Source organism: Coregonus lavaretus (assembly GCF_964263955.1).
Source record: "Coregonus lavaretus genome assembly, contig: SUPER_35_unloc_1, whole genome shotgun sequence".
NCBI lineage: Eukaryota > Metazoa > Chordata > Actinopteri > Salmoniformes > Salmonidae > Coregonus > Coregonus lavaretus.
The window spans coordinates 3,280,124-3,337,623 of record NW_028167181.1 but is presented as its reverse complement, the minus strand read 5'-3'; the positions used below and the strand labels follow the sequence as shown (position 1 = coordinate 3,337,623).

At 43.8% G+C, this 57,500-nt stretch overlaps 2 protein-coding genes across 3 annotated transcripts in view; both read left to right on the top strand.

The window, feature by feature from the left end:
* The first annotated feature begins 27,948 nt into the window (after window positions 1-27,948).
* Window positions 27,949-40,330, top strand: LOC311110099 (ATP-binding cassette sub-family E member 1). The gene is made up of 19 exons (XM_084188666.1): window positions 27,949-28,079; window positions 28,953-29,106; window positions 29,328-29,413; window positions 29,538-29,635; window positions 29,752-29,869; window positions 31,734-31,871; window positions 32,003-32,072; window positions 32,256-32,352; window positions 32,460-32,549; window positions 32,862-32,983; window positions 34,566-34,639; window positions 35,213-35,360; window positions 35,456-35,515; window positions 35,926-35,984; window positions 38,220-38,330; window positions 38,618-38,760; window positions 39,015-39,137; window positions 39,496-39,607; window positions 39,813-40,330. Exons 2-19 carry the CDS (start codon window positions 29,004-29,006, stop codon window positions 39,858-39,860), a joined length of 1,800 nt encoding a protein of 599 aa, XP_084044792.1. The 5' UTR covers window positions 27,949-28,079; window positions 28,953-29,003; the 3' UTR covers window positions 39,861-40,330.
* Window positions 40,331-52,389: 12,059 nt separating this feature from the next.
* The window catches only part of smad1 (SMAD family member 1), an 18,075-nt gene continuing 12,964 nt past the window's right edge, over window positions 52,390-57,500 (top strand). For both annotated transcript variants that reach the window (XM_084188671.1, XM_084188670.1), the window contains exon 1: window positions 52,390-52,461. The gene's annotated coding sequence lies outside the window, so the exon portion shown is untranslated. The remainder of the gene's footprint in view (window positions 52,462-57,500) is intronic.

Genomic DNA, 57,500 nt, shown 5'->3' with positions numbered 1-57,500 from the left:
TCTGACAGAACGCCACTGCAAGCTGTCTCCCTTCTCCGTCCGTCCGTCCGGCCACACATATTTCAGGATGGAAATGATGTCAGATTCCCAGTATTACTGCCATATGCAGCAGGAGAACTATCGCATTTTCAATCCAAGACCTACCTCTGTTGTAGCTTAAGGCACATCTGTGCACCTTCTGTGGTAGGCCGCTCAGTCTCTGTGTGTGTGTGTGTGTGTGTGTGTGTGTGTGTGTGTGTGTGTGTGTGTGTGTGTGTGTGTGTGTGTCATGTGCCCCCCTCAGATTTGTCCTGTGTTGTTGCTGTTGTTTCTGTGTGTGTGTGTGTGTGTGTGTGTGTGTGTGTGTGTGTGTGTGTGTGTGTGTGTGTGTGTGTGTGTGTGTGTGTGTGTGTGTGTGTGTGTGTGTGTGTGTGTGTGTGTGTGTGTGTGTGTGTGTGCAGAGGCGTCATGTCCATAGGGGGCACAGGGTCACACGCCCCCCTCAGATTTGTCCTGTTGTTGTTGTATCTCTGCAGGCTAATACTACTAGCCACCTAGCAATTTTATGAAATTGGCTTTAGCTAGTCCAGATAGGTTCCCCTATCTTCCAACCTCATAACTCGCTACCAAGAAGCTAGCTGCTTTTAGCAAAGCTAGAATGTACACACTAGCGTTGCTAGAAATGTGCTTTAAAAAAAATAATGGAATAGTCTGCCAGAAGCCAGAAGTTAAATAAAATGATATTTCAACTTACTCTACTGATTGTCCGTAGTGTTGGTCCTTGTACGGGGGGTCGGGAAATGGAGAAAAAACATCTAATAGAACAGAAATTAAACACTTTCCAAACGTGGGTCTGTTGTAGACCCACTTCCTCTACGCTTACCTCAGGTCAAAATAAAAGTCCTGAATGTACGCCATAACTGAAGAAAAGAAAAGCAATAACCTTTGGGGGACTTTTATTTTGACATGAGGTAAGCAGAGAGCAACTGACCTCACTGAGGAATTGCATGGGTCTACAACAGACCCACGTTTGGAATTTCTGTTTAATTATACGTTTCTTTTAGATTATTATTTTCTCAAATCCCCCACTGCATAAGGACCAAGCCTACAGACAATTGACAGAGTAAGTTGAAACTGAATAGTCCACTTCCGGTGGACTATTCAGTTTTTTTGCAAGTTAATTCCCAGCAATGCTAGTGTGTAAATACTTGCGTTGCTAAAAGCAGCTACCAAGAAGCCATTTCAGGCTATCAATCAAGTTAGAGTAGCTAGCTTGTCTAACTATCTTAGCTGTCCTGCCTGCTGGCAAGGTTGGTAGACTTTAGAAAAGCAAGCAATAACTAAATGTACTAAAGAAGACTCACACTCCTTTCAATCTTTTACCCAGATTTTAGCAGAGAAGCATATTTCGTTTCTTTAAAAAAAATTAACCATCAGTCAGGAGGATACAGACAGTTCAAGAGGTATGCTTATATATGCAGAAAAATATACATATTTATGACATAGAATTAAAGTGGAACTGACAGCGTTTTAACTACTTTGCAGATATGAAACAAACAGACAATCATATCAGTCAAAAAAATCTAATTCCCAGTTTATGCGTCAAAACCAACTTTATAAGAGGTTTTAAAAATAGGTTATATTTGACTCAAAATTCCATGATGTACAGCAAGGTATTGAGGGTAGAATAGATGGATGCAGTTCAATGCATGATTAATATAATTCACCAATACATTTCTTGGTAGTCCAAAAGGTATTGCATTGTAACACAGCTGGCCTGGTACATTGTTTGCTGCCTCCACCCATTAGGGATGCACTGTTTCAGTTTCAATGACTCAATATTTTGAACAAAAACGGATGACTGTAACTAAGGCTGGTAATGTCAATACAATCAAACTTGCAATGGGTATGATCACAAGTCAGTCATAACGTGGCTATTAGGTTAGCGCACATGTGTCAAACACAAGGCCCGCGGGCCGAATAGGACACACAAGCAAGTATAAATGAGTCAACAGTTGAGTCATCTACTTTATGAAATTACAGCCTGATGTGGCGTCAGTGAATTCAACATCAGTTGTACTGCAGACACATGCCACAGTCCTAGCTAGGCTACTAAAATATTGCATTCTGGCTTCGGTATTTAAAGCTTGCTTGACAATGAATAAACCAAACCTGCAACAAAACACCATGCAAAGGAGAAACATATAGGCATATTACAGCAACATTTAAGCAGTAGCCTCGGCTGGCTACTCAACTACAATACATTTTGAGTGCACCCTACAGCAATTCCGCATTTAACCTCACTGGTGATCCATGCAGTGCTAAATGTTACAACAACCAATAGCTACATTTTTGTTATTTGTAGTTATTAGCTAAATACTTTTTGATTAGGGTTGCAGCATATTATGCACAACTGCAAGCATATCAGCAAAGGCTGGACAAATATTATTTATCTCTTCTTTTGTTTTAATATGTAAAAATGCTATATACAACATCCTATGTACATAAGTGGACATTATAAAGGGCCATATATTTTTTTCAAATAAAACAATGGCCAGTTGCACTTTAAAAACAACAACAAATAGGCTATGTCTGGCCCGCGAATTTGTTGTCTTTTTTCAATATGGCCTGTACGCTGATTGAGTTTGACACCCTTGGGCTAGCGTATCTATTTATTTATCAAGCTAAAAACACGGAGTCTAACGTTAGCTAACTAGCTAGCTAGCTGCTGGGAGGATGTCATGTCATTGGAGGAAGTGAGTGAGTTACCGACTTTTCCCCCTCATATCGTTTTTCAGTGGCTACAGGTAGAGATGCAGGTGCCATTTGGTTAGCTAGCAAGAAATGTGAATCGCTTTGCTAGCTAGCTAGCGATGCTGAACTTGAACAACTGTTATCCACAGTTAGCATATCTCTTAGTTGTCAACCAAATGTATTTGGTGTTGATCAAATGGGCGGGCAGGCAGGCAAGTTCCCATTCAGTTGTCAAAACGTGGGTTGGGACAAGCATGCATTAGCAGGCAAGCTGCAGAAGGACAAGCAGGCTACGATTCCCCATCGTTTATCAGTGCAATTTTGATGGCCAACTAGGTGAAAAGGTTTGAGAGGGTTTGTCTAATGTTACCTCGTTAGCAAGTTCATCTTGCTCTTGCTAGCATTAGTTGTTAATCTTGTTGTTGTTGATGTGCATAGGCAACTGAGGGAGAGAGAGCCTACCTTGTCATGGTTGTTTGATCAATAGGACTGTGAAATTCCCAAATGTAAGAGGACTCCCGTGGTATTTACATATTTGCAAGTGTATTTTGTGGCTTTTGGCGAATTTGTTCTAATGATCTAGGTCATGCTGTTGCTACTGCCAGTAAACACACAGTCCAGTTCAAAGTGAATGATGGCAGGCCCGTGTGGCAAATGGCTTATTTGCATATAGGCCTACTGTAGCTCTGATTGGCTATGGCGCACCGGTCTGCGTAGACTCCGCTCCTGGACAAGACAGATGTTTTTATTAGGTTTTATTTACTGCAGTGTCTATTAATTGTCCAAACGCACGGCCGCTTTTCCCACTCTATATTGCTATAGAATTTCCACAAAGGCCTTACGATACGTCATTCCCAAACATTCTAATCATTTATGAAAAAATGAACATGACCATGTCTAACTGCTCGCTTGTCAGAAAATGTAAAAAAATAAGTGTCATGTGTATGTGAACAGATTTTAATCAGATTTAATGTTGCTAAAACACTGTCAGTTCCACTTTAAGCATACTGATTATGGCTCTAGATTGCAGGAAAAAAACAGTTTCAGGTGAGGGGCCTAGCCCCCCTCCGGACCACCCGCCAGCCATCCTCACATACTTTATGCCCCCTCAGATGTTGGTGTGTGTGTGTGTGTGTGTGTGTATGTGTGTGTGTGTCATGTGCCCCCCTCAGATTTGTCCTGTGTTGTTGCTGTTGCTGTTGTTTCTGTGTGTGTGTGTGTGTGTGTGTGTGTGTGTGTGTGTGTGTGTGTGTGTGTGTGTGTGTCCATGCACAGGTGTGGCACCCTGTGACACTCCCACCCCCACCAGAACAGACCACTCTTTTCCTCATCATAATGAATGAACTCAAGACCACTTCAGGCCACATTCATCCACTGTGTCGCTCACAGTCATACGTGCAGTAAGCCAGACCCTCAGCGTCACTTCTAACCAGCTAAAGTGCTGCTGACGGCTGCTGGGCCTAGTGACCTGGATGGGTCATGTCATGTGTTCCTCTATGTGGCCCACACAGACACTCCTCTCCAGCTCTCCAGACACACACGCGCGCGGACACACACACACGCATATACACACACACACACACAAGTCACACACGCATACACACACACACAAAAACACACACAAGTCTCTCCGAGGTAGTCTGTATTTTCTCTGGGCTTACAGGAAAAGGCCACATGGAGTTGTAGTCCTATAGAGCCATGCTGCCTCCAGGCCTGCAGGACCCCCAGAATAATGTGATGAACACCCAAGGCTCTCATAAACACACATGGGAACATTACATAGGCGGCTACATCACAGACATCGCAGTGTGCAGCCAGCGAGGACCCATAGAAGAGGAATTACTTTGAAGTCTATTGGACCAATGGCCATTTTATATGAGAAGAGCAGCAGAGATCCCACCCTAACGCATCATGTGTACTCTCTGTCTGTAACGGTGATGTATAGAGACTAGTAGACTATAGTAGACTAGTACAATGAAGGAAGTGAATGTTTTATTTGACCTAGGAAAGAAACTGTGCAAGTTGCCTCCTCCAACCAGAGATATGTGCAGGAGATTAGAATAGACAGCGTTGCTCCTTGCATCTCTAGAGTATTTCACGACAACACCAGTTGGATATTGTTTCTCTTTCTCTGTGTCTCCTAGGAAACGAGTGTGAAAAGCTTAAGCAAGGGTATGAACTACATCGCTGGTTGAAATGCCAAAGGGCTTCAGATTTAGTCAGAGAAAGCTTAGTGGTTGAGTTATGACACCGCAGCAGATGTGTATGTCTGTGTCTGTGTGTGCATTCAGAAAGTATTCAGACCCCTTGACTTTTTCCACATTTTGTTACGTTACAGCCTTATTCTAAAATGGATTAAATAGTTTTTCCCCCCGCTCATCAATCTACACACAATACCCCATAATGACAAAGCAAAAACAGGTTTATAAAATTGTGCAAAAAAATAAAAATAAAAAACGGAAATATCACATTTACATAAGTATTCAGACCCTTTACTCAGTACTTTGTTGAAGCACCTTTGGCAGCGATTACAGCCTCGAGTCTTTTTGGGTATGACGCTACAAGCTTGGCACACCTGTATTTGGGGAGTTTCTCCCATTCTTCTCTGCAGATCCTCTCAAGCTCTGTCAGGTTGGATGGGGAGCGTCGCTGCACAGCTATTTTCAGGTTTCTCCAGTGATGTTAGATCGGGTTCAAGTCCGGGCTGTGGCTGGGCCACTCAAGGACATTCACAGACTTGTCCCGAAGCCACTCCTGCGTTGTCTTGGCTGTGTGCTTAGGGTTGTTGTCCTGTTGGAAGATGAACCTTCGCCCCAGTCTGAGATCCTGAGCGCTCTGGAGCAGGTTTTCATCAAGGATCTCTCTGTACTTTGCTCCATTCATCTTTCCCTCGATCCTGACTAGTCTCCCAGTACCTGTCACTGAAAAACGTCCCCACAGCATGATGCTGCCACCACCATGCTTCACCGTAGAGATGGTGCCAAGTTTCCTCCAGACGTGACACTTGGCATTTCATCAGACCAGAGAATCTTGTTTCTTATGATCTGAGAGTTCGTTAGGTGCCTTTTGGCAAACTCCAAGGAGTGGCTTCCATCTGGCCACTCTACCATAAAGGCCTGATTGGTGGAGTGCTGCAGAGATGATTGTCTTTCTGGAAGGTTCTCCCATCTCCACAGAGGAACTCTGGAGCGACCATTGGGTTCTTGGTCACCTCCCTGACCAAGGCTTTCTCCCCCGATTGCTCAGTTTGGCTGGGCGGCCAGTTCTAGGAAGAGTCCAGGCCACTGTGTTCTTGGGGACCTTTAATGTTGCAGAAATGTTTTGGTACCCTTCCCCAGATCTGTGCCTCGGCACAATCCTGTCTCGGAGCGCTACGGACAATTCCTTCAACCTCAAGGCTTGGTTTTTGCTCTGACAACTGCTTTTGCACTGTCAACTGTGGGATCTTATATAGACAGGTGTGTGCCTTTCCAAATCATGTCCAATCAATTGAATTTACCACAGGTGGACTCCAATCAAGTTGTAGAAACATCTCAAGGATGATCAATGGAAACAGGATGCACCTGAGCTCAATTACAAGTCTCATAGCAAAGGGTCTGAATACTTATGTAAATAAGGTATTTCTGTTTTTCATTTTTTATACATTTGCAAACATTTCTATAAACCTGTTTTCGCTTTGTCATTATGAGAGGAAAAAATTATTGAATATATTTTAGAATAAGGCTATAACGTAACAAAATGTGGAAAAAGTGAAGGGGTCTGAATACTTTCCGAATGCACTGTATATGTGTGTCTGTGTGTCTGTGTGTGTGTGTGTGTGTGTGTGTGTGTGTCAATCCTTTGTCAAAAGCTCAAAGCAGCTGAACTTAGTCAACAGTCTCCCATCCTCCTCATGCCCTTATCTACATACAACCCATCTCTCTCTCTCTCTCTCTCTCTCTCTCTCTCTCTCTCTCTCTCTCTCTCTCTCTCTCTCTCTCTCCCTCTCTCTCTCTCTCTCTCTCTCTCTCTCTCTCTCTCTCTCTCTCTCTCTCTCTCTCTCCTTCCTCTATCCCCTCTCTCTCTCCTTCACCCTCTCTCTCTCTTTTTCTCTCCCTCTCTCTCTCTTTCTCTCTCTTGCTCTCTCTCTGTCTCTCTCTCTCGCTCTCTCTGTCTCTCTCTGTATCTCTCTCGCTCTCTGTCTCTCTCTCTCTTTCTCTCTCGCTCTCTGTCTCGCTCTCTTTTTTTCTTTTTTTTTTCTTTTTGGGGGTAGATCAGCTTAATAATGCAGAAAGATTGTAACTTCCATCAATGTAATTGTCTGCATCACTTCCAATCCCCCATGTTTATATATATATATATATATATATATATATATATATATATATATATATATATATACATACACATACAGTGGGGAGAACAAGTATTTGATACACTGCCGATTTTGCAGGTTTTCCTACTTACAAAGCATGTAGAGGTCTGTAATTTTTATCATAGGTACACTTTAACTGTGAGAGACGGAATCTAAAACAACACATTGTATGATTTTTAAGTAATTGATTTGCATTTTATTGCATGACATAAGTATTTGATCACCTACCAACCAGTAAGAATTCCGGCTCTCACAGACCTGTTAGTTTTTCTTTAAGAAGCCCTCCTGTTCTCCACTCATTACCTGTATTAACTGCACCTGTTTGAACTCGTTACCTGTATAAAAGACACCTGTCCACACACTCAATCAAACAGACTCCAACCTCTCCACAATGGCCAAGACCAGAGAGCTGTGTAAGGACATCAGGGATAAAATTGTAGACCTGCACAAGGCTGGGATGGGCTACAGGACAATGGGCAAGCAGCTTGGTGAGAAGGCAACAACTTTTGGCGCAATTATTAGAAAATGGAAGAAGTTCAAGATGACGGTCAATCACCCTCGGTCTGGGGCTCCATGCAAGATCTCACCTCATGGGGCATCAATGATCATGAGGAAGGTGAGGGATCAGCCCAGAACTACACGGCAGGACCTGGTCAATGACCTGAAAAGAGCTGGGACCACTGTCTCAAAGAAAACCATTAGTAACACACTACGCCGTCATGGATTAAAATCCTGCAGCGCATGCAAGGTCCCCCTGCTCAAGCCAGCGCATGTCCAGGCCCGTCTGAAGTTTGCCAATGACCATCTGGATGATCCAGAGGAGGAATGGGAGAAGGTCATGTGGTCTGATGAGACAAAAATAGAGCTTTTTGGTCTAAACTCCACTCGCCGTGTTTGGAGGAAGAAGAAGGATGAGTACAACCCCAAGAACACCATCCCAACCGTGAAGCATGGAGGTGGAAACATCATTCTTTGGGGATGCTTTTCTGCAAAGGGGACAGGACGACTGCACCATATTGAGGGGAGGATGGATGGGGCCATGTATCGCGAGATCTTGGCCAACAACCTCCTTCCCTCAGTAAGAGCATTGAAGATGGGTCGTGGCTGGGTCTTCCAGCATGACAACGACCCGAAACACACAGCCAGGGCAACTAAGGAGTGGCTCCGTAAGAAGCATCTCAAGGTCCTGGAGTGGCCTAGCCAGTGTCCAGACCTGAACCCAATAGAAAATCTTTGGAGGGAGCTGAAAGTCCGTATTGCCCAGCGACAGACCCGAATCCTGAAGGATCTGGAGAAGGTCTGTATGGAGGAGTGGGCCAAAATCCCTGCTGCAGTGTGTGCAAACCTGGTCAAGACCTACAGGAAACGTATGATCTCTGTAATTGCAAACAAAGGTTTCTGTACCAAATATTAAGTTCTGCTTTTCTGATGTATCAAATACTTATGTCATGCAATAAAATGCAAATTAATTACTTAAAAATCATACAATGTGATTTTCTGGATTTTTGTTTTAGATTCCGTCTCTCACAGTTGAAGTGTACCTATGATAAAAATTACAGACCTCTACATGCTTTGTAAGTAGGAAAACCTGCAAAATCGGCAGTGTATCGAATACTTGTTCTCCCCACTGTGTATATATATATATATATACACTGCTCAAAAAAATAAAGGGAACACTAAAATAACACATCCTAGATCTGAATGAATGAAATAATCTTATTAAATACTTTTTTCTTTACATAGTTGAATGTGCTGACAACAAAATCACACACAAATTATCAATGGAAATCAAATTTATCAACCCATGGAGGTCTGGATTTGGAGTCACCCTCAAAATTAAAGTGGAAAACCACACTACAGGCTGATCCAACTTTGATGTAATGTCCTTAAAACAAGTCAAAATGAGGCTCAGTAGTGTGTGTGGCTTCCACATGCCTGTATGACCTCCCTACAACGCCTGGGCATGCTCCTGATGAGGTGGCGGATGGTCTCCTGAGGGATCTCCTCCCAGACCTGGACTAAAGCATCCGCCAACTTCTGGACAGTCTGTGGTGCAACGAGGCGTTGGTGGATGGAGCGAGACATGATGTCCCAGATGTGCTCAATTGGATTCAGGTCTGGGGAACGGGCGGGCCAGTCCATAGCATCAATGCCTTCCTCTTGCAGGAACTGCTGACACACTCCAGCCACATGAGGTCTAGCATTGTCTTGCATTAGGAGGAACCCAGGGCCAACCGCACCAGCATATGGTCTCACAAGGGGTCTGAGGATCTCATCTCGGTACCTAATGGCAGTCAGGCTACCTCTGGCGAGCACATGGAGGGCTGTGCGGCCCCCCAAAGAAATGCCACCCCACACCATGACTGACCCACCGCCAAACCGGTCATGCTGGAGGATGTTGCAGGCAGCAGAACGTTCTCCACGGCGTCTCCAGACTCTGTCACGTCTGTCACGTGCTCAGTGTGAACCTGCTTTAATCTGTGAAGAGCACAGGGTGCCAGTGGCGAATTTGCCAATCTTGGTGTTCTCTGGCAAATGCCAAACGTCCTGCACGGTGTTGGGCTGTAAGCACAACCCCCACCTGTGGACGTCGGGCCCTCATACCACCCTCATGGAGTCTGTTTCTGACCGTTTGAGCAGACACATGCACATTTGTGGCCTGCTGGAGGTCATTTTGCAGGGCTCTGGCAGTGCTCCTCCTGCTCCTCCTTGCACAAAGGCGGAGGTAGCAGTCCTGCTGCTGGGTTGTTGCCCTCCTACGGCCTCCTCCATGTCTCCTGATGTACTGGCCTGTCTCCTGGTAGCGCCTCCATGCTCTGGACACTACGCTGACAGACACAGCAAACCTTCTTCCCACAGCTCGCATTGATGTGCCATCCTGGATGAGCTGCACTACCTGAGCCACTTGTGTGGGTTGTAGACTCCGTCTCATGCTACCACTAGAGTGAAAGCACCGCCAGCATTCAAAAGTGACCAAAACATCAGCCAGGAAGCATAGGAACTGAGAAGTGGTCTGTGGTCACCAACTGCAAAACCAGTCCTTTATTGGGGGTGTCTTGCTAATTGCCTATAATTTCCACCTGTTGTCTATTCCATTTGGACAACAGCATGTGAAATGTATTGTCAATCAGTGTTGCTTCCTAAGTGGACAGTTTGATTTCACAGAAGTGTGATTGACTTGGAGTTACATTGTGTTGTTTAAGTGTTCCCTTTATTTTTTTTAGCAGTGTATATATACACATACATACACATACATATACATATATACACACATATACATACACATACATACACACATACATACATACACATACATATCCTTAAAAAAATATATAAATTCCCCTTTATTACTTTCCAACCCCACCACCCTTTCCCTACTTGGAGTAAACTAGTGAACAACAATGCTTAGGCCTCTACTTCCAGCTTATACCTACTATCTACATTTTATGGACACAGTCAATTTTACAATAATTATATTTTGTTTGTTTTTTCTCCTGAACTTCCTCTACTCTCTACCTCTCTGATCATTTTCATTATGTCGATCCGGTTTGCTTCTATATGCCATATCTTTCTAACTGTGCTCTTTCACAAAAGCTCCCAACCTACAACCTATATACTTATTATGGACACAGTATGCTTACATTATTAGTTATCTTGTTATTATTTGTTGTTAGTTGTTATCAGTCCCATCCTTCAATTCCATTCAACACCTCCCATCTATATTTTAACACCATCCATATAGGATTTATATTTGCCATATACAGTGGGGGGGAAAAGTATTTAGTCAGCCACCAATTGTGCAAGTTCTCCCACTTAAAAAGATGAGAGAGGCCTGTAATTTTCATCATAGGTACACGTCAACTATGACAGACAAAATGAGAAAAAAAATCCAGAAAATCACATTGTAGGATTTTTAATGAATTTATTTGCAAATTATGGTGGAAAATAAGTATTTGGTCAATAACAAAAGTTTCTCAATACTTTGTTATATACCCTTTGTTGGCAATGACACAGGTCAAACGTTTTCTGTAAGTCTTCACAAGGTTTTCACACACTGTTGCTGGTATTTTGGCCCATTCCTCCATGCAGATCTCCTCTAGAGCAGTGATGTTTTGGGGCTGTCGCTGGGCAACACGGACTTTCAACTCCCTCCAAAGATTTTCTATGGGGTTGAGATCTGGAGACTGGCTAGGCCACTCCAGGACCTTGAAATGCTTCTTACGAAGCCACTCCTTCGTTGCCCGGGCGGTGTGTTTGGGATCATTGTCATGCTGAAAGACCCAGCCACGTTTCATCTTCAATGCCCTTGCTGATGGAAGGAGGTTTTCACTCAAAATCTCACGATACATGGCCCCATTCATTCTTTCCTTTACACGGATCAGTCGTCCTGGTCCCTTTGCAGAAAAACAGCCCCAAAGCATGATGTTTCCACCCCCATGCTTCACAGTAGGTATGGTGTTCTTTGGATGCAACTAAGCATTCTTTGTCCTCCAAACACGACGAGTTGAGTTTTTACCAAAAAGTTATATTTTGGTTTCATCTGACCATATGACATTCTCCCAATCCTCTTCTGGATCATCCAAATGCACTCTAGCAAACTTCAGACGGGCCTGGACATGTACTGGCTTAAGCAGGGGGACACGTCTTGCACTGCAGGATTTGAGTCCCTGGCGGCGTAGTGTGTTACTGATGGTAGGCTTTGTTACTTTGGTCCCAGCTCTCTGCAGGTCATTCACTAGGTCCCCCCGTGTGGTTCTGGGATTTTTGCTCACCGTTCTTGTGATCATTTTGACCCCACGGGGTGAGATCTTGCGTGGAGCCCCAGATCGAGGGAGATTATCAGTGGTCTTGTATGTTTTCCATTTCCTAATAATTGCTCCCACAGTTGATTTCTTCAAACCAAGCTGCTTACCTATTGCAGATTCAGTCTTCCCAGCCTGGTGAAGGTCTACAATTTTGTTTCTGGTGTCCTTTGACAGCTCTTTGGTCTTGGCTATAGTGGAGTTTGGAGTGTGACTGTTGGAGGTTGTGGACAGGTGTCTTTTATACTGATAACAAGTTCAAACAGGTGCCATTAATACAGGTAACGAGTGGAGGACAGAGGAGCCTCTTAAAGAAGAAGTTACAGGTCTGTGAGAGCCAGAAATCTTGCTTGTTTTTTGTAGGTGACCAAATACTTATTTTCCACCATAATTTGCAAATAAATTCATAAAAAATCCTACAATGTGATTTTCTGGAAAAAAAATCTCAATTTGTCTGTCATAGTTGACGTGTACCTATGATGAAAATTACAGGCCTCTCTCATCTTTTTAAGTTGGAGAACTTGCACAATTGGTGGCTGACTAAATACTTTTTTCCCCCACTGTATGTATTCCGAGTATATCCACATCACCATCAGACCATTTTATTGGTAAACTACATGGTAATGTAAAAATTGTATTTTTTAGTGATGTAATCCAGAGAGGTTAGAAAATGTATCTAGATCCTCTATGAGGCTGTGGAGGGATTATAGTTGTGGATTTAAAAGAAAACATGAATCATCAGCGTACAATGACACCTTTGTTTTTAAGCCCTGGATTTCTAATCCCCTGATATTATTGTTGGATCTGATTTTAATAGCTAACATCTAAATGGCCACAATAATTAGATATGCCGATAGTGGACAACCTTGTTTCACTCCTCTTGACAGTTTAAAACTTTCTGAGAAATAGCCATTATTTACTATTTTACACCTAGGGTTACTATACATGATTTTGACCCATTTTATAAGAGATTCTCCAAAATTGAAATGCTCCAGGCATTTAATATATAAACCCCAGTCGTACTTTATCAAATGCCTTTTTGAAGTCTACTATGAATAGCAGGCCTGGTTTCCCAGATTTTTCATAGTGTTCTATTGTTTCCAAGACTTGCCTTATATTATCTCCAATGTATCTTCCATGTAAAAAACCTGTCTGATTAGAATTAATAATATCCAACAATACTTTTTAAATTCTATGTGCTATACATTTTGCTAGAATTTTTGCATCACAACACTGAAGTCTAAGGGGCCTTCAATTTTTTTACTCAACTGGATCTTTATATTTTCCACTTGTATCCTGTTTCAGTAATAATGAGATCAGACCTTCTTCTTGAGTGTCAGATAATCTACCATTTACATAGGAGTCGTTAAAACATGCTAATAACGGTCCTCTTAGTATATCAAAAAAGGTTTGGTATACCTCGACTGGTATGCCATCCAACCCTGGAGTTTTCCCGGACTTAAAGTCTTTAATTGCATCCAGAAGTTCCTCCCCTGTAATTTCACCTTCACATTAGTCTTTCTGTATGGCTGTTAATTTTACATTATCAATAGAAAAAAAATCTCTACAATTAGCTTCAGTTAGAGGAGATGGAGGCGACTGAAACGAAAACATATGCTTAAAGTACTTTGTTTCCTCCTTCAAAATATCATTTGGTGAATCATGGGTTACTCCGTCAATTGTAACCAGTTTCATTAAATTATTTTTGGTAGCATTCCTATGTTGAAGATTAAAAAATAATTTGGTGCATTTTTCCCCATATTCCATCCAGTTTGCTTTATTTTTATAATATATTACACTTGATCTTTCTTGAATAAGTTTCTCCATTTATTTTTGTTTTTCCTCTTCATTTATTCTGAGCCTCTATGTTACAGTTTTTATTGCCATCTATCTGTTCTCTTAGACCTTCTATTTCCTTTGTTAGTATAAACTCTTTTGACCTAAATTGTTTTTGTTTTCGAGATGAGTACGGAATTGCATGGCCTCTAAAGGCACATTTAAAGGTGTCCCATACAATAAGGGGATTTGCTGTACCTACAGTGAGGGAAAAAAGTATTTGATCCCCTGCTGATTTTGTACGTTTGCCCACTGACAAAGAAATGATCAGTCTATAATTTTAATGGTAGGTTTATTTGAACAGTGAGAGACAGAATAACAACAACAAAATCTAGAAAAACACAAAAAAAAAATATAAATTGATTCGCATTTTATTTAGGGAAATAAGTATTTCACCCCCTCTCAATCAGAAAGATTTCTGACTCCCAGGTGTCTTTTATACAGGTAACGAGCTGAGATTAGGAGCACACTCTTAAAGGGAGTGCTCCTAATCTCAGTTTGTTACCTGTATAAAAGACACCTGTCCACAGAAGCAATCAATCAATCAGATTCCAAACTCTCCACCATGGCCAAGACCAAAGAGCTCCCCAAGGATGTCAGGGACAAGATTGTAGACCTACACAAGGCTGGAATGGGCTACAAGACCATCGCCAAGCAGCTTGGTGAGAAGGTGACAACAGTTGGTGCGATTATTCGTAAATGGAAGAAACACAAAAGAACTGTCAATCTCCCTCGGCCTGGGGCTCCATGCTAGATCTCACCTCGTGGAGTTGCAATGATCATGAGAACGGTGAGGAATCAGCCCAGAACTACACGGGAGGATCTTGTCAATGATCTCAAGGCAGCTGGGACCATAGTCACCAAGAAAACAATTGGTAACACACTATGCCGTGAAGGACTGAAATCCTGCAGCACCCACAAGGTCCCCCTGCTCAAGAAAGCACAAATACAGGGACGTCTGAAGTTTGCCAATGAACATCTGAATGATTCAGAGGAGAACTGGGTGAAAGCCAAGGCAACAAAGGAGTGGCTCAAGAAGAAGCACATTAAGGTCCTGGAGTGGCCTAGCCAGTCTCCAGACCTTAATCCCATAGAAAATCTGTGGAGAGAGCTGAAGGTTCGAGTTGCCAAACGTCAGCCTCGAAACCTTAATGACTTGGAGAAGATCTGCAGAGAGGAGTGGAACAAAATCCCTCCTGATATGTGTGCAAACCTGGTGGCCAACTACAAGAAACGTCTGAGCTCTGTGATTGCCAACAAGTGTTTTGCCACCAAGTACTAAGTCATGTTTTGCAGAGGGGTCAAATACTTATTTCCCTCATTAAAATGCAAATCAATTTATAACATTTTTGACATGCGTTTTTCTGGATATTTTGTTGTTATTCTGTCTCTCACTGTTCAAATAAACCTACCATTAAAAGTATAGACTGATCATGTCTTTGTCAGTGGGCAAACGTACAAAATCAGCAGGGGATCAAATACTTTTTTCCCTCACTGTATGTTATGTCGGAAAAAGTCTGCTATAAATTCCTTTGTCCTCGTTAAAAATAAATTATCATCCAATAGGCTTTGATTAAATTTACAATATCCTCGCCCATGTGGAAATTCAGTAAGAGTAATGTATATGCCAATTATATGATGGTCCGACCGCATTCTGTCCCCTATCAACACTTTTTAAACTTTTGGTGCCAACGAGAATGAGATAAGAAAGAAGTCAAGACTACTAGCTTCGTTGAGTCTCCGCCATGTATATCTCACTAGATCAGGATATTTAAGCCTCCATATATCTACTAGTTCTAATGTATCCATGACATTCACGATTTCCTTAAGAGCATGTGGGTGATTGTTTGTGGTGTGATTTCCTTTACGGCCATTGAGCTATTCAAAACAGTATTATAATCCCCCACCATAATAATATTGTCTTGAATTGCTTGCAGGGTTGATAATTTATTATATATATATATTGTCAAAGAAGTGTGGATCATCATTATTTGGTCCGTAAAGGTTAATGAGCCATATCTGTTTATGGCCCAATAACATATTTAAAATAATCCATCTACCTTGCGTATCTATTTGTCTCTCTCTCTTTCTCTCTCTCTCTTTCTCTCTCTCGCGCCTTCCTCTATACACTTTCCCTTGCAGCAGTAATCACTAATGAATGTCATGGTGGTCCCTGAATTGAGGCTGTCCGACCATGTGGAGATACTGCTAGGTGTTATCTGCTGGGTAGAATGGGATGGCCGTTGGCGGCGGCTGTGTGTGTGGGGTGGGGGATCACGTCAGTGTAAGTGATTTTAAACACAGCTGTCCATTATGTACATGGATACACAGACTGAGTGGCTGGTCCCCAAGGCCAGGGACAGAGACTATCACCAGGCAGCACAGTTCTTTCCAAGGGGACTCACGCTCAGTGGATCTATGCAGCTATAGTGATCTCAACATATCACTGCCAAATGTATCATAATATTATTGCCAAATTGAGTGGACAATAACATGTTCCTATTCTATTGTTCTCTATTCTATTCTATGATCGTTTTTTAAATAATTTATGCTCAACTTTGTCTTTCTGTGACACATCGACTTTCCTTTCCTTATAGCTTTCAGGTTTGTCCAATACAGTACCGCCACTTTTCTTGGCACTGACTCTGATTATAATGCTTGTTGACATCACCTTTCCTCTTCCAATAGTTTATTATTTTTAGGTGGGTGTTTGTGATGTTTCACTTCCCCGTCCAAACCAGGCAACGATGCCAATATTGAAAGCAGCAGGTTTCTCTTATCAACTACACTAACAGGACTGTGTGTGTGTGTGTGTGTGTGTGTGTGTGTGTGTGTGTGTGTGTGTGTATGTGTGTGTGTGTGTGTGTGTGTGTGTGTGTGTGTCCATTCACTAGTATGTGGGTGGTATAGGGTGCATATCTTTTCTCTGGGTGGTCATATTTGGAGAACATGAAGTCCAAAAAAGGAAAGTGCATTTGCTGGGCGATGTGAATATTTTCATCTGTATCTAAACTCTTGCCTGCAGTATAAATCTTCTTAATTCCTTTTAACAATTTAATGAATCTTTCTCAGAATGTCTGTTTCTCAGAATGTCTATTTTGCTTTTGTAGAAAAAGGAAGTGGAGGTATTTTTGCAGGGTAATTTACTGTTTAGTGTTGGGAACATCATTGTGTCAAGAAAACAGCAGAGAAAGTAGAGAGGTCCTGAAAGAACAGAGTTACGGAGGGCAGCCAGGCGGGGGGTGAGGGTTTGGGGTGAGGAGGGTTAGAGAGGGTGAGGGGTGGGAGGTATGAATGCTCCAGCTTCTTGACCTCTTAGCATTAGAAGTGTTGTAAGGTCAAACCCCAGTGATGACAAGCTGAGCTGGTATTTAAAGTGGTCTCGCAGCAGCCCCTCCATTCTCCCCACCCCGGGTCTCTGTGTCGTATTATGTGTGACTTATGTGTATATGTCTTTTGGGGGAGTCCTGCTCCTTGTGCAGAGTAGGTGGGCAGGGGTTACCCTGTGGTGTTCTGGAGCCAGTAGGGCTTTCTTTCTCCATTGTTTAGGAGGCTGAGGAGCCGAAGGGGGCCGGAGGGTCGGTGGGCCAGCCAGTATTGATGCTAAAGGTATTGGTGGGCACAGCAGGGTCCACAGTGTGTGGAGGCTTATACCCCTGGAGGAACTGAGGTGAGAGGGGGGTGGGTGAGGCGAAAGTAATTACAGATGATATAAGGACCAAAAGAGAGGAAATTGATTAAAGAAAATGTGTGACCAGGAAGTAGACAGGAGTCTCTGTTTCTCTTCAATTAAACCAAATGTCTTGGTGGTCCCTCTCGCTCTCTCTACTTCTCACTCTTCTCTCTCGCTCTCTCTCTCTCCCCATCTCTCTCTCTCTCTCTCCCTCTCTCTCTCTCTCTCTCTCACTCTCTCTCTCTTTCTCAGCCCTGATCCGTGGGGGTGAAACCCTGTCAACATCATATCCCAGCAGGACGTTGGGTACAGGGAGAATGGCTGAGGTAGACGTACTGGGTTTGGGTGGGTGAGGTGGGGTGGGGTGGGGTGGGGTGGAGGTTGGCGAATGGTACGTGATTTCTTGGAAGGTGGTCAGGTTTGGAGAGGTGATGTGATGATGATTGATTGGTGGACTACAAGCTCTCCTGAGAGGCAGAGTGTGATAATGTGAACGCTACAGATGTAGGATCTTCATTTGAGCCAGTTTGCTACAGTAGGAAAATAATCCTGCAGTAACAGGAAATGTGAATTATTATGTGGATTATAATTAATATACATTTGTTGTAGGGGTTGAAACATTTTTCATTTTAAAGTGTAAATTACAAACTTTAAAAGCCTTTTTAAACCTTGAATACCCTACAAGTTTGCATTTCCTGCTGTGCAAGAAAATTATCAGCAACAAAATAGTGATCAAATTAAGATCCTACATCTGTAGAGAGACATGTTGAAAGGACATCAGCAGGCTCAAACATACAGGAATTGGAATGGTGCTAGAGTGGATATATAGTGTAGTATCAGTGAATATACATTATATATGTTGGGGGAAAACAGTACACAATGTATTCGTGGTCATTTTATTGTAAGGCATTTGCATTTCAAGCATTTAAAACATGTTTACTTTGAATGCTGTATTCAGTCTCCAGAATGTCCATCCAAAATATACATTAAAACTTCCTGTAAAGCCAGTAAAACTGTACACGAGTTTCTAATATGTGTGAATTTATACACATGTGGAAAAAATATGTATCCACCCGCCAACTAGTCCCGCATCCCTCAACAAAACATTTAAAATCACGTCTCTCCCTCCCTCCCTCACTCTGCCTCGTAAAACTATTCATACTATACGCTCGCTTGAGTATGCCAAGCAAGCAACAAAACGAAAGAAGAGAAAGGGGGGGGACGGGGGGGAGAAAAGGGAACAACAGGTTGTCAGTGTGGCTCACAACAAAATAGCATTTCCCCCCTCCAGCATAGCCTCCACAGATGTTTCATTCAGCCTGATGGCAGCCAGGCAGGCCACTCTAAGAAGTGCTCCAGCCCCTGACGGAATTCAGCCCCATTGTGCTGCTTAAGGAGGGCAGCCCGGCCCGCTGTTTACTGCTAGTCCCCCCCTCCTCTCCCTCCTACCCCCTCCCTCTGCGTGTTAGCAGGGGGAACAATTGGGGAGGGCCCTGCCTTAGAGCGGGGCGGTGCGGCGGGTCACAGAATGGGCTGTGAATCTGTGTGCCTCTGAATCCTCCGGGTGGGTGGTCCGGCCGGCTCTCTCCCCCTCCCTCCTCCTCTGCTCCCCTTCCCAACACCTCAGAGGAGAGCGATTAGCTCATCCACTCGGCCAAGGCCAGCCCCACCAGCCACAGAGCTCCAGATCCCCAGCCACACAGCCTGGGCTTGTGACGTGACGATAAGTGGGCCGGGGACCTGGCCATGGTGGGGTCTCTATTCAGGCCTGGATTATCAGGCCCCAGTCGGCCCCCGTGCTGGCAGGCAAGGCCAGGGCCCCAGTAGTCTGCTGGAGGGCCGCCGGTGGCTCTCTGAACCATGCTGGAGACTGGGTGGCAGTTAACACTAATCCGTACTGCTGCTTACCTCTGGCATGGGGAAATAAACAGTCATAAATTAACCTTCACCCTCTGTTTCTGACACACATACACAGGGACACACACACTACGTACACACACGCACAGACACGTGTGCACAGGCATGCACGCACACACATACACACACATCACATGCACGTATACATGCGCGCACACTCACACACTAAAACTCACACCCTCTCTGTCCTATGAGAATAGGAAACAGAAAAGTGTTTCTCCAGTGTAGAATGTCTAATTATTGTGAAATTAGAAAATGCATGCATTATTCTTTATCTAGATGTATTCATCTTATTTCAGTGTTGAGTGTTCTCTGTTTATATCTGTCAAAATTGAGCTAAAAAGAGATCTTACACAATAAGCACAAACCTCACTCCACAAAGACCTCCCAAACACCACTACAATTTGAGAAAACCACATATGGTTTATTTCCATTTCAACTGTTTTTCTGCCTGTTGTTTTTACATAGAAATCTGCTAAACAGACTTTAACTATCTGGGTTTGGAATTTCCCCTCAGTCTGAGATATACTTTTAGATACAATATAGCAACTGAGTCCCTTCAATGGACATTATAGAGACCCTTAGTTTGCGATGCCTCAACTAGAACACACAAGGGTCATTGGATATTCAACAACAATTTGCAGTACTTTGAATAATAATTTAACTTCACCACCCTAAAGAGCGTACCTGTAATGTATAATTAATTTTTGTCAAACTTATTGGTAAGACTATTCCTCCTATCCAGCACCAGGCTGGCTGGTTTTCTTAGTGAACAGTGACACCTAGTGAGAGGAAAGTAGCACTGCACTGTCCATGACTAGCACCGGCCTAGGCAGTTTAGAGTTGGGGTCCTACAGGAAGTAAACTGTCGATGCTCAGCCACTAAAACATTCCCAGTTTGATCTCAAATGCAACATCATTACAAGGTTAGTCCAAAAAGTAATCAACTATAGCTCTACTGTTGTTTAGCTTGTAGCTCTACTGCTGACAGTGTCATGATGTCACACATAGACCTGAGAGCATTTGGTTCAGGGGACCACTAGGGGACCCGTTGCCTAGCTCCCAGTATTGTGTGCCGGTGTGCTTATTGTGTAGCACTTTGCTCTAAACACCAGGGATACAATGGAGTGGCTCTCACTCTCAATGTCCACGTGCCACAATTGGATGACTGAGGGCTAAATCATATTAGCTCAAAACTGTAGGCTACACAGTTCTCTATGCTCAGTATAGATCCATAGATAGATCCACGGATGATACAGTCGCCATCGTACTGCACACTGCCCTATCCCATCTGGACAAGAGGAATACCTATGTACTGTAGGAATGCTGTTCATTGACTACAGCTCAGCCTTCAACACCATATTACCCTCCAAGCTCATCATTAAGCTCGGGGCCCTGGGTTTGAACTCCGCCCTGTGCAATTGGGTCGTGGACTTCCTGACGGCCGCCCCCAGGTGGTGAAAGTAGACAACAACACCTCCACTACGCTGATCCTCAACACAGGGGCCCCACAAGGGTGTGTGCTCAGCCCCCTCCTGTACTCCCTGTTCACCCATGACTGCGTGGCCACGTACGCCTCCAACTCAATCATCAAGTTTGCAGATGACACAACAGGGGTAGGCCTGATTACTAACAACAACGAGACAGCCTACAGGGAGGAGGTGAGAGCCCTGGCGGAGTGGTGCCGGGAAAATAACATCTCCCTCAGCGTCAACAAAAACGAAGGATCTGATCGTGGACTTCAGGAGACAGCAGAGGGAGCACGCCCCCATCCACATCAAGGGGGCCGCAGCAGAGAAGGTGAAAAGCTTCAAGTTCACTGACAATCTGAAATGGTTCACCCACACAGGAGGCTGAAGTAATTCGGCTTGGCCCCTAAGACCCTCACAAACTTTTACAGATGCACCATTGAAAGCATCCTGTCGGGCTGTATCACCGCCTGGTACGGCAACTGCACCGTCCGCAACCGCAGGGCTCGGCAGAGGGTATTTGGTATTTTATTAGGATCCCCATTAGCTGTTGCAAAAGCAGCAGCTACTCTTCCTGGGGTCCACACAAAACATGAAACATGACATAATACAGAACATTAATAGACAAGAACAGCTCAAGGACAAAACTACATAATTTTTTTTTTTTAAAGGCACACGTAGCCTACATATCAATACATACCCACAAACTATCAAGGTCAAATAGGGGAGAGGCGTTGTGCCGTGAGGTGTTGCTTTATCTGTTTTTTTAAACCAGGTTTGCTGTTTATTTGAGCAATATGAGATGCAATAATGGCTCTATATAATACTGTACACTTTCTTGAATTTGTTCTGGATTTGGGGACTGTGAAAAGACGTCTGGTGGGGTAAGTATGTGTGTCAGAGCTGTGTGTAAGTTGACTATGCAAACAATTTGGGATTTTCAACACATGAATGTTTCTTATAAAAAGAAGAAGTGATGCAGTCAGTCTCTCCTCAATTCATAGCCAAGAGAGACTGGCATGCATAGTATTTATATCACCCCTCTTATTACAATGAAGAGCAAGAAATGCCGCTCTGTTCTGGGCCAGCTGCAGCTTAACTAGGTATTTCCTTGCAGCCCTCGACCACATGACTGGACAATAATCAACATAAGACAAAACTAGAGCCTGCAGAACTTGCTTTTTGGAGTGTGGTGTCAAAAAATCAGAGCATCTCTTTATGACGGACAGACCTCTCCCCATCTTTACAACCATTGAATCTATATGTTTTGACCATGACAGTTTACAATCTAAGGTAACGCCAAGTAATTTAGTCTCCTCAACTTGTTCAACAGCCACACCATTCATTACCAGATTCAGCTGAGATCTAGAACTTGTACCAAATACAGTGGCTTGCGAAAGTATTCACCCCCCCTTGGCATTTTTCCTATTTTGTTGCCTTACAACCTGGAATTAAAATGGATTTTGGGGTGTTTTGTATCATTTGATTTACACAACATGCCTACCGCTTTGAAGATGCAAAATATTTTTGTGTGTGAAACAAACAAGAAATAAGACAAGAAAACTGAGAACTTGAGCGTGCATAACTATTCACCCCCCCCAAAGTCAATACTTTGTAGAGCCACCTTTTGCAGCAATTACAGCTGCAAGTCTCTTGGGGTATGTCTCTATAAGCTTGGCACATCTAGCCACTGGGATTTTGCTCATTCTTCAAGGCAAAACTGCTCCAGCTCCTTCAAGTTGAATGGGTTCCACTGGTGTACAGCAATCTTTGTCATACCACAGATTATCAATTGGATTGAGGTCTGGGCTTTGACTAGGCCATTCCAAGACATTTAAATGTTTCCCCTTAAACCACTCAAGTGTTGCTTTAGCAGTTTGCTTAGGGTCATTGTCCTGCTGGAAGGTGAACCTCCGTACCAGTTTCAAATCTCTGGAAGACTGAAACAGGTTTCCCTCAAGAATTTCCCTGTATTTAGCGCCATCCATCATTCCTTCAATTCTGACCAGTTTCCCAGTCTCTGCCAATGAAAAACATCCCCACAGCATGATGCTGCCACCACCATGCTTCAATGTGGGGATGGTGTTCTTGGGGTGATGAGAGGTGTTGGGTTTGCGCCAGACATAGCGTTTTCCTTGATGGCCAAAAAGCTCAATTTTAGTCTTATCTGACCAGAGTACCTTCTTCCATATGTTTGGGGAGTCTCCCACATGGCTTTTGGCAAACACCAAACATGTTTGCTTATTCTTTCTTTAAGCGATGGCTTTTTTTCTGCCCACTCTTCCGTAAAGCCCAGCTCTGTGGAGTGTACGGCTTAAAGTGGTCCTATGGACAGATACACCAATCTCCGCTGTGGAGCTCTGCAGCTCCTTCAGGGTTATCTTTGGTGTCTTTGTTGCCTTTCTGATTAATTGCCTCCTTGCCTGGTCCGTGAGTTTTGGTGGGCGGCCCTCTCTTGGCAGGTTTGTTGTGGTGCCATATTCTTTCCATTTTTTAATAATGATTTTAATGGTGCTCTGTGGGATGTTCAAAGTTTCGGATATTTTTTAATAACCCAACCCTGATCTGTACTTCTCCACAACTTTGTCCCTGACCTGTTTGGAGAGCTCCTTGGTCTTCATGGTGCCGCTTGCTTGGTGGTGCCCCTTGCTTAGTGGTGTTGCAGACTCTGGGGCCTTTCAGAACAGGTGTATATATACTGAGATCATGTGACAGATCATGTGACACTTAGATTGCACACAGGTGGACTTTATTTAACTAATTATGTGACTTCTGAAGGTAATTGGTTGCACCAGATCTTATTTAGGGGCTTCATAGCAAGGGGGGTGAATACATATCCACGCACCACTTTTCCGTCATTAATTTTTTAGAATTTTTTGAAATAAGTAATTTTTTTCATTTCACTTCACCAATTTGGACTATTTTGTGTATGTCTATTACATGAAATCCAAATAAAAATCCATTTAAATTACAGGTTGTAATGCAACAAAATAGGAAAAACGCCAAGGGGGATGAATACTTTTGCAAGGCACTGTACAATGCTCTTAGTTTTAGAGATGTTCAGGACCAGTTTATTACTGGCCACCCATTCCAAAACAGACTGCAACTCTTTGTTAAGGGTTTCAGTGACTTCATTAGCTGTGGTTACTGATGCGTATATGGTTGAATCATCAGCATACATGGACACACATGCTTTGTTCAATGCCAGTGGCAGGTCATTGGTAAAAATAGAAAAGAGTAGAGGGCCTAGAGAGCTGCCCTGTGGTACACCACACTTTACATGTTTGACATTAGAGAAGCTTCCATTAAAGAAAACCCTTTGAGTTCTATTGGATAGATAGCTCTGAAGCCACGATATGGCAGAAGTTGAAAAGCCATAACACAAGTTTTTTCAACAACAGGTTATTGTCAATAATATCAAAGGCTGCACTGAAATCTAACAGTACAGCTCCCACAATCTTCTTATTATCAATTCCTTTCAACCGATCATCAATAATTTGTGTCAGTGCAGTACATGTTGAGTGCCCTTCTCTATAAGCAGGCTGAAAGTCTGTTGTTAATTTGTTTACAGAGAAATAGCATTGTATTTGGTCAAACACCATTTTTTCCAACAGTTTGCTAAGAGCTGGCAGCAAGCTTATAGGTCTGCTGTTAGAACCAGTAAAGGCCGGTTTACCACTCTTGGGTAGCGGAATTACTTTGCCTTCCCTCCAGGCCTGAGGACAAAGACTTTCCTCTAGGCTCAGATTAAAGATATTACAGATAGAGGTGGCTATAGTCAGCTACCATCCTCAGTAGCTTTCCATCTAAGTTGTCAATGCCAGGAGGTTTGTCATTATTGATCGATAACAATCATTTTTCCACCTCTCCCACACTAACTTTACAAAATTCAAACTTACAATGCTTTTCTTTCATTATTTTTTTTTTTTTATGCATGAATACGATGACTCACAATCCATGGAGCCTTAACAGTTCTAACAGTCAGTTTCTTAACAGGTGCATGTTTATCAATAATTGGAAGAAGCAATTTCATAAATTCATCAAGTGCAGCGTCTGGATGCTCCTTATTAATCACATCAGACCAACACATATTTTTACCATCATCCACATAAGAGTCACAGCAAAATATTTTGTATGATCTCTTATACACTATTTTAGGCCCAGCTTTCGGGAATTTTGGCTTTCCTGGATATAGCCACTATATTGTGATCACTGCATCCAATGGGTACGGATACAGCTTTAGAACAAAGTTCTACAGTATTAGTAAAAATGTGATCGATACATGTGGATGATCTTGTTCCTGTAGTGTTTGTAAACACCCTGGAAGGTTGATTAATGACCTGAACCAGATTTCAGGCACTGGTTACAGTGAGAAGCTTCCTCTTGAGCGGACAGCTTGATGAAAACCAGTCAATATTCAGGTCCCCAAGAAAGTAGACCTCTCTGTTTACATCACATACACTATCAAGCATTTCACACATATTATTTAGATACTGACTGTTAGCACTTGGTGGCCTATAGCAACACTCCAAAAGAAAAGGCTTTAGATGTGCCAAGTGAACCTGCAACCACAACACTTCAATAACACTTGACATAAGATCTTCTCTAAGCATTACAGGGATATGGCTCTGAATATATACAGCAACACCTCCCCCATAAGCATTTTTGTGTCTTCTATAGATGTTATATCCTTGTAATGCTACTGCTGTATCATCAAATGAATTATCTAAGTGAGTCTCAGAAATGGCTAATATATTAATGTTATCTGATGTTAGCAAGTTATTGATTTCATGAACCTTATTTCTAAGGCTACAAATATTAATATGGGCTATTTTCAGCCCTTTCCTGGGTAGCTTATTAGAGATAGACATAATATGGAAAAGAGCAAACAAAGCAAGATAAAATAAATATACATTCAACAGTCCATTAATCAATTGGTGTGTGTGTGTGTGTGCTGCAGGGTTGAAGCTACGAACCCATAGGCTTGGCTCTCTCATCCCATCCAGGCTTCTGGGAGGGAGGGTGGACAATGAGCCTGTCATAGCGGATGTAAGCAATGTCCGAACACGCTCTGGCAGCTTTCATGGATGGGAAAAGTTATTTCCTCTTCCGGCGCACAGCTTCAGGATAGTCGTCGTTGAGGAAGATATACGTTCCTCTCAAGTTCTTGGCTCTTTCCAGAACAGCTACCTTGTCCTTGAACCTCAGGAACTTGACCACTATCGGCCTGGGCCTGTCACCTGGGCCGGTGGTGGGTTTTCCTGTCCTGTGGGCGTTCTCCACCTCAATCTTCCTGTGGTCCATCTTAAATTTCTCAGAGATAATTTCCCTCACTTTGTCCTCCGTCCAGGTCTCATATGGAGATTCTGCAATTCCGTCCACAACCATGTTATTCCACCTTGATTGTCCCTCGAGATAGTCTGATTTATCCGTCATTGTTATCATGGATTCACACACAGAACTGATGTCCTCTCTCAATGACTTACAGATTGCTGTCATCTTGCCGTTCTCCTGTTTCAACTCATCGAGCTGACCCTGGGAGAACTGCAAGCTGTTCTTCAGGTTCTGGACCTCTCTGGTCAGGTCGTCCATTATTTTATTAGTTGAATATGGGTGGTGCGGTCTTCCCAATGCATCATCGGAAGCACACTGCCTACCACCTTTCCAACAAGTCAGTTCGTCAAATTTCTGCCCTGCTAGAGCTGCCCCGGTCAACTGTAAGTGCTGTTATTGTGAAGTGGAAATGTCTAGGAGCAACAACGGCTCAGCCGCGAAGTGGTAAGCCACACAAGCTCACAGAACGGGACCACCGAGTGCTGAGGTGCGTAGCGCGTAAAAATTGTCTATTCTCAGTTGCAACACTCACTACCGAGTTCCAAACTGGCTCTGGAAGCAACGTCAGCACAATAACTATTCGTCTGGAGTTTCATGAAATGGGTTTCCATGGCTGAGCAGCCACACACAAGCCTAAGATCACCATGCGCAATGCCAAGCATCAGCTGGAGTAGTGTAAAGCTCGCTGCCATTGGACTCTGGAGCAGTGGAAACGCGTTCTCTAGAGTGATGAATCACGCTTCACCACCTGGCAGTCCGACGGACGAATCTGGGTTTGGCAGATGCCAGGAGAACACTATCTGCCCCAATGCATAGTGCCAACTGTAAAGTTTGGTGGAGGAGGAATAATGGTCTGGGGCTGTTTTTTATGGTTTGGGCTAGGCCCCTTAGATCCAGTGAAGGGAAATCTTAACGCTACAGCATACAATGATACAGATCCTGTTGTGCCTGTTTTCCTTGCCTCACGCTGTTTTCCTCTCCGCTACAGTTCTGCCTGCTCTGACTCTGGTCCCTGTCTCCAGTCCCACGTCTCGTCATCCTGCTACTCTGTCCTGGATTCCCCACTCTACTACTCCCTTGGATTCCCCTCCGGACCTGCTCACCCTGTCTCAACCCCCCTCGCTCCAGCTGCAGCCTCTGCACCTAGTTTCCAGAAGTTTCCCCTGACCTGCACTCCATCTTCCAACTGTGTCTCAATAAATACCTTGGTTACTTCATCCCAGTCTCCTTGTCTGAGTCTGCTCTTGGGTTCCCCCGTTCCACTCCGCGTAACAGTACGATTTGGCCCAATACAATTTGATTTGATCTGATTTGAGTAGGCCTATGGTGGTTTAAGAATACACACTTTGTCTCATTCTGCATTTTGATATAGTATGTGACACAACATTGAAGACACCAGTTGCACTGCAGCCAGAGATGCCTTCAAAAGCAATTTTCCTATATGATAAATACAGTATGATTCATGTTTCTAAACATCTTAGCATCAATGGGCCTATGTAGTTAAAATAACTTGTTTTAGATAAGTAACATATTTCCCCTTTATTTATTTGATGGCTTGGTGAAACCATTGACAGACTTTTCATTAAGGCCAAGTTGAAAATGAAGCCATTGTATCTTACAGAAGTAAAATGACACATGAGCTTGAGTTTACATTGAAGGCCTCTCAAATTCAATTAAACATTTCTGATAATACACTTCAATTTCTTTCTAGGAATTTCTAACAGATGTTCTGCTTTGCCATCACCTCAAATAACCTACTCCCACTTTTTATTGTAGTAGGATACCTACGTCACAGCGACGCATAGCTGGACGTCGCCAAACTTTACGCATGAGAGCGCCATTTTTCTCCCGGCGTTCGCTCCCCGTTGAGAACACGTTGTTTGAAACACCGTAGTAAAACGACACTTTAAAACCTAAAGTATCATTCCTGGAGGACAGAATCACCCGAAGAGTGTTTCTGGGTGAGTTGGATTAAAATGTAAATGATAGTAGTTACAAACTTGTCAAATAAATAATGTTTTAATGGGCTGCTTGTCCAGCTGGCTAGCTAGCTAACAGAGTTAGCACAAACGTCAGCACTGTTCGTTAGCCAACTAGCTAGCTAACGTTAGCTTACTAGCTAGTGTATCACAGCCACCTCTGTTAATTTCACATGACAGCTGATCGTTTATTTGATAGTTTATAACTGCCAATTAAGTTACCCGGTGTTTAATTATAGCTCACTGACACTAGTAAGCTGGCTAACTAGTTTTTATAGCTAACAATGTGAGCCAACGCAAATATTTCCAGCTGATTTGGATTAAGTGACCCTAGCTAACGGTAATGTAACTAGCTAAGGTAAACTAAATGCTAGTTGGCTGATTTGCTAATCTAGCTATCTGAGCAGTGTTGATGCCACTTTGACAGTCTCCGTCTCTTTGTTGATGGCTATCCTTGTTTCATATTTACCAGTGTTAATAGTTATCTAACGTTAGTTGTAACTAACGTTATCCATCTCGCTTTCTTGTCTCGAAGTGGGAGATGGATACGAGATAGATATAACTAGATACGTTCTTCTTTCTTGCCTCCCCCAGATTTGGAGCACACACTTAATGTGTTGTGAATGTAGTGTAATGTTTTTTAAATTGTATAACTGCCTTAATTTTGCTGGACCCTAGGAAGAATAGCTACTGCCTTGGTAGCAGCTAATGGGGATCCATAGTAAATACTAATTTACAGGCCATTTCTGTGTTCATTCATCCAAACTGTTATCAATCTGACTCACTGTCTCTGCAGACACTACAGGCCTAACCCTTGTCTTGTCTGATCAAAACTGTCATATCTCTGTATTGCAGTACTCTGGGGAGGGATTCTGCTCCGCCAAGAGTTGACAAGAGGCAGGCAGAATGTCGGAGAAAAACACCAGAATCGCCATTGTGAACCATGACAAATGCAAGCCAAAGAAATGCCGGCAGGAGTGCAAGAAGAGTTGCCCTGTGGTTCGGATGGGTAAGACTTGTGTTGCATCCTTTCCTACTGTACTGAACCTAGTACTTGAGAATCTTGGCCTATTATAATATCACTGACACATACACTATAACTAATTCCTCCAAGTCTTGAGGCAGTAGCCTAAAAGATAATGCCTCAAGTTATGTACAGTTGAAATGGTCCATGTTTACTTTTTTCAAGCCTCAACTGTCATCCATCTTTGTAATCTTTTTGTCTTGCAGGCAAACTGTGCATAGAAGTCACAGCTCAGAGCAAAATTGTGTGGATTTCTGAATCACTCTGTATCGGATGTGGCATCTGTATCAAGGTAAAATTGTAACAAAATGACTGACCCTCTGTTGATACAAATGTGGACGAGTAGTTTTTTCTTTATGTATTTACCTTCAGTCCTGATTACATGGCACTTAGCACTGACTACTTTTTTCTTCCAGAAATGTCCATTTGGGGCCTTGTCTATTGTCAACTTGCCAAGCAACCTCGAGAAAGAGACAACTCACAGATACTGTGCCAACTCCTTCAAGTTGCATAGGTGGGTTAATTTTCAAGGTAAAGAGGGCTGTGTTTGTCTCAAATAGGCCTAATCTCAATAAACGTTTGTTTCTGTCTTGAATCCATGGACTGTACTTTTGCAATATTCCATTCCAGATTACCCATTCCCAGACCTGGAGAGGTTTTGGGACTTGTGGGCACCAATGGAATCGGGAAATCCACGGCGCTGAAAATTTTGGCTGGAAAACAGAAGCCTAATTTGGGAAAGTATGATGTAAGTGTGTAACTATTAGTTTTATGACACAAACTTGTAGAGAATGTAGCTAAATGTCTAATACATTATATGGCTTTAAAATGTTTAAAGGATCACACAGTCACTTATTGGAAGTCCCTCTGGATAATTACAGTGGGGAGAACAAGTATTTGATACACTGCTGATTTTGCAGGTTTTCCTACTTACAAAGCATGTAGAGGTCTGTAATGTTTATCATAGGTACACTTCAACTGTGAGAGACGGAATCTAAAACAAAAATCCAGAAAATCACATTGTATGATTTTTAAGTAATTAATTTGCATTTTATTGCATGACATAAGTATTTGATACATCAGAAAAGCAGAACTTAATATTTGGTACAGAAACCTTTGTTTGCAATTAGAGATCATACGTTTCCTGTAGGTCTTGACCAGGTTTGCACACACTGCAGCAGGGATTTTGGCCCACTCCTCCATACAGACCTTCTCCAGATCCTTCAGGTTTCGGGGCTGTCGCTGGGCAATACGGACTTTCAGCTCCCTCCAAAGATGTTCTATTGGGTTCAGGTCTGGAGACTGGCTAGGCCACTCCAGGACCTTGAGATGCTTCTTACGGAGCCACTCCTTAGTTGCCCTGGCTGTGTGTTTCGGGTCGTTGTCATGCTGGAAGACCCAGCCACGACCCATCTACAATGCTCTTACTGAGGGAAGGAGGTTGTTGGCCAAGATCTCGCGATACATGGCCCCATCCATCCTCCCCTCAATACGGTGCAGTCGTCCTGTCCCCTTTGCAGAAAAGCATCCCCAAAGAATGATGTTTTCACCTCCATGCTTCACGGTTGGGATGGTGTTCTTGGGGTTGTAATCATCCTTCTTCCTCCAAACACGGTGAGTGGAGTTTAGACCAAAAAGCTCAATTTTTTGTGTCATCAGACCACATGACATTCTCCCATTCCTCCTCTGAATCATCCAGATGGTCATTGGCAAACTTCAGACGGGCCTGGACATGCGCTGGCTTGAGCAGGGGGACCTTGCGTGCGCTGCAGGATTTTAATCCATGACGGCGTAGTGTGTTACTAATGGTTTTCTTTGAGACTGTGGTCCCAGCTCTTTTCAGGTCATTGACCAGGTCCTGCCATGTAGTTCTGGGCTGATCCTTCACCTTCCTCATGATCATTGATGCCCCACAAGGTGAGATCTTGCATGGAGCCCCAGACCGAGGGTGATTGACCGTCATCTTGAACTTCTTCCATTTTCTAATAATTGAGCCAACAGTTGTTGCCTTCTCACCAAGCTGCTTGCCTATTGTCCTGTAGCCCATCCCAGCCTTGTGCAGGTGTACAATTTTATCCCTGATGTCCTTACACAGCTCTCTGGTCTTGGCCATTGTGGAGAGATAGGAGTCTGTTTGATTGAGTGTGTGGACAGGTGTCTTTTATACAGGTAACGAGTTCAAACAGGTGCAGTTAATACAGGTAATGAGTGGAGAACAGGAGGGCTTCTTAAAGAAAAACTAACAGGACTGTGAGAGCCGGAATTCTTACTGGTTGGTAGGTGATCAAATACTTATGTCATGCAATAAAATACAAATTAATTACTTTAAAATCATACATTGTGATTTTCTGGATTTTTGTTTTAGATTCCATTTATCACAGTTGAAGTGTACCTATGATAAAAATTACAGACCTCTACATGCTTTGTAAGTAGGAAAACCTGCAAAATCAGCAGTGTATCAAATACTTGTTCTCCCTACTGTATGTCAGCTGAATGACTTTACAGTGTCAGCTAAATGACTGAAATGCAACTAGTTACTATAACACCTTGCTGTGTTACATCACACTTATCCCTAGTTTCAAAAGCTCCATTCTCTCCCGGTCCTCCACCAGGCTCCACCAGACTGGCAGGAGATCCTGACCTACTTCCGTGGCTCTGAGCTCCAGAACTACTTTACCAAGATCCTGGAGGATGACCTGAAGGCCATCGTCAAGCCCCAGTACGTCGACCAGATCCCCAAGACTGTCAAGGTCAGTCAAGCCCGTGGGTGTGGGTTCAGACCTGTAGAAATGAGGGGATAGAATGGGTGCGTTCCAGATACACAGATCTGTACTGAATTGTTGTCTGACGAGCTAACAGTAGTGCTGTGTTCCGCCACCAGGGGACTGTGGGCTCCATTCTGAGCAGGAAAGACGACTCCAAGACGGAGACCATCGTCTGTGAGCAGCTTGGTACGTTTGGATTGGGTTCTCCCCTTGTCTTCTTCTCTTCGAGTCTATAATCTAATGTTTGTCTATATGTAATCCTAATTTTCCATTTATGTTAAACGTTCCTTTTGACCCACTTCTACAGTCAAGTTGTCAGTAAAATATACCATTTGGCCAGCAGATTATTTCATCTCTTTCCTCTCTCAGATCTGACTCATCTCAGGGAGAGGAATGTGGAGGACCTATCAGGAGGAGAGCTGCAGCGCTTTGCCATCGCTGTGGTCTGCATCCAGAGAGCAGACATGTAAGTCAACAGCTTCAGTTAGTCTTTGGCCTCATCAGCGGAGGCCATCTTTGACTGAATATGTTATGTGGTTTTTAACGCGGCTCTCTTTATGTGGTTCATTCCAGCTTCATGTTTGACGAGCCGTCCAGTTACCTGGATGTGAAGCAGCGTCTAAGAGCTGCCGTCACCATCCGCTCCCTCATCTCCCCAGACAGGTCCGTTACATTACATGATGCTCTCACTAGAGGACTGGGCCGTGTTCATAAGGGCATACTGTAGCAAAGCGTTTTGCAACAGAAAAAGAAAAACAAGAGTTTCTCATTGGACAAATTCAGGTAGTAACGCCCCGTTTCAGTTTTCTTCCGTTTTTCTTCCTATTAAACACAACCCTGGTAGTTCCTCCCTATTTCACTCTGTTTACTTTGGTTTTATGCCTACTTCAACATTATCCACTATTCTTCCATCAGCTTTGTCTTGTCTTATAGACTCTTGACTTGTATTTTGCCCTCTCTCTCTCTCTCTCCCAGATACATCATAGTGGTGGAACACGACCTGAGTGTGCTGGACTACCTGTCTGACTTCATCTGCTGTCTGTATGGAGTGCCCAGTGCCTATGGAGTGGTCACTATGCCCTTTGGAGTCAGGGAAGGTAGGACCCTAACACTACATACTACACCATAAACACTACACTGTCTGTACGGAGTGTCCAGCGCCTACGGAATGGTCACTATGCCCTTTGGAGTCAGGGAAGGTGACTACCTCTTCCAGGGTATAAAATTAACTTTTTGGTCCACCAGCCATTGTGACGGGTAGATTTAAAAATCTACCAGCCACTCAGATTGTTTACCAGCCAAAATAGTTTTGGGTCGATACAATTACACCAACAAAACACAGAAAAACAGATTAGCATGCTTTGTAATGTTTCTAAAGCAATAAATAATAATAATAATATGCCATTTAGCAGACGCTTTTATCCAAAGCGACTTACAGTCATGCGTGCATATTTTTTTTTGTGTATGGGTGGTCCCGGGGATCGAACCCACTACCTTGGCGTTACAAGCGCCGTGCTCTACCAGCTGAGCTACAGAGGACCATAAAGGTATTACTAGTAAGAAGTAACTTGTGGTATATTGAATAATTACTTTTTGTGACATTAGTCTTTTCACCTGCCCCTTTAAGGGCAGGAGGTTACCGTGGTAATGTGACTCCAGTCATGTTTATGCCTGTGAGATTGAGTCTGACTAGTACAAGCCTTGTCTTCTCTTCCCTAGCAGTTGAAATGCAAACATAGAAAAACAACCTAGCTTGTGAACAAAACAATGTAAGTAGCCAAGAAACACAAGGATAAAGTCTCACGTCAGTAGAATTTCGTTTTTCTGTAAATTAGACCAACGTTTATGCCTGTGCACAGCGCTTCTAAAAATGAATCTTTCACTCTTCATGTGCGACAGCCCCCAGCCAGGCAGTGTTGCAATGCGAGGTGGGATAGGCTATATAGGATTTGTAGTTCTTTGACTTTGTGCGATTAAATTACCATCTATGAAACAAAACTGCAGAAATACTTTGGAAACAGCTACTGCAGCATTTATTTTACTATAAATGTGATCATACTTGAATATTTGTATTCACAAATGTGAGTGAAATGCTCGCCCTGTGGAACCCTGACCACCCGCAAACGTGGCTGGTGAAATAGACAACTTATCGACCAATGCCAAAATCTACCCGCATTTGGCAGGTGGCGGGTGTTAATTTTAGGCCCTGACCTCTTCACCCTCTTACTTACCTATTTTATTTATTTAACCTTTTATTCAACCAGGTGAGTCAGTTAATTAAGAACACGTTCTAATTCACAATGATGCCCTGGCTATTGATATGTTTAGTTGTTTTGTTCTTTTTTTCTTTAGCATTGATACTGAATAGGTTTTCTATGGATAAAGCATATCCTCAGTGCATGGCAGGCTACACTCTGTCTCATGGGTCTGCTGCAGAGCCAACTGGTACAGACATTTCAAGAAAGCCTTAAGCCCCTAGCCTAGCGCAACACCCCATAGACCACCCCCCTCTCACTTACCCTCAAAATGGTACCACAGCTTTTCCAAATCTAAGTCAGGGGAACATTTCACCACAACCAAATGATCCCACAACCAATGGATATTTTCCCAATGCACAACTGTCCTGTTCATTTGGCAGCTTCTCCTCTAACCCCAGTCCTCCTCCGCTCCCTTCTCCAGGCATCAACATCTTCCTGGATGGCTATGTTCCCACGGAGAATCTGCGATTCAGGGAGATATCGCTGGTGTTCAAGGTAATGTCATAAAAATAAGCAATAAGGCCAGAGGAGGTGTGGCATATGGCCAATATACCACGGCTAAGGGCTGTTCTTACGCACGACGCAACGCAGAGTGCCACAAACCCCCGAGGTGCCTTATTGCTATTATAAACTGGTTACCAACCTAATTAGAATAGTATGGCTTTCAGACAATCAGCATTTAGGGCTCGAACCATCCAGTTAATAATAATCTATAAAAACTACAATAATGTGATAATATTGTGTAATATAACACTAGGTGGCAGAGAATCATTTGATAATACTGTGTAATATAACACTAGGTGGCAGAGATAATAATGTGATAATATTGTGTAATATAACACTAGGTGGCAGAGAATCATTTGATAATACTGTGTAATATAACACTAGGTGGCAGAGATAATAATGTGATAATACTGTGTAATATAACACTAGGTGGCAGAGATAATAATGTGATAATACTGTGTAATATAACACTAGGTGGCAGAGATAATAATGTGATAATACTGTGTAATATAACAATAGGTGGCAGAGATAATAATGTGATAATACTGTGTAATATAACACTAGGTGGCAGAGACGGCCAACGAGGAAGAGATCAAGAGGATGTGCCACTACCAGTACCCCCACATGAAGAAGAACATGGGAGACTTTGCCCTGGAGATCCTGGAGGGAGAGTTCACCGACTCTGAGATCATGGTCATGCTGGGAGAGAATGGTGAGGAGAGGGGGAAGGGAATGGTGGAGGAGTGTGTGAGGAGAGGGGGTGTGTGTTCCATATAATGAGTCTTATTTCTAAATCCTCTCTTTCAGGGACGGGCAAAACCACGTTCATCAGAATGCTGGCTGGCCGTCTGAAACCAGATGAAGGGGGTAAATAACATTTGACAACTTATTTCCTCTTCACATTGTCTAATTGCTGGAACCATGTACAACCACTATACACTGAGTGAACAAAACATTAGGAACACCTGCTCTTTCCATGACAGACTGACCAGGTAAATTCAGGTGAACGCTATGATCCCTTATTGATGTCACTTGTTAAATCCACTTCAAATCAGTGTAGATGAAGGGGAGGAGACGAGTTAAAGAAGGATTTTTAAGCCTTGAGACAATTAAGACATGGATTGTGTATGTGTGTCATTCAGAGGGTGAATGGGCAAGACAAAAAATGTAAGTGAGGCTGTTCTGAGGGCAAAAGGGGGTGGTGGAACTCAATATTAGGAAGGTGTTCTTAATGTTTTGTGTACGTTTTTCCTAAACATTTTCTATTACTTCCAAAGGGGAAGTGCCTATCCTGAACGTCAGCTACAAACCCCAAAAGATCAGCCCCAAATTCAAAGTAGGTACCAACCAGTCACTGCCTTGACAACTACACACCTCTAACACAGACACCTGCCCCTCTCATCTCCTGACTAACTAACTGTCTCTGTAGGGTAGTGTGCCCCTCTCAGACCCTGACTAACTAACTCCCTCTGTCTCTGTAGGGTAGTGTGCCCCTCTCAGACCCTGACTAACTAACTCCCTCTGTCTCTGTAGGGTAGTGTGCCCCTCTCATCTCCTGACTAACTAACTCCCTCTGTCTCTGTAGGGTAGTGTGCCCCTCTCAGACCCTGACTAACTAACTCCCTCTGTCTCTGTAGGGTAGTGTGCCCCTCTCAGACCCTGACTAACTAACTCTCTCTGTAGGGTAGTGTGCCCCTCTCATCTCCTGACTAACTAACTCCCTCTGTCTCTGTAGGGTAGTGTGCCCCTCTCATCTCCTGACTAACTAACTCCCTCTGTCTCTGTAGGGTAGTGTGCCCCTCTCATCTCCTGACTAACTAACTCCCTCTGTCTCTGTAGGGTAGTGTGCCCCTCTCAGACCCTGACTAACTAACTCCCTCTGTCTCTGTAGGGTAGTGTGCCCCTCTCATCTCCTGACTAACTAACTCCCTCTGTCTCTGTAGGGTAGTGTGCCCCTCTCATCTCCTGACTAACTAACTCCCTCTGTCTCTGTAGGGTAGTGTGCCCCTCTCATCTCCTGACTAACTAACTCCCTCTGTCTCTGTAGGGTAGTGTGCCCCTCTCAGACCCTGACTAACTAACTCCCTCTGTTTCTGTAGGGTAGTGTGCCCCTCTCAGACCCTGACTAACTAACTCCCTCTGTCTCTGTAGGGTAGTGTGCCCCTCTCATCTCCTGACTAACTAACTCCCTCTGTCTCTGTAGGGTAGTGTGCCCCTCTCATCTCCTGACTAACTAACTCCCTCTGTCTCTGTAGGGTAGTGTGCCCCTCTCATCTCCTGACTAACTAACTCCCTCTGTCTCTGTAGGGTAGTGTGCCCCTCTCATCTCCTGACTAACTAACTCCCTCTGTCTCTGTAGGGTAGTGTGCCCCTCTCATCTCCTGACTAACTAACTCCCTCTGTCTCTGTAGGGTAGTGTGCCCCTCTCATCTCCTGACTAACTAACTCCCTCTGTCTCTGTAGGGTAGTGTGCCCCTCTCATCTCCTGACTAACTAACTCCCTCTGTCTCTGTAGGGTAGTGTGCCCCTCTCAGACCCTGACTAACTAACTCCCTCTGTCTCTGTAGGGTAGTGTGCCCCTCTCATCTCCTGACTAACTAACTCCCTCTGTCTCTGTAGGGTAGTGTGCCCCTCTCATCTCCTGACTAACTAACTCCCTCTGTCTCTGTAGGGTAGTGTGCCCCTCTCATCTCCTGACTAACTAACTCCCTCTGTCTCTGTAGGGTAGTGTGCCCCTCTCAGACCCTGACTAACTAACTCCCTCTGTCTCTGTAGGGTAGTGTGCCCCTCTCATCTCCTGACTAACTAACTCCCTCTGTCTCTGTAGGGTAGTGTGCCCCTCTCTTCTCCTGACTAACTAACTCCCTCTGTCTCTGTAGGGTAGTGTGCCCCTCTCATCTCCTGACTAACTAACTCCCTCTGTCTCTGTAGGGTAGTGTGCCCCTCTCAGACCCTGACTAACTAACTCCCTCTGTCTCTGTAGGGTAGTGTGCCCCTCTCAGACCCTGACTAACTAACTCCCTCTGTCTCTGTAGGGTAGTGTGCCCCTCTCAAACCCTGACTAACTAACTCCCTCTGTCTCTGTAGGGTAGTGTGCCCCTCTCAGACCCTGACTAACTAACTCCCTCTGTCTCTGTAGGGTAGTGTGCCCCTCTCAGACCCTGACTAACTAACTCCCTCTGTCTCTGTAGGGTAGTGTGCCCCTCTCAGACCCTGACTAACTAACTCCCTCTGTCTCTGTAGGGTAGTGTGCCCCTCTCATCTCCTGACTAACTAACTCCCTCTGTCTCTGTAGGGTAGTGTGCCCCTCTCATCTCCTGACTAACTAACTCCCTCTGTCTCTGTAGGGTAGTGTGCCCCTCTCAGACCATGACTAACTCCCTCATGTCCTCTGTCTCTGTAGGGTAGTGTGCCCCTCTCAGACCATGACTAACTCCCTCATGTCCTCTGTCTCTGTAGGGTAGTGTGCCCCTCTCAGACCATGACTAACTCCCTCATGTCCTCTGTCTCTGTAGGGTAGTGTGCCCCTCTCAGACCATGACTAACTCCCTCATGTCCTCTGTCTCTGTAGGGTAGTGTGCGGGCCCTGCTCCATGAGAAGATCCGAGACGCCTATACTCACCCTCAGTTTGTGACTGACGTCATGAAGCCTATGCAGATTGAGAGCATCATCGACCAGGACGTAAGTTGTGCATTCTGGGTTGTGTTCAGTTGGCATATAATGTTTTGCAACGGTGCGAAACGGGGAGGTACTACTATTTGAACTTGTCCAGTAAAAAACTGAATAAAAACAATTCTGATTCAAAACACTTTTCTACGCGGTGCCCCAATGGACCATACACACCAGATCAGAAAATGAAAACAAGCATTTCTTATTGGACAAGTCCAGTTCAGGTAGTCCCTCCCTGTTTCAATCCGTTTTCTTCTGTTTGGTGTCTAATGAACACCCCCCTGCTTGTGTCTCTGTAGGTCCAGAACCTGTCTGGAGGAGAGTTGCAGAGGGTGGCCATGGCTCTGTGTCTGGGGAAACCAGCTGATGTCTACCTGATAGACGAGCCCTCCGCCTACCTGGACTCTGAGCAGCGTCTCGTGTGCGCCAAGGTCATCAAAAGGTAACCACACACACCTGTACACATACACACACTCTGATCCTAGATCTGTGTTTAAGGTGAACTTCTACCTCCAGCTAAGAGATCCATCTAGTGCTTTGCATTGCTCACGGCAGTACCATTCACACACCTTTGTCTTTTTAATCATCTGTGTTTTGATTAGTTTGACAGGAAATACAGAAACTCTATAACCTCACAAACCTTAATGGACTTAAATGGATGCCATTGATTTTGATACATTAATTGTTTGTTTCTAGATTCATCCTCCATGCCAAGAAGACAGCGTTCGTGGTGGAGCATGACTTCATCATGGCCACCTACCTGGCTGACCGCGTCATCGTGTTCGACGGTATTCCCTCACGAAGCACCGCTGCCAACACGTACGTCAACCCTTCCCATCATTTGGTTTGATAGTCTCATCCACTGATTTACCCAACATGTCTGGTATTCCTTAATGTCTGCTGTTCTTCAAGCTATTGTTCTCTTCCCTTAACTTGATAGAACTCTTACCTCCTTCAAACTGATTATTGGGTGATTTGTAAGCAAACTGTCAAACTCCCCACTTCAAAATATAGGCAAATCTTGACTGTGAAATTCATGTTCCAGTCTGACAGGAAAGTGGTATTTTCATGACAAGTCACACTGAAAGCATGCTAAGATATGGGTTGTTGTTAGGAACCCATGTTTAGCTCTTAAGGATGCGTGTAACACAGGCCCTGTCAACGTTTGACCTCTCAGGCCACAGACCTTACTCGCAGGGATGAACAAGTTCCTATCACAACTGGAGATCACGTTCAGGAGAGACCCCAACAACTTCCGACCAAGGATCAACAAGATGAATTCCATAAAGGTACAGGGGAAAACCTATATTTATTTACATCCATTTTGTGCTTTTAGTAACGTATTGACTATTATTGCCTTTCATTCAGTTAATTCATTCAGCACGACTCCATTTTCTGTCCTTTGCTCTCCTCTAACCCAAGCTATACAATCTATATGTTGTATATCTAGGATTGTGGTTTCTCTGTAACCCAATCTCTATGTTGTATATCTAGGATTGTGAACAGAAGAAGAGTGGGAACTACTTCTTCCTGGACGACTAAAGGACCAATCCCTCCCTCCCTCCCTCCATCAGAGAGACCTCCATATCCATCCTCCTCAAGCCCTGACACCTGTATGGCTGTTCCAATACCCACACTAGCATTCCATGCTACATTGCTCCGTTCTAAGTGGTATGTTAGTGTGGATATTTGGAATGTAGCCCTACCCTACTGGCCCCCCTTGGGCCGATGGCTTAGAGAGCCCCAACCTGGGTGTACCACCAGAGTCATGCGCACACACACAAGGCGAGTTAGTTTTGCATTGCCTGGTGCCCTGGGTGGGCGTGGTTTACATATTAGACCATTGGTCCTAAAGTGAAATCTTCATCCACCCGTGAGCAGCGGGCTATGCAAAACGAACTCGCCCACACACACCTACCTTTGGGAGCCAAAGGAGTGTTTTATCAAAGTCATTCAATTCATGTGATTTTTTAAAAGAATATCTTATGAATAAACAAACCCCATTTCCTGAGCATGGTGGTGTTTTTTGAATGAAGTGAAATTGTGGATTTTGTCCACAAGAGGGTGGCAGACTACTGTGGTTCGTTGGTTCTCCATCAGAAAATGGACATCTGAAGTAATACATTATCTATTTACTGCAATTAAAGTCAATGTACCTTCATATTCTGCGGTTCAACAATTAAAAGTGTCTCTATCCAGTTCTTGTCAATGTGTTATAGTTAATGACAATTGTGTTATTCCATAATTACATTTGTCCTCCAGACCAAGATTCAAGCGTATAGCATTTATCAAAGCAATTATCTTACTTTGCCATACAGCTTTAAAGGGAAAATCCACCCAAAACCACAATTCCTTTAATTTACTGTGTTAAATATCACTGAATATTTTTTTGTGAACAAATGTTTATTTTGTCGTTATAATAAGGTTGGTAGCAACGTGGAAAATCTGTTGCAGCTCAAGTCGACTACAAACCATGCAATGCTCTATGGGCTGGCTGCGAGCTAGTAAATGTAGCTACATACAGTGAGGGGAAAAAAGTATTTGATCCCCTGCTGATTTTGTACGTTTGCCCACTGACAAAGAAATGATCAGTCTATAATTTTAATGGTAGGTTTATTTGAACAGTGAGAGACAGAATAACAACCAACAAATCCAGAAAAACGCATGTCAAAAATGTAATAAATTGATTTGCATTTTGATGAGGGAAATAAGTATTTGACCCCCTCTCAATCAGAAAGATTTCTGGCTCCCAGGTGTCTTTTATACAGGTAACGAGCTGAGATTAGGAGCACACTCTTAAAGGGAGTGCTCCTAATCTCAGTTTGTTACCTGTATAAAAGACACCTGTCCACAGAAGCAATCAATCAGATTCCAAACTCTCCACCATGGCCAAGACCAAAGAGCTCTCCAAGGATGTCAGGGACAAGATTGTAGACCTACACAAGGCTGGAATGGGCTACAAGACCATCGCCAAGCAGCTTGGTGAGAATGTGACAACAGTTGGTGCGATTATTCACAAAAGGAAGAAACCCAAAAAAACTGTCAATCTCCCTCGGCCTGGGGCTCCATGCAAGATCTCACCTCGTGGAGTTGCAATGATCATGAGAACGGTGAGGAATCAGCCCAGAACTACACGGGAGGATCTTGTCAATGATCTCAAGACAGCTGGGACCATAGTCACCAAGAAAACAATTGGTAACGCACTACGCTGTGAAGGACTGAAATCCTGCAGCGCCCGCAAGGTCCCCCTGCTCAAGAAAGCACATATAGATGCCCGTCTGAAGTTTGCCAATGAACATCTGAATGATTCAGAGGAGAACTGGGTGAAAGTGTTGTGGTCAGATGAGACCAAAATGGAGCTCTTTGGCATCGCCTCAACTCGCCGTGTTTGGAGGAGGAGGAATGCTGCCTATGACCCCAAGAACACCATCCCCACCATCAAACATGGAGGTGGAAACATTATGCTTTGGGGGTGTTTTTCTGCTAAGGGGACAGGACAACTTCACCGCATCAAAGGGACGATGGACGGGGCCGTGTACCGTCAAATCTTGGGTGAGAACCTCCTTCCCTCAGCCAGGGCATTGAAAATGGGTCGTGGATGGGTATTCCAGCATGACAATGACCCAAAACACACGGCCAAGGCAACAAAGGAGTGGCTCAAGAAGAAGCACATTAAGGTCCTATAACACTAAGAAATAGTTTTACGTTGATGTTCATTATGTTCAACGTTAATGAAGATGACTGTCACACCAGACTGAGGGCTAGGGATTCCTCCCTTTGAATAGGAGGGGAAACGTTTGGAAACTCTGAGCTTGGTACACAACAAGGTGACACTGGCTGCTTCTGAACATGTTTTGATTTTATTCTCTCCAGTTATTTCTATTTATTTTCTCTCAGCATTGTTGGGAAGGGCCCATAAGTAAGCATTTCACTGTTAGTCTACACCTGTTGTTTACAAAGCATGTGACATAACATTTGATTTGATTTGAAATGGAGTCTGGGTGACATGGTGGAGAGATCGGTTGGTTGACCCTCTGGTATAAAGTAGTACACTATACAGGAAATAGGGTGTGATTTCAGATGCAGCCACTGTCATTTTCCAGAAGGTGACCCCCTCGATATCACTGTCCTATGGGGACCAACCAACCGCTTTCTCAGCTATCCTCTCCAGCCTATTCAGAGGACTCATAAAGTGTAGTATATAGTAGAGGAGAGGTTATTGGAGATCTGTGGACAGCATACCTGGGTTCAAATACTATGTGAAATCTTTCAAATACTTTAAACTGTTGATTTGACCTGCCTGTGGTTCTAGATGGACTGGGTTTACAGGTGTGCGACTATTCTACTGGTTCCATGGCGCCAGGCATGCTCAATACCGGCCAAATAAAGAATTTGAAGTGATTTCAAATAGTATTTGAACCCAGGTCTGACTGTCACTGCTGTCCTGAGAGGGTTGCTGTGGTAATTGGCCATGATCGATGGGACTGGTCTCCCCCCTAGGCCTGAGCTGCACACTGAAGGAGGTGGGAGAGAGGAGTGGATGCTTGGGGGGGGGGAGAGAAGATATATGAGGGGGGAGATACTAGAGGAGAGAGATGGGGATAAGATATATGGGGGGGAGATACTAGAGTAGAGAGATGGAGAAGATATATGAGGGGGGAAATACTAGAGGAGAGAGAGGGGGAAGATACTGTATTAGAGGGAGAGAGAGGGGGGAAGATACTGGAGGAGAGAGCGAGGGGGAAGATAGAGAGGGGGTAGATAGAGAGGGGGGAGATAAAGGAGGGAGGGGGGGAGATATTAGATGGAGAGAGAGGGGGGAAGATAGAGAAAGAGCGAGAGAGTGGGGAAGATATTAGAGAGAGAATGGGGGAAGATACTAGAGGAGAGAGAGAGAGGGAGATTACAGGAGGGGGTGAATAACTAGACTATTGGAGGGGGTAGCGAGGGAGGAAAGAGTGGTGGTCTGTCTGTCCTGGTGGGAGTAAAATGATGCAACAACCCCTAATCAAGAACGAAGGGGGGGGCAATCCAATTGGATTGGAGCAGTTAACTGGGCTTGTAACCACATTACCCCTGACCCTAACCCCACTACCTCCTCCCTCCTAAAGTCCCTCCACCTGCCTCTCTCGGGTGCAGGGTAGTGAGGACACAGCTGCATGCAGCCCAGGGGGGCTGTGGTGTGGTGCTACAGCGATGAATCCACCACTGGTCTGGAGGGGGGTGGCACGACATCATCATTCAGTCTGGGTAGGTGGGTGCAGCTCGCCTCTCTCTCTCTCTCTCTCTCTCTCTCTCTCTCTCTCCTAAAGGTCAATAAAGCAAGGGAGGGATGTCCCCAAGCTTCTGCTTCTTTAACACGTGTTCAATTCAACAGCCCTGCTACACCCACACGTACAGATATTTTAACAGGCATTTCATGGTGGATGAAATGTTCTAATAATGTTCATTGAACTATTCGGTTTTATGCCGCTTATAATTGCATGCTGCATCTCAAAGTTCTGGAAATCAGTGGCCCTTTTATTTGTTTGTCATACCACACCTCCTTTGAGATCGTGCAGGTATAACCTGATATTATTTTCGACTGGACAGGGTGTCCTTACTCCATGACCGTCATTGTGTTGTAACAATAATACAGTTTTCCTTTATTGTGCTAAATCTGTATCACGATCCATTTGAATGAGTCTTCCTTATATCTAATGACTACCACAGCTGCCCCTCTCCTTGTGTTACTCTGTACTCGTTGACGGTCGACCCCAAACATACCCTAATGATCTAATTCCAATCGCGGCCTGAGTGATTGGTTTTAATTTTCCAACCAAACAAAATCTGTCATCACTGCTTTGTTTGGGAACTGGGATCTATTTTTGCCCGCTGCTGTTACAGTATGTTCTGGTGAAGAGGTGACGTAATGATGCTATCGCTTACAATGCTCTCTCCCAACTCCCAGATGTACACACGTGTGTGTGTGTCTCGTGAGAGATGACCTCATCACTGCACTCCATTAAAACAACATCTATGTAATCTAGCAGATTTAGCTAGAATTTTGCCCCATTGTGACCCCTACTACAACAGCAGATCCATATTTAGTATGATATACAGTACGGTAGTATATCAGTGTTCTTAGATCCCTCATAGTTGGGTTCTGTGTTTATATCAGAGATAGAATAGACCTGGATGTACAGTATGAGATTATTTCCTTTAAGGTGTTCTGTCATCACAAGGCTATAGTTACATCATCCATTTTCTCAACTTCCTCTCTCTATTAAAGATCGTTTAACTGGTTGAGGAGATGTCCTCGCACACTACTTCTTGTCACCCCTGACATCACTTCACACGAATATTGTGTATGAACGCTATGACGAATTGTTAACCCACCGTAAATGAAATCCATTACCCCATTCCCTTAATGGAGCTTCTGAATGAGCGTTGTGTGCTACTGCATTGTGTCCTTTTCAAAGGCCTTGAAGAATGTTCTATGATCTTCTAATCACATCCATAACAACAAACGTGGATGTGTCATGAGATGTATGCCTGAAAGTGAAGGTCTATCTGAGAATTCACCAGCATGTGTCTAATAAAATACAACAACCTCTCACAGTTAGGAGAGGCACATTGTGTCACCAACCCTTTTCTGTTGTAGCCTACAAACCCATAGCCTATAAACCCATGGCATCATGGTGGATCCTTGACTGACAGCCGTGCGCTGCTGTCTGACGCTGACTATTCCATTCATCCACCAAGTGACCATGGCAGCTGACGCTACCCCCCCCCCCCCCCCCCACCCCCAACCCGCCAAACCCTGGGGACAGGGGCAGCCCTGACCACCCTCCATGATGCCCTGCCTTGGGGACCTCTTCTGGGGGGTGGTTGGGTGGGGGTGGGGGGCAGGCGACCAGCCCCAACTGTGATTTTTAGACACAGCCGACGGTCTGCCATCTCAGTTTACATACGGCGGGTTCACAAATAGCACATTGTCCTCCGAGACAAACGTGTGATCCAATCAGATCAGGCCTGTGCTGTGCTGTGTGTGTGTGTGTGTGTGTGTGTGTGTGTGTGTGTGTGTGTCCTTACAGGCTGGGGTTGAGTCATACTTAGAGAAGTGACAAGTAGGGTACTACTGATGCATTCTTGTTGTTGCATACCCTGTGTGTGAGTGTGTGTGCACGTGTTGCTGTATGGGTGTGTGTCTGCATTGTTCTTTTGCAATTTAAAGAGTCATGATGACACACAGCAATATGCTTGTTGTGGTCACTGACATGAGTGAGTGACACCTGAATGTTTCAGTATGCTACTGAGGAAGGCTTAGGGCATTGTGCTGTGCAGTGACTGGATGGAGATAGTGAGCCGACAGCCCTTGGAGACAGAATTTTAATATTACCACTCACAACATTATTTCTAGAAGGACTTGTGGAAAGCCGCGTCAAGAGAGGCGCCCGTTTGAAATGCGAGCTGGCTGATACACTGCCTGCCACGATGCCTGTCATTACTGAAAACCCTACCAGGCCTGCCAAAGTCCTCCGGTGGGGGGGAGAGAGAGCAACGTCCCCACTCGCACCGCCCGCCCGGTCTCTCTCACTCTCATCTAAACACATGTGTGTCTGTCATCGTTCGTTGTAGAGCATTCCGATGCCCGTGCCAATTCATGGATGTCTATGGAACGCTGTGCTGCAATCCAACCTTCCAGCTATGCTCTTCCTCATGCCGTCTAGCCTAGAGACAGGCTGGGTTCCAATGCTTTTAAATGGGCCAATGGCACGCTGTCCTCATGACCTCTGATCTCAAACAACTAGGTGAAATCAAAGGGGCTGGCCATGCGCCCACAACATTAAGTATTTGATATTAAAGGCCCACAGTCACTAACCATTGGTTCCACCTCTTATTGGTTCCCACCTATCGCGTCTAATTTTAGTCATTTTATATCAGTGGTCACTAAGGAGTGGACAGACAGGTTTAAGATGAAGACAGGTGTACCAGGATCATAGGTCTCACTACACCAGTGATGTCAATGACTCACACTACTAACCATTGGTTCCCACCTAAGGTTACCCACCTATCGGCTTATTTTAGATCAATGGTCACTAGTCACTAAGGAGTGGACAGACAGGTTTAAGATTGAGTCGGGTGTAGTTATCTTAGGTAATCTTAGGTCTGGGTCAGTTATGCATTGAACCCTTTATTTTTGGTTAGGGTTGGTCTCGGAAGAGCTGATCCTGGATCTGTGCTTAGAAAGCAACGTCTTCCATTATTTAGTACACAGGCAGTGTGTGTGTGTGTGTGTGTGTGTGTGTGTGTGTGTGTGTGTGTGTGTGCATGCATGCCTGTGTTTGTGTGGTTAAGAGAGTTGGGAAGGTGACGACCTCTCCAATAGATCTTTTCTCTTCTCCGTCACTCTGAGGTATCCAGCTGTGTGATGACCTAACAATAGGACCTGTCATAGAACATCTCAGGAAAGAAAAAGACACACACACACACACACACACACACACACACATCACTAGAAAGAATGGTAGGGAAACAGCGTATGGAAGATAAGGGTATTGACTCTATTTCCCAGTTCTTCCCAAAGTCCTGGTTTCATTAAATGTCTATTGACTTTTACTATGATTTACAGTTGAGATGCATTTTCCTTTTCTTGTGTTAACAGCTATCTGAAGTAAAATATGATAAGGTATCCATTGATTATATGAGTAGACAAATTAGTTGAATCAAAATTAGGATCAGTCAAACATTCCATGAAAGGCCAGTGTCATACCGACCGCCATCCACCATAATTTAGGAGTCTGTCATTCTATTTTTAATTCAGATACTCTGCATGTGACAATATTTCCTGCCCTGTACTTTGTAGATACACAACATGACCAAAAGTATGTGGACACCTGCTCATCGAACATCTCATTCCAAACTCATGGGCATTTTATGGAGTTGGTCCTCCCTTTCCAAATAATCCCAAAGGTGTTAGATGGGGTTGAGGCCAGGGCTCTGTGCAGGCCAGTCAAGTTATTCCACACCGATCTCGACAAACCATTTCTGCTTTGTGCACGGGGGCATTGTCATGCTGAAACAGGAAATGGCCTTCCCCAAACTGTTGCCACAAAGTTGGAAGCACAGAACGGTCTAGAATGTCATAGTATGCTGTAGCGTTAAAATGTCCCTTCACTGGAACTAAGGGGCCCAGCCCAAACCATGAAAAACAGCCCCAGACCATTATTCCTCCTCCACCAAACTTTACAGTTGGGACTATGCATTGGGGCAGGTAGCATTCTCCTGGCATCCGCCAAACCCATATTCGTCCGTCAGACTGCCAGATGGTGAAGCTTGATTCATCACTACATAGAACGCGTTTCCACTGCTCCAGTCCAATGGCGGCGAGCTTTACACCACTCCAGCCGACACTTTGCATTGCGTGTGGTGATCTTAGGCTTCTGTGTGGCTGCTCGGTCATGGAAACCCATTTCATGAAGCTCCCAATGAAAAGTTATTGTGCTGAAGTTGCTTCCAGATGCAGTTTGGAACTCGGTAATGAGTGTTGCAACCGAGGACAGACGATTTTTACGCGCTACGCGCTTCAGCACTCAGTGGTCCTGTTCTGTGAGCTTGTGTGGCCTACCACTTCGCGCTAAGCCTTTGTTGCTCCTAGACGTTTCCACTTCACAATAACACTTATAGTTGACCTGGGCAGCTCTAGCAGGGCAGAAATTTGATGAACTGACTTGTTGGAAAGGTGGCATCCTATGATGTTGCCGCGTTGAACGTCCCTCAGCTCTTCAGCAAGGCCATTCTACTGTGAATGTTTGTCTATGGAGATTGCATGGCTGTGTGCTCGATTTTATACACCTGTCAGCAACGGTTGTGGCTGAAATAGCCGAATCCACTAATTTGAAGGGGTGTTCACATACTTTTGTATATATAGTGTATATCAGCAAATGCATAATTTTTTTTGCAATCAAGTCATCAAAATACCTTTTACAAGGTTCTGATTCAAATAGGTTTGATAAATGGATTACCATTATGCTGTGCTCACACTGATAGTCTGTCTGGCACAGAATGTGTGCATTGTGTTTATCAGATATGATGGTGCCATAATGCAAATAGGGTGGCTGCCAGCTTTGCAAACAAATTAATTTACAGTATTTGGACAGTGAGTTGCAGTCTGTAAAAGTACAGCCAGAACAAGAGAGAGCAAACAGACACTGTTGCTGCTCTAAAACAGCAAAGTAATCAAATTTGCTGACAATTTTATTATAATTCAGGGCTCCTCCGAGAGTCCTCGTCTTTCCTCCTCAACTGCTCTAATCACACTCGCACATCGCACTGTTTTCCCAGATTTCACTTCACATTCACGTGCAGCTTGCTCTCGCCTCACTCAGACATTCTGTCGCCAGCCCCGTGACGTAACCTGCGCTAGTAACTTCCACTTTCAGCGGTTTTCCTCCGCCGCTAGTAGTCCTGAGGAGAATCTAGTTCCACCGGCTTCTCTCTGTTTGCTGCCGATGGCTATTCAATCCAACTTGGCAAATAGTAATGTCAAAGTTTACCGTTGAACTCAAACAAAATTCTACGAAAATGAACATCACCATGTTTAGGTTATTTAGCCTATGTCTCATCATGGCATGGGCCAATTCTATTCTATTCTGTTCTATTCCATTATTTTATATTCTGTTTCATTCTATCATGTCATATTCTATTGTATTATATTCTTCTTTGCCTCCTTTTCTTACAGGCTTCCAGATGTAGGCTAGGCTATGGTGCACTATACCACAATTGTAAACTATCAGTAATTATTATTAGCCTATGCATGGAGCCTATTTATCAATTCAGTCAATACATATAACATGGGTTTATGTCTGCAGTCTAGTATCATCTCTCTCACACACAAATCTGAGAGAGGAAAATACACTTAATGTTCCTGTCCTCCACCCTGTGCAGTCTGCCTGCCTGCTGCCTGCCTGCTACCCTATAGTCTATTTTCATGCATTAGCATGCAGTATTAATGAGATGGTTTGATGAATTGTTGAAGCTTCGTTCTCTCTGACAGTGCAACTATCAAAATGAGGGTTGATACAAACTAAGCCATCTTTCTCCACATAAAACACAGGCCCATTGTTGTTAGGTTGTAACAAAGCTGTCTTTCTCCACATAAAACACAGGCCCATTGTTGTTAGGTTATAACAAAGCTGTCTTTCTCCACATAAAACACAGGCCCATTGTTGTTAGGTTGTAACAAAGCTGTCTTTCTCCACATAAACACAGGCCCATTGTGGTTAGGTTGTAACAAAGCTGTCTTTCTCCACATAAAACACAGGCCCATTGTTGTTAGGTTGTAACAAAGCTGTCTTTCTCCACGTAAAACAGGCCCATTGTTGTTAGGTTGTAACAAAGCTGTCTTTCTCCACATAAACACAGGCCCATTGTTGTTAGGTTGTAACAAAGCTGTCTTTCTCCACGTAAAACACAGGCCCATTGTTGTTAGGTTGTAACAAAGCTGTCTTTCTCCATGTAAAACACAGGCCCATTGTTGTTAGGTTGTAACAAAGCTGTCTTTCTCCATGTAAAACACAGGCCCATTGTTGTTAGGTTGTAAAAAAGCTGTCTTTCTCCAAGTAAAACACAGGCACATTGTTGTTAGGTTGTAACAAAGCTGTCTTTCTCCACGTAAAACACAGGCCCATTGTTGTTAGGTTGTAACAAAGCTGTCTTTCTCCACATAAAACACAGGCCCATTGTTGTTAGGTTATAACAAAGCTGTCTTTCTCCACATAAAACACAGGCCCATTGTTGTTAGGTTGTAACAAAGCTGTCTTTCTCCACGTAAAACACAGGCCCATTGTTGTTAGGTTGTAACAAAGCTGTCTTTCTCCACATAAAACACAGGCCCATTGTTGTTAGGTTGTAACAAAGCTGTCTTTCTCCACGTAAAACGCAGGCCCATTGTTGTTAGGTTGTAACAAAGCTGTCTTTCTCCACATAAACACAGGCCCATTGTTGTTAGGTTGTAACAAAGCTGTCTTTCTCCACGTAAAACACAGGCCCATTGTTGTTAGGTTGTAACAAAGCTGTCTTTCTCCATGTAAAACACAGGCCCATTGTTGTTAGGTTGTAACAAAGCTGTCTTTATCCACTTTACTTTAAAACACTGTCTTTCGGGCCTAGGCCTAGAGCAAGGTGTGCCTATATGAGGACATGAGAGAACATGCTCTTTTGTGTGGATACTCGCCTTAGACACTTTGTTCTCCCGACTACATAAATAGTGCTTATCGCGCCACAATCAAAGAAGGGGAACTAAGAACAAGCTTAGCACAGATCAGTTCAAGAGTTCAGATCAGTTCCATCAGATAACCACACCAGTGTTATCGCTCTGGCTCTCATATTTGCAAGAGATTACTGATCCAGTTCTGATGCAGAGGTGTATTTTTAACTTGTGGTGATAATAGGCTTATATTCGGTCTACAGTAAGTTGGCATATTCTGGTTATTGAATATATACTGAACAAAAATATAAACGCAACATGTAAAGTGCGGATCCCATGTTTCATGAGCTGAAATAAAAGATCCTAGAAATTTTCCATACGCAAAAAAAAGCTTATTTATTTCAAATTTAGGGCACAAATTTGTTTACATCCCTGTTAGTGAGCATTTCTCCTTTGCCAAGATAATTAATCCACCTGACAGGTGTGGCATATTAATAAGTTGATTAAACTGCATGATCATTACACAGGTGCACCTTGTACTGTGGACAATAAAAGGCCACTCTAAAATGTGCAGTTTTGTCACACAATCCAATGCCATAGATGTCTCAAGTTTTGAGGGAGCGTGCAATTGGCATGCTGACTGCAGAGCTGTTGGCAGATAATTAAATGTTCATTTCTCTAACATAAGTCACCTCCAACGTCGTTTTAGAGAATTTGGCAGTACATCCAATCAGCCTCACAACCACAGACCACGTGTAACCATGGTAGCCCAGGACCTCCACATCAGGCTTCTTCACCTGCGGGATCGTTTGAGACCAGCCACCCAGACAGCTGATGAAACTGAGGAGTATTTCTGCCTATAATAAAGCCCTTTTGTGGGGAAAAACTCATTCTGATTGGCTGGGCCTGGCTGCCAAGTGGGTGGGTCTATGCCCTCCCAAGCCCACTCATGGCTGCACCCCTGCCCAGACATGTGAAATCCATAGATTAGGGCCTAATTTATTTATTTCAATTGACTGATTTCCGTATATGAACTGTAACTCAGTCAAATCTTTGAAATTGTTGAATGTTGCTTTTATAGTTTTGCAGATGGATTGGCACAGCTGTTTTTGTGTACATGCTTGACTGAAAGTAACTTTGAATAAAAGCGTCTGCAAAATGGCATATATTATTATATTATATATTATTTCACCAGAAGAACCTACGTTTTTATGTCGGTGAAATGCATTCACTTATAATGTATTATATGCATTCCTTTGACAAGAAATGATCACAATCTTTATTTACCTTTATAACAGTCGTACAGTGTGTGCATATGTGTGGGCATTTTGTTGAATCAGCAATACATCAATGGCAATAAATAGATATTTCGAATAAATGCAACTGTTCATCAAAAACAGCTGTGACAATCCATCAGTAAACATGTTAGGCTATCTAATCACAATTAATCAAACCCTCAAAAATGTTCACAGTTTCGTAAAATAAATATGATAACTGTACTTATTTTCTCATTCATGCAATTTGCATATAAAAGATGCAGCACATAACTGTATCAAGTTTTTCCAATTAAAGTATCTAACGACAATAACTCATGTGCTTCAAACATAGGATTCAGATGAGTATATAGTCCTCTACAATCAACTTGGTGCTCCACTAAAGAGAGTCTCCACTGCCAAAATAGCAAAAGAGCTAGCCCTCCTTTAAAAAACTCCACGAAAGGATACATTGTTTTATAGTTACATAATCCATTCCACAGTGCATGAAAATGTTAGATGTGTAAAAGTAGGTCTTGTTATTCACGGACCGCCCCAAACTGTATCCCGCGGCATGATACTGGCGCTCGGCGGAGGGTGCGACGGCTCCGCGACTCACTGACGCCAGCGCGAATAGACCGAAGACAGGCAGCTGTATAGTATGGAAGCTTTGAGAGCGAGCTTGATAGCGGTTTATAAGGTACTGTAAACTTTATTTTTCACCCGTCAAAACATAAACAACCTTGGGGGAATGAGTATGTTCGGTTGACTATATCTATTGTTTGTAAAAATAATAATAATGAGCATTTGCAACTTTTAAAAAGGGATAGTGAAAGTGTCTTTTGAGGCTTCAAACTTTTCTGTCTATCATATTTGGCATTAGAGATTGATTGGCAATTAGTATAATGTGGGATTCATTTTATATGTATAACATCATAGTGTATTCTACAGTTGGAACACATACTTGTAAACAATATTAATAGCGTGCAGAATGTGTGAATTTCAATGTGTGCAGTCAGTCTGCTTTGATGATTAACCTTTGTGATGCATTGTGTTGGTATGATGTTTGACATCAGTCTGTCCATCTGTATCTGTTGTGGTTATATCTAATATGCTACTGATGTAGGCCTCTTGTACTCAGAAATAATATCAACATCAGATATCAGATTTGTGACACACATATTTACTTTCCATCTGTAAATGTTTGAGGGATTGATAATGAGGTGTGTTTGCTTCAGACTAAAGCTTTATATGCAGATTATTTGATTGATGTTCATGCATCATGCATGTAGCAGCAAAACCAAGATTTGCGAGATTTATTAACAGTGATCTTCATCTCAATGTCAGTGTAAATCTGAAGGGAAGCTGTGTCTTTCAGGGCTAAATGACTTGATTTCAATAATCAACATAGGCTATCTATCTTCTCCATCTTGTGTGTGTTTGCGTGCACCTGCACATGCATGTGTGCACGTGTGTGTGTGTGTTCCATGTCTCATGGATGCAGAGCGAGCCTGTGTGTGTGAGAGACCCTGAGCAGCAGGGCCAGATCTCCTGACATCATTGAAGATGACATATCAGATTACTCCAAGGGCTGGAATTTGTCCTTGTCCATGATTTAGTACAATTGTTGAATCCTTCTGCATTCTTGTCAAATTCAGCTTTGTGGTTTATTATAGATGAACAATTTGTTTCTGTTTTCTTTGCGGGGCACACTGTAGAGTTTGTCAGTTTGCCTTTATTCAATCTTTTAAATTGATATAACGATTGTGATGCAACGCCTGTGTTACATCGTTTATAAAGATAGGTCTGATGCTTATAACAGATAGATGGTAGGTTTGCTAAAGACAGGATAATGGAAGGAGTGAAAGGGACAAGTCTACTGAATCGCTAAATCCTAGTATTGATAGTGATAAGTATTTTAAGAAGTATTTTTCATTACAGTTCTACTGTGTAGTTAACACTGTGAAAATTAGTCCAGACTTAGTTATGACATTTAGTCTAGATCTTATACAGAGGGAATAGCACATTAGCAAGAGCACATTTCTCAGTTCCTCTTCTGGTAATCTATAGGTGGACATCTGCTGGATTCAGTCTGGGACAGCCCATGGTGGACTTGGAGAGACATGTCCCCCTTATAGGAATAAACATCAGTTAACCACGTTCCAGTCTCCAGCCATAACATCATTCTCAGTTCAGACAGAGGCATCCTCAGAATAGCCCTTCTCTATATGTCTCTGACCCATCTCCTCCCAGACCCCTCATGATGTGTTGGCCTGAAGTGTCCTCCCGACTGCCCCAACCACCATAAACACAACACTTACCCCAAATGCCTGGGATGGTTGGGATAGCTGATTGAAACACCATTTGTTGGTTACAGTGGGTGAGTTATGTCTGTGGCTAATGTGAGGTGTGGTGGATATGTGTGTGTGTGTGTGTGTGTGTGTGTGTGTGTGTGATAACTGACCCTAGATTTGTGTAGTCCTCCCAGGTCAATGCTGTGTCTAGTTGCCAAGGGCAACACCTCCGTCTGAGAGTCTGTCTGGTTATTTCTGACTACTGAAGAGACTGAAGACGTATGTTTGTTTGTGTGTCGTGGTGTCGTGGGTAGGCCTAGTTCGTGAGGGCTTGCTTGCCGAAACACTTTATCTTGGTTGCTTTGAATTTTGATATCCAATTTTTGCACTTGATGACTGTTATTTGTGTATTAATGAACATATAATAATTGTAATAGGTGGGTCAGGCCACACAGAGTGAGAGGGAGACAGCACAACCAGGCCATACAGTCACTATTTGTGTTTGGCTGCTGAGCTGACAGTTAGAGGGAACACTCCTGTGTGAAGTGGAAGGTTTACACCAAGAGGCTAGACAGTGTGTGTATTAACAAGAACTTGCGTACCCCTTCGCACTCCTTCCTCTTTCCTCTCTCTGTCTCTCTTCACTCTTTTTCTCTCTCTCAGACACACTTGCACACACACACGCACGCACGCACGCACGCACGCACGCACGCACACACACACACACACACACACACACACACACACACACACACACACACACACACACACACACACACACACACACACACACACACACACACACTCTCTGCCCCCCCACCCCCTCATCTCCCATCCCTCTCTCCTCTCATCTTTATCTCTCTCCATCTCTTCATCCCTCTCTCCTCTCATCTTTATCTCTCTCCATCTCTTTATTCCTCTCTCCATCCACTCCTTCCTTTATAGCCAGCGACTCAATTGAGTGGGGGCTAATGGAGGCCCCGTCCAGGCCCTGCTGATAAATAATGTAACTTCTTTATAATGCCTGGTCTCTGGGGAGAGAGCAGAGAGCATCATTACTGGCTCCTCATCCTACAGCCCCGGCCCCTAAATTGATTAACAGCACTGACCGAAGCAGCTAGCGCAAAATGATCAATGGGGTTGGTAGGGATTGGTTGCTTGCAGCTAGCGCAGGCTCGGAACGGCACAGGTCAGGCTAACAGGCCTTGTCAATGACACGTGATCATGGGCTAACCTATTAGATCCCACTGACTCCCATTAATTCTGCCTGGCTATGCTAACTACTCACTAACGGGTTAGCGTTAGCGGCGGTTAGCTCGCTAACCCAATACAGGCTGAATGAATGGCAGGCAAGGGCGGTAGATAGATAGCGCTGCCCGGGCACTTTTTATGGAGCTCTTGTGTAAATGGCGGTGTGTGTTTCAGCTTAAATGGGCAGGGGGGGGGGGGTAAGAGTGGAACCTGTCCGCTTCAGATATTTGTGTGATGCTTCATTGGACCCTACTTGTGTAAGAGAGAAGCGTAACTCTGCGTCCCAAATGGCACCCTATCCTCTGGATATGACACTACTTTTGACCCATAGGGAATACGGTGCCATTTGGGACACACCCTAAGTATGTGTTGGGTAAGAGAGGCTAGAGAAGGGGTAGCAGGTAGCTTAGTGGTTAAGAGCGTTGTGCCAGTAACCGAAAGGTCGCTGGTTCTAATCCCGAGCCGACTAGGTGAACAATCTGTCGATGTGCCCTTGAGCAAGGCACTTAACCCTAATTGCTCCTGTAAGTTGCTCTGGATAAGAGCGTCTGCTAAATGACTAAAAATGTAAATGTAAAGAAGGGGACGGCACGAAGAAGATGTTTGGGAGGTTAATGTGATTTAGGGAAGAGAGAAAAGTGTAGGTCAGGCTTATCTTTAGGAGGGGGATCAGATATCAGATTATTACTGATCTACTGGGTCACCTATTATTGATCAAATAATGACTTGTAGTAACCATTTATCCGAAAATGACTGATCTAGTTATTGTGCCTGATGACGAATAAGGTGATACTGAAACCATCTAATGGTTTACTTCAGGTGACAGATCTTCTGGAGGGAATCAGATGTAGAAGAGGTTCCAACAACACCTTACCCATCACATTACTTTTGGTTTCTCATTTACATTTTTCCCTGTTCTCCTGTTCTCAGAACATTCTGTATAAAGCTAATTTAAGATTATCAGAGTAGCCCAAACTGTCCCCCATTCTATACAGTCCAGAGTAGGGCAAACACCGGCCCCATTCTATACAGTCCAGAGTAGGGCAAACACCGGCCCCATTCTATACAGTCCAGAGTAGGGCAAACACCGGCCCCATTCTATACAGTCCAGAGTAGGGCAAACACCGGCCCCATTCTATACAGTCCAGAGTAGGGCAAACACCGGCCCCATTCTATTTTGACTGGTCCACAGACAACCCCAAATGAGCATTGTCTGTCTCAAGCATCAATACAATCCCATTTTGACCTTTTATATAACTTTGGTCAAACAGTGGCCATATATTGGTCATACGTTATAGATCCTCCTCAGGTTGGAGATTAGTAGATTCTAATGATGGCAATTGACGAATGAAACGTCATGTTTTTTTACTGAAATAGCTAAATAAAACATACCATTTTTAACTGTGAGCGAAAGTCACACCTATTCCCTTCAGATTCTCAGATTTGGAAATACCCAAGTAGAGTCTGGACTGGAGAGATCTAGAAGATCTAATCCAAGTGTATGATGTTGTTGACAGTAGGTGATTGTGGAGAGAGGTCTGACTGTCCAGATGTTCCAGTTACAGTCTATCGCGCTCTACTTTCCTGGAATCCTCCATCTGAATTGGATTACAAGTTGTTTTTTTGCAGCTGGTCTGGAGCATGTGGTGTGATGGTCTGTCGATGACTGACTGTCTGACTGACTGTCTGAGTGACTGCCTAACTATCTGACTGTCTGACTGACTGTCTGAGTGTATGTCTGACTGACTGACTGTCTGAGTGACTGACTGAGTGACTGCCTAACTATCTGACTGTCTGACTGACTGACTGAGTGACTGCCTAACTATCTGACTGTCTGACTGACTGACTGAGTGACTGCCTAACTATCTGACTGTCTGACTGACTGACTGAGTGACTGCCTAACTATCTGACTGTCTGACTGACTGACTGAGTGACTGCCTAACTATCTGACTGTCTGACTGACTGACTGAGTGACTGCCTAACTATCTGACTGTCTGACTGACTGACTGAGTGACTGCCTAACTATCTGACTGTCTGACTGACTGACTGAGTGACTGCCTAACTATCTGACTGTCTGACTGACTGACTGAGTGACTGCCTAACTATCTGACTGTCTGACTGACTGTCTGAGTGACTGCCTAACTATCTGACTGTCTGAGTGACTGACTAACTGTCTGACTGACTGTTTGACTGT

Bases quoted from the DNA above. Each gene is read 5' to 3' on its own strand.
- LOC311110099 (XM_084188666.1), top strand. From the start codon at position 29,004: ATGTCGGAGAAAAACACCAGAATCGCCATTGTGAACCATGACAAATGC. The intron at 32,550-32,861 runs GTCCGTTACATT...TCTCTCTCCCAG, and splicing joins TCCCTCATCTCCCCAGACAG to ATACATCATAGTGGTGGAAC. The intron at 38,331-38,617 runs GTAAGTTGTGCA...GTGTCTCTGTAG, and splicing joins AGAGCATCATCGACCAGGAC to GTCCAGAACCTGTCTGGAGG.